Here is a 72,089-nt window from a genome sequence, read left to right as displayed (position 1 = left end):
AGATTCAACAAACATTCATTCTTCATCTACAAAATTGGATCGGCTCGGTTCAACCATCATTTGTAGAATTAGAAGCTGATACGATTGACGAAAGACAATTGAACCAAATGTTCCAACTGGACCTATTACACGATCCAAGGCGAAGAAGATTCAACAAAATTCATTCTTCATCTACAAAATTGGTTCGGCTCGGTTCGACCATTATTTGTAGAATTAGAAGCTGATACACGGAAGACAATTGAATATTTGCACGGTTGAAGTTGAAAAAATTTTAAATGTCAACAATAGGGTTTCAACCTATACGAGTGAAGCCCAATAGATTTTAAGTTTATTTCTTTAGCAACTCAGACATATCAACGTTTGTTGAGAGATTTTATTGTTTTTTTCATTTTCATTTTGCAATAGTCAAATGGTCAAAATTGACTTTGTCTTTTGTGAAGATTAAAGGGGATCGGGATTGAATCCCGGCCACAAACATCTTTTATCGGGAGACTATAAATACCGACAATATGTTATGTAAAAATCAGATTCGTGGATGAATGTAATTCAGATCTCAAATTGAGACGTTTTCCTCAGAAATCCGAGCATCATATTTGCCATTTCTAAGTTTCAAGCAATTCTTATGGTAGAATTGCACCCGAGCCGTTCAATCAAGTATTGATCAAGTTAGATTGTGGAGTAACTCAATTTAGAACAAGGTTCCAAATCTTGCTTCTAGATCTTCGATCGTAAGAGGTAATCTAATTCTAGCCTTATCTCTTGGTTGATCCAAATTTCGTATAAGGAGGTGTTAATTACTTTGATTCAAAGGTTCTTGTTAAAACAAAAGCTTAGATCGTTGGGCTGAGAATTAGGGCTGCCTTATCAATTGCTTTGGCGAGAATATGTCTAACCCATGAAGAGGGATCGTCGCTTACCGACGATGCTGCCTTGGCTCTAGTGAGAATATGTCAACCGAAGAAGTAGAAGGGGAAACCTAGAGCAAGGGACAAAGACAATGTTGAAGCTGGAAGAGTCGCCACAATGGGCGAAAGGGCTCATTTTGGCTAGAAGGGCGGCGGTGACTTACTTGGCGAAGAGGCCAGTTTGGCGCCTAGATTCCAAAGGTAAATCTTTGCAGAAGGTTGATAGGTTTTGGTTAGGGTTTCTGTGAAGGATGAAGGAAAGATTGGAAAGAAAATGAAAGAGACTATGTTGGTTGAGGGAAAATCGATTGTGTTGGAAAAGGTGAGGTTGTATGTACAAAGTATGGCAAAGGGTGATTTGGAAGTCAAAAGGGTGGAGCCGAATAGTAATCAATCGGCTCTATATGTGGTAGCCATGACGACTGCCCCTGCAACGTCAAAGCCAGCAGTGGGGGTGGAGAAGAACAATAGAAGATTTCAAAAGCCATTGAAAAGAAAGGATCGGGGTTGTTAAACCAAAACGGCTCTGATACCATGATAATGTTTGATTAATCCACCACACCTAAATGGTGTGAAAGTTATCTTATTTATAATCAAATAAATTATAAGGATATGGAAAGAGTAATAAATGGAAAGATAACTAGGTAATAAGGATATTTGCGTTATAATAAAATATTAAATATGATATATATCGTAAACTATAATTTATTACTAAATATCCTTAACAATATGGTATATATTAGATATGCAAATATATTATTTGGCAAAGATTTTTTAAGAGTCCCTATAAATAGGACTCTCGGGTTGAGTCATAGCAAGGAAGATCTCGTAGAAGTCTTGCAAGCTAAGGTTTCTACAAAAGGTAGAATTCTTACTCTCCTATTTAATGCTTTATTTTAATTCTTAATAAAAATCAAAATGGTTCCCAATACTTTCGATGTGCGGATGAATTGTTCATTCCCTCCATTTTATAATTTGAAACACCTTGGTACAAGTGGAAAAGTATTCAATGGACGAAGAAAAGCCGGTATGAAATTAGATAGAAACTTCAACTACGGTCAACCAAGTAAGTGACCTTACTATCGGCTCAGTTGGAAGACTTATCTTATGTATAACGATACGTGTCCCCTTGCACATATCATTTATGCTTTATGTTATATGATGATGTGATCACGTTATATAATGATGTGATGATGTGATATGATAATGTGATATCATTATATGATAATGTGATGATGTTATATGATGACGTGATGACGTTAAATGATGATGTGATGACCTTATTTGATGACGCGATGACCTTATATGATGATGCGATAGTGTTATATGATAATGTGAAGATGTTATATAATGATGTGATGGTGTTATATGATGATGTGATGGTGTTATATGATGCATGATGACCTTATATGATGACACGATGCCTTATATGATAACGTTATGACCTTATATGATGATGCGATAGTGTTATATGATGATGCGATGATGTTATATGATGATGTGATGGTGTTATATGATGACGTGATGATGATAATGATAATGATGATATATGATGATGTGATGATATTATATAATGATGTGATGACGTTATAGGGTGATGTGATGATGTAATATGATTGTAACGAGTGAATATATATATATATATATATATATATAATAATAAATAAAATAAAATAAAATAAATGATCCCTCTCTCTCTCCACCTTCCCCAAATATCTCCCCCACACCTACACCTACATTGAAGGGCATAGTTGGTCCCAGGCACAATTTGGATTTCTCCCCTAATCACTTTGTGGAAATGGAATTAAGTTTTTGCCCGTTTATTGTGGTCACTCAATGCTAACTCACCTAAACTTTGAATTTGTGGTTTAGCTATGTGTATTATTGGTATGTATCTGTCAACCAAATCTAAACATTGGGTTGCCACGGTGAGCAACGATAGCGATAGGACGTAGAGGAGAAGAGAAGCAACGAACAAAAGAGACTTAAGGTTGGTAGGTATTCATAGGAATCGATAAATGCATGAATGACATTTTGAACATAATATTATTACCATGAAGAAACTAGTATTTTGAACATAATTTGATAGATAAGTTCGACTATATATATATATATATTTTTTGTTTTGTTAAGTGCTTTTAAAATTATATTATATAGTTTTTTTTAAAAGAAAATTAGAATTTAACAACAAAAAAAAAATTATAATATTTCTTTTGAAGTGGTATAAATTATAATAAAAAAAATGTGAGGAAATAAATATAATAGAAAAAAAATAATAAAAACAATTAAAAAAATGAGACCTTATTTTTTATTTTAGGTCAAATAAATGTCTAATGGCACACTTGTAGCATTTGTTTGACTATTTGTCTACTTTGATTTTGAGTATCTAAATTTTCATATTCTATATTTCTATGGAGTAGGGTTAACTCAATAATTATTTTTTTTTATTGGTGAGATGATGTTCCTTAAATTTATTAATTTTATATTTTTTTAAGTTAGTTCACGTGTTAGACTTCATGTGAACATTAAAGACTTTGTGTAACATCTTAAATTTACGGCTATCAAATATTGTTCGCTCCTGATTTTTAAAGCGATCTGCTAAGGAGAGGTTTCCACACATGTTTCTTTCTTCTCTCCAACTGATGTGGGATCTCACAATCTCACTACTTAGTGGCCAAGTGTCCTCGCTAGCATTTTTTCTCTTCTCTAATCGATATGGGACCCCAAAGCTACCTCCCTTCAGGCCTAGCGTCCTCGCTGGCACACCGCCTGATATCCATCCCCCTTCGGAGTTCTGCCTCCTTGCTCACACATCGCCCAAGTCTGACTCTAATACCATTAAAACAGCCCAAACCCACCACCAGGAAATATTATCCTCAGTCTTGGAATATTTATATATATAGATATAATTTTTATTAAATATCTCATTTTCTATTGTTAGCGTTTTAGGGAAGACATTCTATACTTTCTTACCCTTTGACATTTCAAAATTCAGTTCATTTTCCATAATAGTCATCATCATGATTCTTATTCTTAAAATTCAGTCTATTATTTTTTTTTCACTTTTCATTGTTTTGTTTGGTAGTAACTATTAAATTAAATAATATATATGTCAATATTATTTTGCTCGTTGGATCACATAATCTTGTGCAATTTGACAATACAAAAAAAATAATAGAAGTTTTAGAGAATCAACTATCTAACTTTTATAACCCAAAAAAAAAAAAAAAAAAAAAAAAAAAAAAAAAAAAAACTGAAATGCACAATAGAAGGGTGTGGTTTGGCTTACCAAAACATTTTGGACGATATCTTAAACATTTCGTCTACTCTCGATATTGTCACTCTTTTCTCTCTTACAGGTGAGTCTGTAAGGAGAGGTAGAAGATTGTGAAGCTATGTAGCGTGTCTGATAGATCTCATTCATGATTGTATGTGCTTGCATCCAACCTCAATAGTGGGGACATTTACTGATTATTTTTTAAAATATTTAAGCCATGTGCTACTCTTATTTTTTTTAGGTAAAGACAAGACTCTCATGTACGGCTGACGGTGACATCACAACTCAGGAGACCATGACACATGCATAGGGTAGTTTCCATATGAAACTCGTTCAACAATTTATTTACAGGAAATCTTATTCTCGAACGTTTCATTTTAAAATTCTACGATGCAAGCTCCGTTGTATAATTTTTCATAATTGGATAACCAAGATTATAATGAATCAACATCCACCCTATTCCCATTTGAACTGTGGTCTGATAAACACTCGAATCAAAGAAATTACAAAACTATTGCAAGATATAGAAAGTTGAAGATCATTACACTCTTACAGCTCCAAAGCCTCCACAAATGCATCAGAGGGTTGGAAGCTGCTACCCTTTGAGATGTTACGTCAAACTCCTTGCCAGAGCTGCCAATACAATCAATATCCATCAAAACCAAGTTTCTAAAATTTCCTAAGCCAAAAAACAACTCGGTTACATGAGCATTGGTCGATAGATAAAAACATTTTTCTTTTGTATTTCAATTACGAAATGGTTAGCTCATTAGAGTAGAGTTAAAGAGTAACAGACTCGACTCGAGTTCTTACTACTTATAGATCAAACACGAGCCCACTAGCTTCTGTGACATTAACAGTATTGCCCACGACATCCCTGAACGATTAGTGTAGTGTAAGTGTGATGTCTCAGATGAACAATGGACAGATAGTTTATATATCATACCAAGGACTTCCAACACCAATTTCGAAAAATAAATCAATCCTTCCACAGGCTACTCCACAGAGGTTCAGTGCACAGGAACCACTCATTGGGATTGATATCACCTATAAGAAGAAGACATTGACATAAATGTGGGAATCACGGGATTTCATAGGGAACCGAGTTAAGTTCTCGTTATACCTTCAAAAGAAGACGATTAATTCGGTCTGTGGTAGCATCTATAGTCAACTTGTCACGTTTGGTTCCAACCTGTTCATCCATTTTGATCAACTGTTATGGTACGATGTGTTTGATGAATTAATATGTTTGTGATATGATATGTTGAAGGCATGCGTGAGATATGTTATGTGACTGTTATGATATATGATATGATGGGATATATGCATGATGTGTATTGTTATGTCTGAAAGCATGAAAATATTATGATATGATATATGTGTGACATGATTGATATGATATGATTCACATGCAAAATGACAAGCTATCATGAAATACAATTTCGGGCGTACAAATGAATGATATGATAAATGATATGATATGAAGTAAAACGCCAGCGAAGTTGTATTAAATGATAATGAAAATATAAAAAAAAATGTTGAGACTTCTTGCATTATTGTGTGCTCATGTATTGGAGGATATCCCTTTTCATTCATGATAGTACAGACGTGTATGCTACAAAACAGGGGAACAATCATTATATTTATTATAATGTTGCTGTAACGGTCGCTATTCCTAACAAGTGTCTGACATCAACAACTACCAGAGAATGCTCACCTGATTAGAAAGGGACCCGAAAGTGTGCAAACCGACTTGTTGGTCCATATACTCACACGTGTGGACCTTGTGTAGGAAAATTAAGTACACATCCAATTGTCTGTTAAGATAGCTGCTATAGGAAAATAGGCTGTGTGGCCTGTGTAGGGAAATTAAGTACACATCCAATTGTCAGTTAGGATAGCTACTGTAAGAAAATAAACGTATGATAGGTCCCATTCATGATTGTATGTATTTGCATTTAACCGCAAAGGTACTTTTGAAATTTGGGTCAAAGTATTCAAAATTTGGGTCAAAGTCAACCAGAGGCAAAAAGGTAATTTTGCCCCACACATACCAGAAGAAAGGAAAAGGAAAAACCCGAACAGACGCACCCTCAATCTTAGGTTGAGATACTCAGAGTATCAAGAGGAGTGGTTTGAGCATTGGATCGTTCGTGTCAGGCCTGGAATGGCAGAGGAAAATCACGGAAAATACTGTGTCAGGTAGGGTTTGAAGATTGGCGCCCGCTACCAGACCCGCGAACCCGCGCGTGACCCATACCCGTCAATCGACCCGTCCCCGCTTTCGCCACGCGTCAGCGTGAGAAAAATCGTAGGAACCCGCGTGCGTCCAGATTCGAATGCACGCCCTGGCTCTCTGTGGACCATTCAACCCTCGCCACATGGCGACACCCCAGCGCGCGACTCCATCCCTTCAACGCGTCCATACACACGCGTGGGAAATCCCTCCAACGCGTGGGGCACGTGAACCAATGCGTGAGACTCTATTTTAATCTCAATTTGACTTCTGTTCGACTTTTTTCATCCCGGTTTTGATACTAATCTAAGTTTAACTTGATTTAGGACCTATCAGCGAACTTTCAAGAGTTTTGGAGCTCTTAATTAGTCGAAAAATAAGCTTCGAAGGGCACGCTTCATTCCTGTAACCACACGGTCAAAGTCGCTTGCATGATGGATCCGTCTTGTGGAAGGACATTGACCATGCAATGACTAATTCTAGCTGGGTTGTACGCGTGGTACATGTAGTTATGAGGGAGCACCTCATCCTCAAATGTTGAATGCCACTTCAAAGGTTAAGTCCTTCCACCCTGAACAGTGTACTGAGAGTACTGAGACTCTAGGGTCTAGAGTATAGTTGGTGGTTCTCTCCTAAACTTGGATGCGATTAAGAGCCTACAAGTAGGTTGTTTACTGAGTATATTTTTATACTCACCCCGTTTGTCCTTCTTTTTTCAGGTACTGGTCGAGGTGGGGAGGTGTTCGAGAGCTGCACTGTCACAGAGGGATGTCGTTCCGGAGTGTCAATCCTTTGTCAGTCTTTTAGAGTCTTTTGTATTTTCCTTTCATGAGCAGATTAAGACTTGTACCAAGAATAATTAGCAACTTTGACCTAGGCCAATCAAGTAAGTGGTTTTACGGTTGGACGTCCATGGGCTTGGTTTGATGATTTGTATGTTGTATGAATAACATGTACATTGTGGCCCTTGTACGTGTCATATTATTATGATGTTATGTTTGTATGATTATGCTATGTTATGAAATTTTGTTATGATATATGTACTTTCAAATGTTACAACATGTGTATTACGTTAACATGTTCACATCATGCCTATGAGACATTGATATGGGATAACCATTAAAGATATGTCCAGTAAATGTATGCATGTCTCATAGGGATGCCATGTCACGAAAAAAAGGGAGATATGAGTTGCATTTTAAGTATGTACCATGATTTGAAACTATGAAATCTCATGCATTTTATATGTCATATGCATCAGGATACTTTATTCATTATGATTAGTACAGATGCGTACACCATGATATTATACGTGTTCTTTTCCCTTTGTGGCTTCCAGCAGCGTGAATGTGCGCTAACCCGTAGTTAGGCCCAGAGGTACATATACAAGCCTGTTGGTGGGTCCATGTGCACATACGTGGACCACGTGGACCGCGTGTAGAGAGAAGTAATATACATGTCTTGATTAGAAAGTTGAGACTAAGGAAAAATTTTATGAAAAAATAGGTCTTATCATGATTGCATTTCCCAACTCCAGCATTGGGGATAATTACTGAGTATTAGCCACATGTTACTTATTTTTCAAGTAAAGTTAAGACACCCATGTACGAATTGTTGTGTCTTTGTTGAGGCAATGGATACAAAGTCAAGGTAGTCACATTTGGGTTTAATGTTGTAGCCCTTAAGTTGGATTAGGACGTTAACATTATTTTAAAACTTTGTTATTTCGATTTCGTCTGTTTATTAACATCATTGTTGTTTCAAATGAATTTTTATAAACATTTAAATCCATGACAATGTTTTAATAAATCGTTGTAAAGGATTTCCGCACTCGGTAGTCAAGATATGCATGTAGTAGCAACCTTATTTACATGGGTTGTAACATTATATTAAATGTTTGCTAATGAAATATTATTGGATTTTATTAGAATATTTTACGACTTTTATTAGAAAGTATATTGAAAAATGACAATTATCTACTAAAAAGTGTTTTAAACAACTTTCTCACCAAAGTCATAAAAAAAATAAATAAATGGAACATTTCAAGGTGATAGAAATTAAAATAGGATACGAGTATGGGAAGACTTCCCTATCCCTATCCTGTCTTGTAAACACCTCTAAATGATTCCAAAAAAACGTCTCAATTTAATTTTTTGATTTTTCAACTGGGCACCAAACTTTTTAAATTTTTTCTTTAATATTTAATTTTGATTATAATTATGTAACGAATTTTTTTATCACTTAAATTTTGTATTATATATTTTATTTAAGTTTTTCTATTTTAACATGCACGTGAAATTATGAAGTTAATTTTATTTGTAATGACAATAATTATTTTAGATTTATTATATGTATGTACCCTTTCATATGACTTATTTTGTTGTTTTATTTATTTTTAATCATATACTTTAATTATTTATCTTATTGAAAATATAATAGACTATATTTCAAAAAATAATTTACCAAGATAGTATCTCAACTATATATATGTATAAAAGTTTATCGTATAATTCTTTTATTCAAAGAGATATATCTTATTCAACAAAATTATACTTGTATTAAGTTTTAAACCATACATAAATAATATAAAAAAGATTGAGAATTAAAAACACACATAGTCTTTCATAAGAAGCAAGAAGTCTAGTTGGGGACGTCAAAGAAGTCGATAAGGTTGTTCTTGTTGTTGAGGTCAGTGAACACAAGGGTGCCATAGGTTCCGCTACTAGTCCCCTCAAGAGCTGTCATCGAAGGTTATAGTTGGTCCCAGCCACAATTTGCATTTCTCCACTAATCACTTTTTGGAACTGGAGTTGAGTTTTTGCCTGTTTATTGTGTTCATTGACTGCGAACTCACCTAAGCTCTGAATCTTTGGGTCATCTATGTTTTTTATTGGTTTGTAGCTGCCAACCAAATCTAAACGTTGGGTTGCCGCTGCGAGCAACGATAGCGATAGGACGTAGAGGAGAAGAGAAGCCACGAGGAAAAGAGCCTTAGCTATGGTGATAAAGTTTGAAGATGATGAGGAGTATTTGATGGTTTGTTTAAGGAGAAGGTTGATGGGTATTTATAGGAATGAATAAATGCATGAATGAGGAGGAGATTACAATTTTTTAAACAAAAGTTATTTCATATTCAAAGCATACCGCCAAAAAAAAAAAAAAATCATTTATGGTCCAATGAATAATGAATAAAATAAGGTAACAGTAGTTACTATCATAAATAAATAAATAATAAAAAGTTAATTATTATCATAAATAAATAAATAAATAAAGAAATAATAAAAAGTTAATTATGGTTCTTAACTCTATCAATTAAAGATAAACAAGTTAATTTTAATTTTAATTTGGAATAAATTAGAAAATTGAACTAAATGGAAAGGATTATTACAACGGTAAAAAATAATAATAAATAAAAAATAAAAAATAGCAATCATCCCAAACTGCTCTCACTAATCTCTTATCCCTCTCTCAACTATCTCTCCCCTCAACAAACTCAGTCACCAAAAATGTATCCGTTATTTGAACAAAGAAAAATGCATATTTATTCGGAAATGATGGAGATTTAGTTACAGAGATTTTGCTTTTGTTATTACTATAAGTAACGGACACAAATTTTGCTTTGTTATTATGAAAACTCATATTTGAGATATCTTTTTGTTATTACTATAGGCAATCGTCTACAAGATCTCCTTTTCTGGATGATTTATGGAGAGAGATTTTGCTTTATTATTATGGTGAGTTATATTCGGATCTCCTTTACTTTATACAATCCATTGTGTTACAATTGAATCAAATCTCTTTTTCATTCTCCACTATTGGTTTGTATATATCAATCAAATCTAAACATTGGGTTGCCACTGTGAGCGATGATAGCGATAGGATGTCGAGGAAAAGAGAAGTCACGAACAAAAGAGACTTAAGGTTGGTGGGTATTTGTAGGAATCGATAAATACATGAATGACATTTAAAACATAATATTATTACCATGAAAAAAAGCGTCATTTAATCAATGTATAATAAATTTGATAATAACATGAAAAATAGTATTTTGAAAATAATTTAATAGATGAGTTGGATCATTATTTATTTATTTATTTATTTTTGTTTGGTTAAGTGCTTTTAAAATTATATTATACAGTTTTTGTTAAAAAAAATTAGAATTTGACAAAGAATTATAATATTTCTTTTGAAGTGGTATAAATTATAATAAAAAATATTGTGAGGAAATAAGTATAATTGAAAAAAAGATAAAAACAAAATTATTACTCAACCATAACTTATTTTAAATTTTAGGTCAAATAAATGTCTAATTTTAGTCGTACACAAAATTTATTGACTTACAACATTTGTTTGACTATTTGTCTGCTTTGATTGAAGTTAGCTTTGATATTTAAATTTTCATATTCTATATTTTAGCTCCTAAAGTTTACGATAATCTTATGATAATCTTATTTTATATTGTTCTATTTACTTTCTATTTCTATTATTTAGGATTAACTCATAATTACTTAGTTGTAGGAGGATGTTCCTTAAATTTATTAATTTTGTATTTTTTAAGTTGGTTCATAGGTTAGACTTCGTGCCAACATTAGATATTTTGTGTAACAGCCTAAATTCACCACTAGTCAACATTGTCCGCTCAAGGTTTTTAAAGCGATCCACTAAGGAGAGGTTTCCACACACTTGTAAAGAATGTTTGGTTCTCCTCTTCAACTGATGTGGGATCTCGCAATCGGCTTCGTGGCCCAGGTCCTCACTGGCTTCCGTTCTCTTCTCTAATCGATATGGGACCCTCAGCCTACCCCCTTCAGGCTTAGCGTCCTCGCTGACACACCCGCTAGTATCCATCCCCCTTCGGGGTTCTACCTCCTTGCTCGCACATCGCCTAGTGTCTGGCTCTAATACCATTTGAAACAGTCCAAACTCACCACTAGTAAATATTATCCTTGGTCTTGGAATATTTATATATGAATATATATATATATATATATATATATATATATATATATAATTTTTATTGTTAGCGTTTTACCGAAGACATTCTATACTTTCTTACCCTTTGACATTTCTATATTCAGTTAATTTTCCATAGTCGTCATCATCATAATTCTTATTCTTAAAATTAAGTTGTATTTCATGATTTCGTCGTTAGTAATTTGACCAAACAATATATACATATATATATAATAAATAGAAGAGTGAGAGAATCAACTCTCAACTTTGTGAAAAAAAAAAAAAAAAACTTCCCCAAATTTCTATCAGCAACCTCACACAACTCGCGGTTCTAAACTGAAATGCACGATAGAAGGGTGTGCTTTGGCTTACCTAAACATTCTGAATCCGATAACGTAAACATTTCGTCTACTCTCGGTATTGTCACTCTTTTATCTCTTACAGGTGAGTCTGTAAGGAGCGGTTGAAGGTTGTGAAGCTATGTAGTGTGTCGTGGACATCAGGGCAGCGTGGTATGTTGAAGGCACGAGAATTCAAGTGTTTTTTTTTTTTTTTTTTTTTTGTAACTATTACATATGTATTGAAAGCTATGATAAAAATGATATGATATGAAGGAAAGACGGAAGGGGTTGTTATACATCTTTAATGAACGAAAATGTTGGGACCTCATGCATCATTGTGTGTTACATGCATCAAGGAATTTTCCTTTTACAATGGTACGGATGCGTACGTTATGAGGTAGAATAACGATCATTATGTTTATCATAATGTTGCAATGGTCACTATTCCTAATGTCTGGCCACCTCACCAGAGAATGATAGCCCGACCAGAAAAAGGGGCCCAGGGGGTGTGTGAACCGACTAGTGAGTTCATGCTCACACATGTAGGTCGTGTGTATAATAGTAAATACACAGCCAATTACCCATTTAGGATAATCACCTAAAGAAATACAAATTTAAATGATAGGTCTCATTCATGATTATATGTATTTGCATCCAAGCCCAATAGTGGGGTCACTGACTGATTATTTATTAAAATATTCAAGTCATGTGTTACTCTTATGTTTTTTTAGGTAAAGGCAAGACTCCCATGTACAACTGACGGTGACATCACAACTCAGGAGACCATGACACATGCATAGAGTAGTTTTCATATGAAACTCGTTCAACATTTTATTTACAGGCAATCTTATTCTCGAACATTTCATTTAAAAATTCTACGATGCAAGCTGTTCTCATAATTGGATAATCAAGATTACAACGAATCAATATCCACCCTTGCTATTTGAGACTAGTCTGGTAAACACTTGAATCAAAGAAATAACAAAACAGTTAGCAAGATATAGAAAGTTGAAGATCATTACTCTTAAAGCTTCAAAGCCTCCACAAATGCATCCCTTAGAAGAGGGTTGGAAACTGCTACCCTTTGAGATGTTACATCAAATTCCTTGCCAAAGCTGCCATTACAATCAATATCCATCAAAACCAAGTTTCTAAATTTCCTAAGCCAGAAAACAACTCGGTTACACAAGCATTTGGCGATAGATAAAAGCTTTTTACTTTTGTAATTCAGTTACGAAATTGTTAGCTCATTAGAGTATAGTTTAAAAGAGTAACAGACTCGACTCAAGTTCTTGCTACTTACGGATCAAACACGAGCTCCCCAGCTTCTGTGACAATAACAGCACCGCCCGCGACATCCCTGAACGATTAGTGTAGTGTAAGTGTATTGTCTCAGATGAACATTGGACAAGTAGTTTATATATCATACCAAGGACCTCCAAAACTGGATTCGAAAAATAAATCAATCCTTACACAGGCGACACCATAGAGGTTCAGTGCACAGGAACCACTTATCTGGACTGATCTCACCTATAAGAAGACATTGACATAAATGTGTGAATAACGGGATGTCGTAGTGAACCGAGTTAAGTTCTCGTTATACCTTCAAATGAAGACGATTAATTCGGTCTGTGGTAGCATCTACAGTCAACTTGTCACGTTTGGTTCCAACCTGTTCATCCATTATGATCAACTGTTATGGTACGATGTGTTTGATGAATTAATATGTTTGTGATATGATAGGTTGAAGGTATGCATGAGATATGTTATGTGACTGATATGATATGATGTGATATATGCATGATGTAGACTATTATGTTTCAACGTATGAAAATGTTATAATATCATATATGTGTGACATGATTGATATGATATGACTGACATGCAAAATGACGAGCTAGCATGAAATACAATCTCGGCGTACACATGAAAGATATGAGAAATGATATGATATGAAGGAAAACGCCAGCGGAGTTGTATTAAATTATAATGAAAAAAAAAAAAATGTTGAGGCTTCATGCATTATTGTGTGCGTATTGGTCACGATAGTACAGACGTGTACGCTACAAGACAGGGGAACGATCATTATATTTATCACAATGCTGCTGTAACGGTCGCTATTCCTAACGAGTGTCTGAGATCAACAGCTACCAGAGAATTCTCACCTGACTAGAAAGGGGCCCGAAAGTGTGCGAACCGACTTGTTGGTCCATATACTCGCACGTGTGGACCGTGTGTAAGGAAATTAGGTAGACATCCAATTGTCTGTTAAGATTGCTGCCATAGGAAAATAGGCAGTGTGGACTATGTATGTTAATTGAGTACACATCCAATTGTCTGTTAGGATAGCGACCATTGGAAAATAGACGTATGATAGGTCTCATTCATGATTGTATGTGTTTTCATTTAACCCAAACAGTGGGGTCATTTACTAAGTATTTCTTAAAATACTCAAGCGACGTGCTACTTCTATTTCAGGTAAAGGCAAGATATCCCTGTATAACTAACAACGACATCGTAATTCGAGGCCATGACACATGCATAGAGTAGTCGCATTTATTTTCTTAGACTTAGGTTAGAATAAGATGTTTTTAATTTAAATGTTTATTTAATTGATTTAGTTTATGGTTATGTAGTTTTAAAGTAGTTTTCGAACATGTAAGTCCAAAGCTCTGGATCAAAGCTACACCACCTTTGGCTGTTGAGTCCACACACTAGCGATGCCCACAACCTAGACTGCTCCAGCCACACTGCAATTGCCGAACCAGCCCTACGATCTTTGCAATCCAACGTAGATGCACCTCAAACCCAGTAGCTACCCATTGCTAGTAATTGAAACCGACCCGACCCAATCCCATGTTGTGGGCCAAACATAGATTGAATTGAACTTCAATGAGAAGATTAAGACTTGTACCAACTTTTACTTAGGCCAATCAAGTGAGTTGTGTTACTGTTGGACGTCCTCAGGCTTGGTTTGATTATTTGTATTTTATATGTATGACATGTATATTGTGGCTCTTGTACACGTCTTATTTTTATGATGTTATGTCTGTATGATTATGCTATGTTATGAAATTTTGTTATGATATAAATGTTATATGATGTATGTACTTCCAAATGTTACACAATGTGTATTATGTTATGTTTTCATCATGCCTATGAGACATTGATAAATCATGTGTGTTAACCATTAAAGATATGTCTGGTATATATATGCATGTCTTATAGGGATGCCATGTCCTGAAAAAAGGGAGATATGAATGACATTTTAAGTATGTACCATGATTTGAAACTATGAAATCTCATGCATTTTGTATGTCATGTGCATTAGGACACTTCATTGATTATGATTAGTACAAATGCGTACACCATGATATTATATGTGTTCCTTTCCCTCTGTGGCTTCCAACAGCGTGAATGTGCGCTAACCCGTAGTTAAGCCCAGAGGTACATATACGAGCGTGTTGGTAGGACCATGTGCACATACGTGGTCCATGTGTAGAGAAGTGCTATACATTCAACCTTGTCTTGATTAGAAAGTTGAGAATAAGAAATTTTTTTATGAAAAGATAGGTCTTACCATGATTGCATTTTCGAACTCCAACATTGGGGATAATGGCTGATACTCAAGCCACGTGTTACTTATTTTTCAGGTAAAGTTAAGACACTCATATACGAATTACTGTGTCTTTGTGGAGGATGTTAGACGAACACGACTCTCCACAATGGTATGAAATTGTCCACTTTGAGCATAAGTGCTCATGGCTTTGCTTTGGGCTTCCCCAAAAGGCCACATACGAATGGGGAGAGTATTCTTTGTTTATAAACCAATGATGATTCCCTAAATTAGCCGATGCGGGACTTTCATCATCCAACAGAGGCCATGGATACAAAGTCAGGGTTGTCACATTTGGGTTTAATGTTGTAGCTCTTAAGTTGGATTAGGACGTTAACATTATTTTAAATTTTGTTATTTCGATTTCGTTGTTTATTAACATCATTGTTGTTTCAAATGAATTTTTATAAACATTTAATTCTATGACAATGTTTTAATAAATCGTTGTAAAGGATTTCCGCCCTTGGTAGTCAAGATATGCATGTAGTAGCAACCTTATTTACGTGGGTTGTAACGTTATACTGAATGTTTGCTCATGAAATATTATTGGATTTTATTAGAATATTTTACCGCTTTTATTAGAATATTGAAAAATGACACTTATCTACTAAAAAGTCTTTAAAACGAATTTCACACGAGAATCATCACGAAAATAAATGGAACATTTCATGGTGATAGAAATTAAAATAGGATACGTGTCTGGGAAGACTTCCCTAACCCTATCCCGCCCGGTAAACATTTCTAAGTGAGTCCAAAAAAACGTCTCAATTTAATTTTTTTTTCAAAGAAAATGTCATTATTTACAATAACTCCTCACTAGAAATATTTTGATTTTCAACCAGGCATGGAAGAAAACTCCTTAAACTTTTTCTATAATATTTAATTTTCATTATAATTATGAAATGCATGTTTTGATCATTTAAATTTTGTATTGTACATTTAATAGATTTACCTTAAAATTATGAAATTAATTTTATTTGTTATGACATTAATTATTTTAGATTTATTATATGTATGTTCCTTTTATATGACTTATTTTTTTGTTTTATTTATATAAATTTAAGTTGATCGTATAATTCTTTTATTCAAAGACATATATCTTATTCAACAAAATTATACTTGTATTAAGTTTTAAACCATACATAAGGTTGATCGAGATTCCAAACATTCATAACATAATATAAAAAAGATAGACAATTAAAAACACACATAGTCTTTGATAAGAAGCAAGAAGTCTATTTGGGGACCTTATAGAAGTTGATAAGGTTATTCTTGTTGTTGAGGTCAGTGAACACAAGGGTGCCATAGGTTCCCCTACTAGTCCCCTCAAGAGCTGTCAATCGAAGTTTATAGTTGGTCCCAGCCACAATTTGCATTTCTCCACCAATCACTTTTTGGAACTGGATTTGAGTTTTTGCCTGTTTATTGTGTTCATTGACTGCGAACTCACCTATGCTCTGAATCTTTGGGTCATCTATGTTTTCTATTGGTTTGTAGCTACCAGCCAAATTTAAACGTTGGGTTGCCACCGCGAGCGACGATAGCGATAAGACATAGAGGAGAAGAGAAGCCACGAAGAAAAGAGCCTTAGCCATGGTGATAAAGTTTGAAGATGATGAAGAGTATTTGATGGTTTGTTTAAGGAGAAGGTTGGTGGGTATTTATAGAAATGGATAAATGCATAAATGGGGAGGAGATTACAATTTTTTTAACAAAAGTATTCAAAGCGTTTTATTTTAATATGTTTACTACCATATAAAAAAATAAAAAAAATAAAAAATAAGAGTCATTTATGGTGGAATAAATCAAATAAGGTAATAATAGTTACTACCATAAATAAATAAATAAATAATAAATAAAGAGTTAATTATGGTCCTTAAATCTACCCATTAAAGCAAAACAAACTCTTTTAATTTTAATTTGGAATATATTAGAAAATTGAACCAAATCAAGAGAATTATAACAACGGTAAAAGAAAAAAAATAAAAAATAAAAAATAAAAAATAAAAAATAAAAAATAGCAGCCTTATCCCAATTGCTCTTACTAACATCTTATCCTTCTCCCAACTATTTCACTCCTCAACCAATTCAGCCACAAAAAATGTATCCATTAATCTAACAAAAAAAAAAAAAATGCAGATTTACTAAGAAATGATGCACATTTTAGTAACAGAGATTTTGCTTTCATATTTGAGATATCTTTTTTCTTGACACAATGTGTTAGAAAATCTCCTTTTCTAGATAATTTATCGAGAGAGATTTTGCTTTGTTATTATGGTGAGTTATATTCAAATCTCCTTTACTTTAAACAATCCATTGTGTTACAATAGAATCAAATCTCTCTTTCATTCATTTATCAATAAGATTTTAGTTAGTATTATATTACTTCTAGTAAATGGTAACTAATTAAAAAAAAATTGTGAGATTTAGAAATAAGAATAGATTCACAAGAAGAAAAAAAGTAGAGGAAAAAGAAAAATTTAAATTTAACGGAGGAAACACATAGAATAATAGGGAATTACAAGGTAAAATAGAGGAATTATAGTCAAGAAACCTATCAAATTCTTTCATATAACATAACAATATCTTCCATAAAACAATAATAATAATAGAGAATATGACTTTACTATCGGCATGATTATATTTGATGTTGACACGTGCCCTGTGGTTCTGCACTTGTCATATATATTGATATGTATGAATTGTTTATGAATCGATATGATAATGATATGATATGTATATGTTATGATATGTGAATTGTATGATCATACTTTTGATACGATGTGTTTAATGATATGTTTGAGATAGGAGATGAGAAGGATGCACTAAACGTAATGTAACGATATGATAAGGTTATGTATAGAAAAGACTATAGTTGTGATAGGTTGATAAAAAGATACGATAATGTTATGTATAGAAAACGCTATAGTGAAGATATGACTAATATAATGATATGGTTAAGTTATGTATACGAAAGAATATGGTCACGATCGATTGAAAAAATGATACAGTTAAGGTATGGATAGAAAACGATAGGATAATTATAGATTGATAGAACGATAGGGTTATGATAGCCACCTAAGGAATATAGACGGTTATGATAGGTCTCATTCATGAAATTGTATGTGTTTGCATATAACCCCATTAGTGGGGTCACTTACTGAGTATTATATTTAAAATACTCAAGATACGTGCTACTTCTAATTCAGGTAAAAGAAAAACATCTTTGTACGACTGACGACGACATCGCAACTCGAGACCATGACACATACATAGGGTAGTCGCATACCCTAACCGTATAATAGGATAACTCGAGATCAGATGTAGGCTATAATAGGATAATGTTTTTAATTTAATCGTTTATTTATTTTATTTAGTTGTTTGTTGTGTCGCTTTAAAGACGTTTTCAAACATGTAAGATTATAGTTGTGTTTTAAGATAAGATTTATATTTTACGTGTATATAGTAGCAACCTTAGATTAAGTATAAATTTTGGATCGTTACAAGGATTATAGTTTAAGGTAGTCTTTTAATTTTAATTTTAAAGAGTGTGTAGAATTTTAAAATTATTCATTAAATGAATTAATTTTTTTTATAAAAACAAAGATTAATTAATGCAAGAAAATTCTATTTAAAAATGATTTTGTCTCAAGATATTTATTGAAAGAACACTTTTATTTAAACACTAACATGAGAGTTAGAATAAGTCGGAATTTTAATTAATAATTTGAAATAAGCACAAAATGTGATTAATTTTTATTTTAAATTTCAAACTCGGTCATTCACATCAAAATCAATCTAACCAATATAATATAAAGGTTATGAACGAGCAACTTCTGAAAAGGAAAGGATTGTAGTTTTATTTTCGATTCTGATTAGGATAAAATTACGATACCTAATATGATGGTTCATATTTACAAAGAATTCATTAAAGTCGTTAATAATTTCGTTAACCAAATTAGTGATAACTCAATATTGTGGAAATAAAAGTTATTCTTGTATATATTGCATTCTAGCATTGTACGTATCAGATTGGGTCAACATAGATAAGCCATAACATGTAACAAAATACTTCAGTTATTTATTAAAAAAAAAAGTATATTCTACGATCCAAATTGTTCATATCTTGCGTGTTCGGTATTTGGAAGGGAGTTCTTTCGGCCATGTGGCTTTAGTTGTTAATGTAATAAATGTATAATAAATTTGATAATAACACGAAAAATAGTATTTTAAACATAATCTAATAGATAAATTAGACATTGGTCGATAATTATATAATTTTTTTTTTTATTTTGTTAAGTGCTTGTAAAATTATATTATGTTTTTTTAAAAAAAAATTAGAATTTGACAAAGTATTATAATATTTCTTTTGAAGTGGTATAAATTATAATAAATAAAATTGTGAGGAAATAAACATAATTGGAAAAAAAAAGATAACAACAAAATTATTACCAAACCAGACCTTACCTTTTATTTTAGGTTAAATAAATGTCTATTTTTAATCCTTCCATTCAAGTTGTCTGAATTTAAATATTCTATATTTTATCCCCTAAAGTTTAAGATAATTTTATCTTATGTTCTTCTATTCCCTTTCTATTTTAGAGATAAATTGATAATTATTTTTCTTATTTGTAAGATGATGTTACTTAAATTTATTAATTTTGTATTTTTTTGAGTTGGTTCATGTGTTACTCCATGAAAACATTAGAAATTTTGTAATAATAACTTAAATTTACTGCTAACAAATATTATCTGCTCAAGGTTTTTAAAGTGATTGGCTAAGGAAAGGTTTCCACACACTTGTAAAGAATATTTGGTTCTCCTCTCCAATTGGACGTGGGATCTAACAATCCACCCCTTTCGGGGCCCAGCGTCCTCACGGGCATTCGTTCTCTTCTCTAATCGATATGGGACCCCCAACCTACACCCCTTCAGGCCAGACGTCCTTACTGGCACACCGCCTAGTATTCATCCCCCTTTCGGGGTTTTGCCTCCTCGCTCGCACATCGCTCGATGTCTTGCTCTAATACCATTTAAAACAGCCCAAACCCACCACTGGTAAATATTATCCTTAGTCTTGGAATACTTATATATGAACATACATACATACATACATACATAATTTTTATTAAATATCTCATTTTCTATTGTAAGTACTATATCATTTGAATATACATACATACTACATACATACATACATACATACATACATATATATATATATATATATATATATATATATATATATATGTATAATTTTTATTAAATATCTCATTTTTTATATGTATCTCTCGGGAGAATCGATGACTGCATCAAAGATGCACTTGCCAGTACTAGTACATTTGAGAATTCTTAATTGGCTAGTTGTAAATAGACCCAGACTATGGAAAAGAGGATTATCCCGTAATTCTTCCTCACCCTTAACTCCTAATTCATGTCGAGTAGACCTTGTTGTTGCGAGAATTCTTAGTTCATGAGTTGTAGGGAGGGACTTATGTCACCACAAACAGGGACTAAAGCAAGTGTTGGATTCAAAGCTGGTGTTAAAGATTATAAATTTACTTATTATACTCCTGAATATGAAACCAAAGACGATATCTTGGCAGCATTCCGAGTAACTCCTCAACCGGGAGTTCCACCCGAGGAAGCAGGGGCCACTGTAGCTGCTGAATCTTCTATTGGTACATGGATAACTACGTGGACCGATCGACTTACCAGTCTTGATCGTTACAAACGACGATGCTATGGAATCGAGCCTGTTCCTGGAGAAGAAAATCAATATACTGCTTATGTAGCTTATCCCCTAGACCTTTTTGAAGAAGGTTCTGCTACTAACATGTTTACTTCCATTGTGGGTAATGTATTTGGATTCAAGGCTCTGCGTGCTTTACGTATGGAGGATTTGTGAATCCCTACTGCTTATAGTAAAACTTTCCAAGGCCCGCCTCATGGTATCCAAGTTGAAAGAGATAAATTGAACAAGTATGGTCGCCATCTATTGGGATGTACTATTAAACCAAAATTGGGATTATCCACTAAGAATTATGGTATAGCAATTTATGAATGTCGACGCGGTGGACTAGATTTTACCCAAGATGATGAAAACGTGAATTTCCAACCATTTATGGGTTGGAGAGACCGTTTCCTATTTTGTGCGGAAGCTATTTATAAATCACAGGCTGAAACAGGTGAAATCAAGGGACATTACTTGAATGCTAGTGCGGGTACATGCGAAGAAATGATGAAAAGGGCTATATTTGCTCGAGAATTGGGAGTTCCTATCGTAATGTATGACTATTCAACAGGTGGATTCACTGCAAATACTAGCTTGACTCATTATTGCCGGGATAATGGTCTACTTCTTCACATTCACCGTGTAATGCGTGCCATTATTGATAGACAGAAGAATCATGGTATGCACTTTCGTGTACTAGCTAAAGCGTTACGTCTGTCTGGTGGAGACCATATTCACGCTGGTACCGTAGTAGGTAAACTTGAAGGGGAAAGAGACATCACTTTAGGCTTTGTTGATTTACTGGTGATGATTTTGTTGAAAAAGATCGAAGTCGCGGTATTTATTTCACTCAAGATTGGGTCTCTTTACCAGGTGTTCTGCCAGTGGCTTCCGGTGGTATTCACGTTTGGCATATGCCTGCTCTAACCGAGATTCTTGGAGATGATTTTGTATTACAATTCGGCGGAGGAACTTTGGGGCACCCTAGGGGTAATGCACCAAGTGTCGTAGCTAACCGAGTAGCTCTAGAAGCATGTGTACAAGCTCGTAATGAGGGACGTGATCTTGCTCGTGAGGGTAATGAAATTATCCGTGAGGCTAGTAAATGGAGTCCTGAACTAGCTGCTGCTTGTGAAGTATGGAACGCGATCAAATTTGAGTTTGAGACAGTAGATACTTTGTAATCCAGTAATTACTCTTCGTTCTTTTAATTGACTTTCAATTAAACAAAACTCGACCAATCTTTTACTAAAAGGATTGAGCCGAATACAATACAAAGATACTATTGTATATCTTTTTGCTAGATATACAAAATTCAAGATTGAAATAAAAATCTAAGACAAAATAACGTAAACATTTTTGTTGTTGTGCCCGATTCGCAATTAAGCCTATGGATCCTTAGAATTGGTGTAGTCGTTTAATATATTATATCTCGTAGCGTCATTTCAGATCATGGATCGAACTAAGTATCACAACTTCTTCTACCCATCCTGTATATTGTCCTTTGAATACAAATTTTTTAGTAAACGAGATTTTACGAAAAAATATCTTTATATTCATAAGGAGAACGACGATTTTTTTTTTTAATGTGAATTTGATATAAGAGTTGAGAAACGCTATTTTCAATTAAATCAATTAAATTAATAATTTAATTGATTAATTGAAATAAAAATTCTCTTTTGTGAGAACCCTAAGTATAACTTCACCATATTATATATAACGGATCACTTTTATTTTAAGACCCACTCATTAGTAGTTAATAATCCGATTGATTGGATTTAGATCCTATAACGGATAGGAAATGAGATATTCAAATGATTATATATATCTATATATACATATATATATATATATATATATATATATATATATATATATATATATATATATAAAATTTTTATTAAATATCTCATTTTCTATTGTTAGCGTTTTAGGGAAGACATTCTATACTCTCCTACCTTTTGACATTTCAAAATTAGTTCATTTGCCATAATCGTCTTGTCATGATTCTGATTCTTAAGTTCCATGTTTTTATTGTTTTGTTGGATAGTAACTATTAAATTATAAATTAATATATATTTATATGGGCGCATCAATATTATTTCGTATTTGGATCACATGATCCTATGCAACTTAAAAATAATATAATAGAAGATTTAGAGAATCAATTCTAACTTTGTAACAGAAAAGAAAGAAAAAAAAAAAAATCCCTTCCCCATATTTCTATCAGCAACCTCACACAACTCCGTTTCTAAACTGAAATGCACTAAAGAAGGGTGTGGTTTGGCTTACCTAAACATTTTTGGATCCTTGTTGAGTTTTTCCTTAGAGCTTTGCCCTTCCTATAGTGTTTGCATTTAACCTCAACCGTGGGGTCATTTACTAAGTATTTTTTAAAATACTCACGCCATGTGCTACTTCTATTTCTGGTAAAGGCAAGACATCCCTGTATAACTAACAACTACATCGTAATTCGAGGCCATGACACATCCGTAGAGTAGTCGCACTTATTTTCTTAGACTTAGGTTAGAATAAGATGTTTTTAATTTAAATGTTTATTTAATTGATTTTGTTTATGGTTATGTCGTTTTAAAGTAGTTTTCGAACATGTAAGTCCAAAGCTCTGGATCAAAGCTACACCACCTTTGGCTGTTGAGTCCACACACTAGCGATGCCCACAACCTAGACTGCTCCAGCCACACTGCAATTGCCGAACCAGCCCTACGATCTATGCAATCCAACGTAGATGCACCTCAAACCCAGTAGCTATTCATTGCTAGTAACCGAAACCGACCAGACCCATTATCCCATGCTGTGGGCCAAACATAGGTTGAATTGAACTTCAATGAGCAGATTAAGACTTGTACCAACTTTGACTTAGGCCATTCAAGTAGGTGGTTTTACTATGAGACCTCCATGGGCTTGGTTTGATGATTTGTATGTTGTATGAATGACATGTATATTGTGGCCCTTGTACCTGTCTTATTTTTATGATGTTATGTCTGTATGGTTATCTATGTTAGGAAATTTTGTTATGATATAGATGTTATATGATGTATGTACTTCCAAATGTTACACCTCGTGTATTACGTCAACATGTTCACATCATGCATATGAGACATTGATAAATCATGTGTGTTAACCATTAAAGATATGTCCAACATATATATATATATATATATCTATATATATATATATATATAGATATATATATATATATATATATAGATATATATATATATATATATATATATATATATATATATATATATATGCATGTCTTATAGGGATGCCATGTCCTGAAAAAAAAGTATGTACCATGATTTGAAACTATGAAATCTCATACATTTTGTATGTCATGTGCATCAGGATACTTCATTGATTATGATTAGTACAGATGCGTACATCATGATATTGTATGTGTTCATTTCCCTCTATGGCTTCCAACAGCGTGAATGTGCGATAACCCGTAGTTAAGCCCAGAGGTACATATACGAGCGTGTTGGTAGGTCCATGTGCACATACGTGGGTCATGTGTAGAGAAGTACTACATTCAACCTTGTCTTGATTAGAAAGTTGAGACTAATGAAAAATTTTATGAAAAGATAGGTCTTACCATGATTGCATTTCCCAACTCCAACAATGGGGATAATGACTGAGTATTAAATACTAAAGCCACGTGTTACTTATTTTTCAGGTAAAGTTAAGACACTCTTTTTCGAATTATTGTGTCTCTGTGGAGGCCATGGATACAAAGTCAGGGTTGTCACATTTGGGTTTAATGTTGTAGCTCTTAAGTTGGATTAGGACGTTAACATTATTTTAAAACTTTTGTTATTTTGATTTCGTTGTTTATTAACATCATTGTTGTTTCAAATGAATTTTTATAAACATTTAATTCTATAACAATGTTTTAATAAATCGTTGTAAAGGATTTTCGCACTTGGTAGTCAAGAAATGCATGTAGTAGCAACCTTATTTACGTGGGTTGTAACGTCATACTAAATGTTTGCTCAAGAAATATTACTGGATTTTATTAGAATATTTTACCACTTTTATTAGAAAGTATGTTGAAAAATGACAATTATCTACTAAAAAGTCTTTAAAACGAATTTCTCACCAGAATCATCACAAAAGTAAATGGAACATTTCACGGCGATAGAAATTAAAATAGGACACGTGTATGGGAAGACTTCCCTAACCCTATCCTACCCTGTAAACATTTCTAAATGAGTCCAAAAAAATATCTCAATTTGATTTTTTTTTTCAAAGAAGATGTGATATTATTTACACTAACTTCTCACTAGAAATAGGTTGATTTTCAAAGGCATAGAAGGAAACTTCTTTAAACTTTTTCTTTAATATTTAATTTTCATTATAAGATTTACCTTAAAATTATGAAATTAATTTTATTTATTATGACATTAATATTTTAGAGTTATTATATGTATGTTCCCTTTTAAATGACTTATTTTTTTGTTTTATTTATATAAATTTAAGTTGATCGTATAATTCTTTTATTCAAAGATAATATCTTATTCAACAAAATTATACTTGTATTAAGTTTTAAACCATACATAAGGTTGATTGAGATTCCAAACATTCATAACATAATATAAAAAAGATAGAGAATTAAAAACACACATAATCTTTGATAAGAAGCAAGAAGTCTATTTAGGGACGTCATAGAAGTTGATAAGGTTGTTCTTGTTGTTGAGGTCAGTGAACACAAGGGTGCCATAGGTTCCGCTACTAGTCCCCTCAAGAGCTGTCAATCGAAGTTTATAGTTTGTCCCTGCCACAATTTGCATTTCTCCACTAATAACTTTTTGGAACTGGAGTTGAGTTTTTGCCTGTTTATTGTGTTCATTGACTGCGAACTCACCTAAGCTCTGAATCTTTGGGTCATCTATGTTTTTTATTGGTTTATAGCTGCCAGCCAAATCTAAACGTTGGGTTGCCGCTGCGAGCGACGATAGTGATAGGACGTAGAGGAGAAGAGAAGCCACGAAGAAAAGAGCCTTAGCCATGGTGATAAAGTTTGAAGATGATGAAGAGTATTTGATGGTTTGTGTAAGGAGAAGGTTGGTGGGTATTTATAGGAATGGATAAATGCATGAAGGGTGAGGAGATTACAATATTTTTAAAATAGTTAATTCATATTCTTTTTATAGGTTTACTAATAAAGTTTAATTCTGGAACCGTAATAGTTAGTACCATATAAAAATTAAAAGAGTCATTTATGATCTTACCTAGAATAAATCAAATAAGGTAATAGTGGTTACTATCATAAATAAATTTAAAAAAAATCAATTATAGTCCTTAAATCTACCGGTAAAACAAACTCTTTTAATTTTAATTTGGAATAAATTAGAAAATTGAACTAAATCCAATAGAATTATAACAATGGTAAAAGAAAAAATAATAATAAATAAATAAACTAAAATATAGCAGTCTTATCCAAGCTACTCACACCGACCTCTCATCCTTCTCCCAACTATCTGTCTCCTCAAAAATCAGTCACCAAGAATGTATCGGTTACTCCAACAAAAAAAATGCAAATTTACCTAGAGATGATATAGCAGATTTTGCTTTCTTATTATGAACTAATGGTGTTACAAGATATCATTTTCTCTCTGATTCACCAAGAAAGATTTTTGTTTGTTACTATGGTGAGTTATATTTGGATCTCCTTTACTTTATACAATCCATTGTGTTACCATAGAATCAAATTTTTTTTCATTCATGAATCAATAAGATTTTAGTTAGCAAAAAAAAAAAAAAAAAGAAAAAAAAAAAAAAACAATGAGACTTAGAAATAAGAATTGTTGTTATGTAATTATATTTCAGATCTCATTTACTTTACCATTATAATAGTAATTGGTAACAAATCAAAAAAAGATTTAGATAAGAATGATTATTATGGTAATTATCTTTCAGATTTTCTTTACTTTATATTTTATACGGTCCATTGTAATACAATAGAATTAAATCTCTTTTTCGTTCATAAATCAATAAGATTTTAGTTAGCAAAAAAAAAAAAAAGAAATACAGTGAGATTTGGAAATAAGAATGGTTATTATGGTAATTATATTTCAGATCTCCTTTACTTTATATTTTATACGGTCCATTGTATTACAATAGAATTAAATCTCTTTTTCGTTCATAAATCAATAAGATTTTAGTTAGCAAAAAAAAAAAAAAAAAAAAGAAATACAATGAGATTTGGAAATAAGAATGGTTATTATGGTAATTATATTTCAGATCTCCTTTACTTTATACTTTATACCGTCCATTGTATTACCATAGAATCAAATCTCTTTTTCATTTATGAATCAATCAGATTTTAGTTAGCATTATACTAGTTCTAATACATGGTAACACGTTTAAAAAAAGAAAAATACGATGAGCTTTGGAAATAAGAATGATTAAAAAAAAAAAAGTAGAGGAAAAAGAAAAATTTAAATTATTTGAGTAAATACAAGGAGTAAAAGGGAATTAAAAGATAAAATAGAGGAATTATGGTCAAGAAACCCTATCAAATTCTTTCATATAACATAACAATATGTTCCATAAAACAATAATAATAATAGAGAATATGACTTTACTATCGGCATGATTATATTTGATGTTGACACGTGCCCTGTGCTTCTGCACGTGTCATATATATTAATATGTGTGAATTGTTTATGAATGATATGATTATGATATGATATGTAAATGTCATTCTGTGAATTGTATGACCATACTTACGATACGATATGTTTAATGATATGTTTGAGATAGGAGATGAGAATGATGCACTGAACGTAATGTAACGATAGGACTACGATATGTTCATAAGACGATACGATAATGTTATGTATAGAAAAGACTATAATTGTGATAGGTTGATAAAAAGATATGATAATGTTATGTATAGAAAACGCTATAGTTAAGATATGATTAATATAATGATATGGTTTATATATACGAAACGATATCGTCACGATCGATTGACAAAATGATAAGATTATTATAGATTGATAGAACGATAGGGTTATGATAGGCACCAATATAGACTGTTATGATAGGTCTCATTCATGAAATTTGTATGTGTTTGCATATAACTCCATTATACTAGGGTCATTTACTGAGTATTATATTTAAAATACTCAAGATTCATGCTACTTCTATTTCAAGTAAAGGAAAAACATCCTTGTACGACTGACGACGACATCGCAACTCGAGACTATGACACATGTATAGAGTAGTCGCATACCCTAACTGTATAATAGGATAACTCGAGATCAGATGTAGGTTATAATAGGATAATGTTTTTAATTTAATCGTTTATTTATTTTATTTAGTTCTTTGTTGTGTCGCTTTAAAGATATTTTCAAACACGAAGTCCATAGCTTTATTTTAAGATGAGATTTATGTTTTATGTGTATACAATAACAACCTTAGATTAAGTAGAAATTTTGGGTCGTCTTTTAATTTTAATTCCGAAGAGTTTCTAGAATTTTAAAATTATTCATTAAATGAATTAATTTTCTTTTATAAAAACAAAGATTAATTAAGGTATGTTTATTCATCTTGTATTTAATAGATAATTAAGATTTATTAAATTATAAATAAAAAACACTTTTATTTAAACACTAAAACACTAACATGAGAGTTTGAATAAGTGAGTCTTAATTAATAATTTGAAGTAAGCACAAAATATGATTAATTTTTATTTTAAATTTAAAACTTGGTAATTCACATTAAAATCAATCTAATCAATATAATAATCCTACATAAGGATTATGAACAAGCAACTTTTGGAAAGGAAAGGATTGTAGTTTTATTTTCGATTCTTGACCTATCGTAAGACAACACTTATTAGGATAAAATTACTATATCTAATATGATGGTTCATACTTACAATGAACTCATTAAAGTCGTTAATAATGTCGTTAACCAAATTAGTGATTACTCAATATTATGGAAATAAGAGTTATTCTTGTATATACTGTATTCTAGCCTTGTACATCTCAGATTGGGTCCATGTCGGTAAGCCATAACATGTAACAAAATACTTCTGTTATTTATTTTAAAAAATATATATATTCTAGGATCCAAATTGTTCCTATCTTGCGTGTTCGGTATTTGGAAGAGAGTTCTTTCGATCCATGTGGCTTTAGTTGTTAATGTAATAAATGTATAATAAATTTGATAATAACACTAAAAATGTATTTTGAACATAATTTAATAGATAAATTAGACATTGCTCGACAATTATATAATTTTTTTTATTTTGTTATGACAAAGTATTATAATATTTCTTTTGAAATGGTATAAATTATAATAAAAAAATTGTAAGGAAATAAACATAATTGTTATGACAAAGTATTATAATATTACCAAACCATACCTTATTTTTTTAATTTAGGTCAAATAAACGTCTGTTTTTAATCCTACACAAAATTATCTGTCTGCTTTAATTGAAGTTGACTTTGAGTATTTGAATTTTCATATTCTATATTTTAGCCGTAAAGTTTAAGATAATCTTATTTTATTTTATCTTCTTCTATTTTTCTTATTTGTGAGATGCTGTTCCTTATATTCATTAATTTTGTATTTTTTGAGTTAAATCATGTGTTAGACTTCATGCGAACATTAGAGATTTTGTGTAACAACCTAAATTCATCGCTAGCAAATATTGTCTGCTCAAGGTTTTTAAAGCGATTGGCTAAGGAGAGGTTTCCACACACTTGTAAAGAGTGTTTCGTTCTCCTCTCCAACTTATGTGGGATCTCACAATCAACCCCTTTAGAGGCCCAGCATCCTCACTGGCATTCGTTCTCTTCTCTAATCGATATGGGACCCCCAACCTACACCCCTTCGGACCAGGCGTCCTTGCTGGCACACCGCCTAGTATTCATCCCCCTTTCGGGGTTCTGCCTCCTCGCTCGCACATCGCCCGGTGTCTGGCTCTAATACCATTTGAAACAGCTCAAACCCACCACTACTAAATATTATCCTTAGTCTTGGAATATTTATATATGAATATACGAACATACATATATCTATCTATCTATCTATCTATCTATACATATATATATATATATAATTTTTATTAAATATCTCTCGTGTAACGACCGGAAATTTTCTACTTAATTTAAGGTCGCTACTGTATACATACCATAAACATTGAATGCGGAAGACTTCATTTAAATTCCATAAAACATAACCTTTAACTTAAAACACAGCCATGGACTTACGTGTTTCGAAAACATCTTTAAAACGACACAACAAAAGGCTCAAAATAAAATAAATAAGCGTTTAAGTTTAAAACATCCTATTCTATTCTAAGTCTAAGATAATAAATGCCACTATCCTATGCATGTGCCATGATCTTGAGTTGCGATGCGGTCGTCAGCCGTACAGGAATGCCTTGCCTTAACCTGAAAAATGTAGTAACACATGGCTTAGGTTTAAAGAAATACTCAGTAAGTGACCCCCCTATTGGGGTTAAATGCAACAATCACATGCAATGAAATGATGGGACCTATCTTTCATTTCGTTTCGTTTCGTTTCATTTCATTTCGTTTCGTTTCGTTTCATTTCATTTCGTTTCGTTTCGTTTCGTTTCGTTTCGTTTCATTTCGTTTCGTTTCGTTTCGTTTCGTTTCGTTTCGTTTTCCCTACGGTGTACTCCTAACAGGTAATCGTAGACGTGTACCATATACTCTACACGCAGCCCATACGTGCGAGTATGGGCTCACCAGCTAGTTTGCACACCGCTGGGCCACTGTCCCTAGCCGGTGGGCATGCTCTGGAGGCCCACCGGGACCCGTTAAAACTAAAACCGTCACGGCAGCGCTATGCAGGGCATAACGATCGTTGTCCTGCCATTTGGATGTACGCGTCCGTACCCTCGTGATGGGATAGAGGTATCCCCCCAAATGCATGATCACACAATATGCATGAGGTCCCACTAGTCCTACAGTCATCATTTAATGAACATAACCCCGTGTCACGTTTTCATGCTTACATGTCATTCTCATTCTCATTTCGTTACATATCATACATATTCCTAGCGGGGTTATGTATCATGCAATTTACCGTATTTCATGTCATACAATTCATTCAGTTACATTCCAATACTCATACAACAAGTCATAATCATACAAGGGCCACACATCGTCACATGCATTCATATCACATCAACTAAGCAGCATAAATAACATACATTCACGTTCACATGATTTCGTACTTACGCACAATAATCTAACATACAATGTATCATATCATAACCAAGTCATAACGTAAACACTTCATAGTCATATCGTTCTCTAACTTACCATAGCCTTAACGTTCTTATACCTATCACAGACATATCATTACGTGACGTACCTTAGTCATATCGTCACAAGAACATACCCTAACGCTATCGTTCTACCAATCTATCACAAACCTATCCCTTTCTACCCATAACCTAACCGTATTCTTTCATCAATCTCTCCTATCCATAGCACTCCGGTATGTAACCTAACTCTAACGTTTCATGAACGTATCTTACTCCTATCGTTACATTTCGTTTTGTGCATCCTTCTCGTACCCTATCTCAAACATATCCTTGAGCACATCGTACCATAATTATTATCATACAAACCACATATTATAACATAACATAACATATAGGAAGCATATCGAACCACAGACAATTCACACATATCAATATGTATGACACATGCAGAACCACAGGGCACGTGTCAACATCAAATATAACCATGCCGATAGTAAGGTCACTTACCTGGATTGCTTAAGTCGTTGTCACAAATATATCTTTAATGAAAGTTCGATTCTGTCCTTTGAAATCCGAGTCAACCTATATGAACTCATGACATCAGTTTCAAGTTTTATCTCTATAAAATTATTACTCTAATTTACATTGGCCATCTTAAAATTCTTCTTTTCTGTTGGACAAAATTTAAAGAAGCTCACTGCCTCTAATGAAAATTTTGAATGTTTTCTGTTACACAAAATTGAAAGGAGCTCACGTATGATATTTCCTATTAGTGTTAAATACGGTTTAACAAATCTTTCCTTACTCTCCCTCCCTCTCTCTCTAATCTTTTTCTTTTGGTAAATAGGTTTTAAAAATGAAAGGAGCTCACTACCGTCTGATATTTCCTTTTAACAGTAAATAGGTTTTTCCAATTATACTGATCAATTTTAGGTACAGGCTAAGATCTAATAATTGTATATGGGATCTGATTATTACACCGTTAAAGATAGGAAAGAAATTTGATCCTAAATTAATTTCTTATCACCGTAACTCTGGAAAAGGAAATCTGAGATAGGATTTTACAGTAATAACTGACAAAAATCTCTAAATGGGCAATAGCCATTGTACTTGTTCTCAGATCTCACCATTGTTGTTTTTCTGTTTCTTTCCTTTCTTTTGTCAGGATCTGACCATTGTTGTTTTTCTGTTTCTTTCCTTTCTTTTGTTAGGTGGGATGGGTGGAGGAGAGATAATTGTGTGAAGGGACGAACGGTTAGTGAAGAGAAGTGGGGAATGATTTTTTTTTTTAATTAATCAATTTTATTATTATTATTATTATTTTAACTATTTTTATAATTATGTTTATTTGTTTATTTGTTTATTTATTTTTGGGCTATTACATCTAGGAGAATGCAATTGCTAGTACTAGTACATCTCAGAATTCTTAATTGGCTAGTTGTAAATACCCAGACGGTGGAACAAAGGATTATCTCGTAATTCTTCCTCACCCTTAACTCCTAATTAATGTTGAGTAGACCTTGTTGTTGTGAGCATTTTTAATTCATGAGTTGTAGGGAGGGACTTATGTCACCATAAAAAGAGACTAAGGCAAGTGTTGGATTCAAAGTTGGTGTTAAAGATTATAAATTGACTTATTATACTCCTGGATATGAAACCAAAGATACTGATATCTTGGAAGAATTCAGAGTAACTCCTCAACCGGGAGTTCCACCCGAAGAAGTAGGGGCCGCTGTAGCTGCTGAATCTTCTATTGGTACATGGATATGTGGACCGATGGGCTTACCAGTCTTGATCATTACAAAGGTCAATGCTATGGAATCGAGCCTGTTCCTGGAGAAGAAAATCAATATATTGCTTATGTAGCTTATCCCCTAGACCTTTTTGAAGAAGGTTCTGCTACTAACATGTTTACTTCCATTGTGGGTAATGTATTTGGATTCAAGTCTCTGCGTGCTCTACGTCTGGAGGATTTACGAATCCCTACTGCTTATGTTAAAACTTTCCAAGGCCCGCCTCATGGTATCCAGATTGAAAGAGATAAATTGAACAAGTATGGTTGCCCTCTCTATTGGGATGTACTATTTTACCAAAATTGGGATTATCCGCTAAGAATTATGGTAGAGAAGTTTATGAATGTCTACACGGTGGACTTGATTTTACCAAAGATGATGAAAACGTGAATTTCCAATCATTTATGCGTTGGAGAGACCGTTTCCTATTTTGTGCGGAAGCCATTTATAAATCACAGGCTGAAACAGGTGAAATCAAGGGACATTACTTGAATGCTACTGCGGGTACATGCGAAGAAATGATGAAAAGGGCTATATTGCTCGAGAATTGGGAGTTCTTATCGTAATGCATGACTATTTAAAAGGTGGATTCACTGCAAATACTAGCTTGGCTCATTATTGTCGAGATAATGGTTTACTTCTTCACAGTCACCGTGCAATGCATGCCATTATTGATAGACAGAAGAATCATGGTATGCACTTCCGTGTACTAGCTAAAGCGTTACGTTTGTCTGGTGGAGACCATATTCACACTGTTTGATGATTTGATGATTTGTATGTTGTATGAATGACATGTATATTGTGGCCCTTGTACATGTATATTGTGGCCAATCAAGTAAGTGGTTTTACTATGGGACGTCCATGGGCTTGGTTTGATAATTTGTATGTTGTATGAATAACATGTATATTGTGGCCCATGTACATGTCTTATTTTTATGATGTTATGTCTGTATGGTTATGCTATGTTATGAAATTTTGTTATGATATGGATGTTATATGATGTATGTACTTCCAAATGTTACACCATGTGTATTATATCAACCTGTTCACATCATGCCTATGAGACATTGATAAATCATGTGTGTTAACCATTAAAGATATGTCAAGTATATATATATATATGGTCTTATAGGGATGCCATGTCCTCAAAAGAAGGGAGATATGAATGGCAGTTTAAGTATGTACCATGATTTGAAACTACGAAATCTCATGCATTTTGTATGTCACGTGCATCAGGATACTTCATTGATTATGATTAGTACAGATATGTACACCATGATATTATATGTGTTCCTTTCCCTCTATGGCTTCCAACAGCGTGAATGTGCGATAACCCGTAGTTAAGCCCAGAGGTACATATACGAGCGTGTTGGTAGGTCCATGTGCATATACGTGGGTCATGTGTAGAGAAATACCACATTCAACCTTGTCTTGATTAGAAAGTTGAGACTAATGAAAAATTTTATGAAAATATAGGTCTTACCATGATTGCATTTCCCAACTCCAACATTGGGGATAATGACTGAGTATTAAATACTCAAGCCACGTGTTACTTATTTTTCAGGTAAAGTTAAGACACTGATATACGAATTATTGTATCTCTGTGGAGGCCATGGATACAAAGTTAGGGTTGTCACATTTGGGTTTAATGTTGTAGCTCTTAAGTTGGATTAGGACGTTAACATTATTTTAAAACTTTTATTATTTTGATTTGGTTTTTTTATTAACATCATTGTTGTTTCAAATGTATTTTTATAAACATTTAATTCTATGACAATGTTTTAATAAATCGTTGTAAAGGAGTTTCGCACTTGGTAGTCAAGAGATGCATGTAGTAGCAACCTTATTTACGTGGGTTATAACGTTATACTAAATGTTTGCTAAAGAAATATTATTGGATTTTATTAGAATATTTTACCGCTTTTATGAGAAAGCATATTGAAAAATGAAAATTATCTACTAAAAAGTCTTTAAAACGATTTTCTCACGAGAATCTTCACGAAAATAAATGGAACATTTTACGGTGATAGAAATTAAAATAGGACATGTGTGTGGGAAGACTTCCCTAACCCTATCCAGCCCAGTAAACATTCTAAGTGAGTCCAAAAAACGTCTCAATTTAATTTATTTTTTTTCAAAGAAAATGTGATATTATTTACAATAACTTCTCACTAGAGTTATGTTGCTTTTCAACCAGGCATAGAAGGAAACTTCTTAAACTTTTTCTTTAATATTTAATTTTCATTATAATTATGAAACGCATGTTTTGGTCATTTAAATTTTATTCTACTCAAGATTTACCTTAAAATTATGAAATTTATTTTATTTGTTATGACATTAATTATTTTAGATTTATTATATGTATGTTCCCTTTTATATGACTTATTTTTTTTGTTTTATTTATATAAATTTAAGTTATCCTATAATTCTTTTATTCAAAGACATATATCTTATTCAACAAAATAAACAAAATTATGAAGTTTTAAACCATACATAAGGTTGATCGAGATTCCAAACATTCATAACATAATATAAAAAAGATAGAAAATTAAAAACACACATAGTCTTTGATAAGAAGCAAGAAGTCTATTTGGGGACCTTATAGAAGTTGATAAGGTTGTTCTTGTTGTTGAGGTCAGTGAACACAAGGGTGCCATAGGTTTCTCTACTAGTCCCCTCAAGAGCTGTCAATCGAAGTTTATAGTTGGTTCCGGCCACAATTTGCATTTCTCCACCAATCACTTTTTGGAACTGGATTTGAGTTTTTGCCTGTTTATTGTGTTCATTGACTGCGAACTCACCTAAGCTCTGAATCTTTGGGTCATCTATGTTTTCTATTGGTTTGTAGCTACCAGCCAAATCTAAACGTTGGGTTGCCGTTGCGAGCGACGATAGCGATAGGACATAGAGGAGAAGAGAAGCCACGAGGAAAAGAGCCTTAGCCATGGTGATAAAGTTTGAAGATGATGAAGAGTATTTGATGGTTTGTTTAAGGAGAAGGTTGGTGGGTATTTATAGGAATGGATAAATGCATAAAGTAAATACATGATAACAGAATTAAAAGGCAACATATAAAAGAAATTAGGAAATTAAAAACCACAGACTAAATATAGAGGGAAAGGTAAATACAGAGAGTAATAAAGTAAATACAGAGAGTAATAAAGCACAGAATAACTTGAAATAGCTGTATCTACTTCTTTATACAACAGTAACCATGAAAAAAAAATAAGATTTTTAATAAAAATATCCCATAATAACTTGAAATAGTTGTATCTACTCCTTTATACAATAGTAACCATGAAAAATAAGATTGTTAATAAAAATATAATTATAGACATATGACATTTCAAGACTTTTAACAATGGACCAATGTAAATTAGAGAAATAATGTTATAGAGTTCAAACTTGAAACTGATGTCATGGGCTCACATAGGTTGACTTGGATTTCAATAGACTTTCATTAAGGATAACGATGGAACATCAGCCTAAGCTAACGAGGTAAGTGACCATACTATCGGCATGGTTATATTTGATGTTGACACGTGCCCTTTGGTTCTACATGTGTCATATATATTGATATGTGTGAATTGTCTGTGTATCGATATGCTTTCTATATGTTATATATATGTTCTAATATGTGAATTGTATGATAATTACGGTACGATGTGTTCAAGGATATGTTTGAGATAGGATACAAGAAAGATGCACAAAACGAAATGTAACGATAGGAGTAAAATACGTTCATGAAACGTTAAGGTTAGGTTACACACCGGAGTGGTATGGATAAGAGAGATTGATGGAAGAATACGGTTAGGCTACATGTAGAAAGGGATAGGTTTGTGATAGATTGATAGAACGATAGCGTTAGGTTAAATTCTTGTGATGAGATGACTAAGGTACGTTCACGTAATGATATGTCTGTGATAGGTATAAGAACATTAAGGCTATGATAAGTTAGAGAACGATATGACTATGAAGTGTTTACGTTATGACTCGTTTATGATATGATACATTGTGATGCAATATGTCATGGTATGATGTGTATATGATGAAATGTTATGTCAAAAGCATAGAACGCTATGTTAGGTCTCTTAAATTGTGTGTATACAACATGATATGAATGACATGAAATTACGATAAATGGCATGACGTATAACCCCATTAGAATTATGTATGATTTGAGAACTGAAGAATGAGAAACAATATGACATGAATGATGAACGGTATGAAAAATGATATGATATGTACATAATGCTAGCAGGGTTGTATTAAAGGATAATGAAAATGGAAAAGTTTTGGGACCTCATGCATTATGTGTGCTCATGCATTTAGGGGGATACCCCTAACCCATCACGAGGGTACGGACGCGTACATCCAATGGCAGGACAACGATCGTTATGCTTTGCATAGCGCTGTCGTAATGGTTACTAGTTCTAGCGGGTCCGGCCTAAGGTGCTCCCAGAGTATGCCCACCGGATAAGGAAAGTGGCCCAGTGGTGTGCGAACTATCTGGTGAGCCCATACTCGCACGTATGGGTTGTGTGTAGAGTATATGGTACACGTCAAAATTACCCGTTAGGACAGCACCGTAGAGAAAACGGAATGAAAGATACATCCCATCATCTCATTGCATGTGATTGTTGCATTTAACCCTAATAGCGGGGTCACCTACTGAGTATTTCTTTAAATACTTAAGCCATGTGCATTTTTTAGGTTAAGGCAAGGCATTCCTGTACGGCTGACGACAACATCGCAACTCGAGACCATGGCACATGCATAGGATAGTGGTATTTATTTTCTTAGACTTGGGCTAGAATAGAATGTTTTTAACTTAAACTCTTATTCGTTTTATTTGGTATTTTGTTGTGTCGTTTTAAAGATGTTTTTGAAACATGTAACTCCATGGCTGTGTTTTAAGATAAAGGTTATGTTTATGGAATTTAAATGAAGTCTTTCGCATTCAATTTTTATGGTATGTATATAGTAACGACCTTAAATTAAGTAGAAAATTTTGGGTCGTTACAATAATGATATGGTTAAGTTGTGTATACGAAACGACATGGTCACGATCGATTGAAAATATGATATGGTTAGGGTATGGATAGAAAAGGATAGGATTATTATAGATTAATAGAACGATAGGGTTATGCTAGCCACCTGAGGAATATAGACCTTAATGATAGGTCTCATTCATGAAATTGTATGTGTTTGCATATAACCACGTTAGTGGGGTCACTTACTAATAATATTTAAAATATTCAAGATATGTGCTATTTCTATTTCAAGTAAAGGAAAAACATCCTTGTACGACTGACGACGACATTGCAACTCGAGACCATGACACATGTATAAAGTAGTCGCATACCCTAACCGTATAATAGGATAACTTGAGATCAAATGTAGGCTATAATAGGATAATATTTTTAATTTAATCGTTTATTTATTTTATTTAGTTATTTGTTGTGTCGATTTAAAGACGTTTTCAAACACGAAGTCCATAGCTTTGTTTTAAGATAAGATTTATGTTTTATGTCTAGACAGTAACAACCTTAGATTAGGTAGAAATTTTGGATCGTTACAAAGATTATAGTTTAAGGTAGTCTTTTAATTTTAATTTTAAATAGTTTGTAGAATTTCAAAATTATTCTTTAAATGAATTTTTTTTTTTATAAAAACAAAAATTAATTAAAGTATGTTTATTATCTTCTATTTAATAGTTAATTAAGATTTATTAAATTATATAAAAAAATTATCTATAAGAAAACTCTATTTAAAAATGATTTTGTCTGAAGAACACATTTATTTAAACACTAACATGGGAGTTGAATAAGTCGGAATTTTAATTAAAAATTTGAAATAAGCATAAAATGTGATTAATTTTTATTTTAAATTTAAAACTTGTAATTCGCATCAAATTCAATCTAACCAATATAATATAAGGGTTATGAACCAGCAACCTCTGAAAAGGAAAGGATTGTAGTTTTATTTTCGATTCTTGACCTATTGTAAGACAACACTTATTAGGATAAAATTACGATACCTAAGATGATGGTTCATATTTACAAAGAACTCATTAAAGTCGTTAATAATGTCGTTAACAAAATTAATGATAACTCAATATTATGGAAATAAGAGTTATTCTTGTATATATTATATTCTAGCATTATACATATCAGATGGGGTCCATGTAAATAAGCCATAACATGTAACAAAATACTTCGGTTATTTATTAAAAATATATATATATATATTCTACGATCCAAATTGTTCCTATCTTGCGTGTTCGATATTGGGAAGGGAGTTCTTTTGATCCATGTGGCTTTAGTTGTTAATTTAATAAATGTATAATAAATTTGATAATAACGCGAAAAATAGTATTTTGAACATAATTTAACAGATAAATTAGACATTGCTCGATAATTATATAATTTTTTTATTCTTTTAAGTGCTTTTAAAATTATATAATATAGTTTTTGAAAAACAAAAATTAGAACTTGACAAAGAATTATAATATTTCTTTTGAAGGGTTAACGTTGGAACTTTTTTCCCCTTTGAGACAGGGGCGTTAACTTGATCTGAATATTTGTTTTCTCGTTTTAGTATCATACCATTTCCACTAAAGATTGCCCTAAGCTTAAAAAATAGAAGAAAAAAAAAAACATTTACTCATGTTTATAAGACCTCACAACCTCAACCGTGTCGATAAGACCCTCATGGAGGCACTTAAATCATTATGTAAATAACCATTTTTTTTCCATCTTTTTTAATGAATCTGTAAGTGTGAATGTTTGCTAAAACCACCACACCTAAATGGGCGTGAGAATTGTCTTATTTATAATCATTTAAAAATAGAGAAATATGGTAAATTACAAATAATATGGAAAGAACAACAAAAGAAAAGAATAATAAATGAATAAATAAGGTTAGATTGCTGATGAAAGACAAAAAGGGTGTGTCAGCGCGACTGCAAGAAAAACCAAGTGTGAGAAGAAATGAGCTAAAACGCTGAAACCACGCGCGAGGAGCTTGCATTAAGCCATAGAGGGCTTTCTTTAATAGACAAACATGAGTGGAAATCGAGGATCAATATACCTAGAAAGTTGTTCCAAATGAACACGTTCAATAAGAGTTTCATTGAGAAAAGCATTTTTGACATCAAGTTGTCGAAGAGGTCATTTATTTGTGACTGTAATAGAAAGCACAACACGGACAATGGTAGCTTTGACAACTGGACTGAAAGTGTCAGTGTAGTCAAGACCAGGAACCTGAGTATAACCTTTTGCAACATGACGAGCCTTGAAACGCTAGACGGATCCATCAGGCAAATATTAATACAAAACACCCATTTAGAGCCCACGATGTTGGTGTTGGCAGGGCGAGGAACCTAAGTCCAAATATAAATTTGTTGTAACGCTCGAATTTCTTCATCCATGACAGCAACTCAAGTAGGATTCTTAGCCGCAGATTTGAATTCTTTTGGCTCAGTGGATGCAAGAAGAGTAGAAAGAAGTCCATATGAGCCCAAAATACCAAGATTTCCTGGATGATGAGTCTTGAATATACCAGCTTTGGCTCGTGTGATCATAGGATGAGTGCCCAAAGAAGAGGAATCAACCGTAGGTTCAATAGAGGTCAAATCTGAAGTCAAGGGTGGCAAAGTGGAACCTGCAAGAGAAGTATCAACCTACACAGACTCATCCACAAGGTCAGAACAAATATCACATGGGGATGAACTGGATCGAGAAATGTGCGATGATGAAGTGGTAGGGGGGATGAATCAATATGATAAAGATGTGGTTCCAAGAAATTTGAAATAGGAAGAGAGGGAAGATGTTGGGTCTGTGAGCTAGGGATAACAAGAAAGTGAGTTTCATCAAATTGAGCATGGCGGGTGGTATATAGCTTTGTAGTGGTGGGATCAAGACAGTGGAACCCTTTATGGGCAGGACTATAATCCAAAAAAATACAAGGAATGCTGCGGGGAGAAAGCTTGTTAATTAGGCATATAATCACGCAAGTAAGGATAAACACGACAACCAAAGGGATGAAAATTGTCATAATGTGGAGTGTAGCCATAGAGGAGTTCAAAGTGTGACTTACCTCCAAGAAGTGGAGTAGGCAACCGGTTGATAATATAAGCTGCAGTAAGAGAAGAACCAAGCCAGTCTCAGTCACATGACGATGTTTTCTCTCAGCACGACCATTTTGAGCAGGTGTATATGGACAAGAGAGTTGATTGTGGATGCCAGAATTACGTAAATGAGTTTTTAAATAATTGCTAGTAAATTCGCTACCTCCATCGCTTTGAAATACCTTGATACGAGAAGAATATTGATTTTCCACAAATTTTTGAAATTGAAGAAAAATATCAAAGAAATCAGATTTAAATTTTAAAAGGTAAAGCTAAGTGAATCGAGAATGATTATCAATAAAAATAACATAGTAAAGAAAACCCGAATTTGATTTGACGGGGGAAGGACCCCAAAGATCACAATGAATAAGATCTAACACATGAGACGCTACGTTCATTGCGGGAATAAGGCAAGAGATGACTTTTCACAAGCTGACAATTATTACATAATGATGGAGAAGACAATAAAGACGTAAGAGAAAGATGATCTTTTCTATTTAAAAATGAAATAACATAATGATTCACATGACCCAGGCGAGCATGATATAAATCATATGAATCACGTAAAGATTTGTTTCTAAGAACTGAAATAAAAGCAGAGTTGCCACGCTCTAGCACATATAGCCCCCCATCTCTTTTACCGATTGCCACCACCATTCCTGTTTGACGATTCTGGCTAGTAATAAGATTATTAGTAAATGTATCGGAGAGAGAAAAATCAGACTTTAATTTACTGAGGGAAAGAAGATTTTTAGTGAGATGAGCGACAACCAAGACATCTAACAAGTGAATATTTGAAACAGAAGAAAGAGTACCAGTGTGGGTAATGGGTAGGGATGCACCGCTTCCTACGATCACATAGTCCTTGCCCATGTAATTTTTAAACTGATCTAAAATAGATGGGTCGACAGTCATATGGGCCGAAGTCCCAGTGTCCAGAAACCAATCAGTAGCATTAAGTCCAGCAATAGAACATGACGTGTTAAAGGCTTTAGCAAGGTGAGCATGAGAAGAATCAGGTCGAACATACTGTTGGTTGCAGCGGTAGCATAATGGCCCTCTTTGCGGAATATTTGGCAGTGAGGTGATCGACGACCCTGACCTGAGTGGGTTCGTCCTCGATTGGAAGAGTTGTTTTTGTGGGAATAAGAATGACCTCGCTGGTTGTTAGAGGAAGCAGGGTGGCTTCCATAGGTGCGACCATGATTAGTGGCTGTGAGTGTTGTAGAAGTGGAGTCAGAAAACTCAAGGGAGCGCTGGAACAACTCAAAACTTTCAGCTTTAGATACTAAATCTGCAAAACAGGGGATAGGGGTGAGAGCCATCTAAGCAGTAGAAAAAGCTGAAAATTCAGTGCCGAGTCCACGAAGAAACCAGTGCACTTTATCAATGTCCTCGACGAGTCTGCCAATGGCATGAAGTTGGTCACAAATTGTTTTGAAGGCACGGGAATACTCAGCAACAAGTTTGGTTCCATGTTTCATCAGCTGCAAGTCATCCTTGAGTCTCAGTTCACAAGCTTTCGAATGATGGCTGAACGTAGTTTCCAACGCAATCCAAACATCACGTGCAGTAGAGAGACCAACGACAGCAGTCATGGCTTCCTCGGTGAGAGAGGAGAGCAGGAGACAGAAAAGTCGTTGATCGGCTACTCTCCACGCCAAATATTTGGGGTTGAGTGTTGAGGAGGTTTCTGGTTCAAAGCGTGGTGTGTAGAAAATAAATTTGCTATGATACCAATTTGTTGAAATTAAAAGTCGCTCCGATACCAACTTGTAGAAAATAGACGCTCGCTATGAAACTAACTCATTTAAATAACTCTCATGAAACTGTAAAGTGGGTGTCAAGAGGGGAGAGACAAGGAGACAAATTATTCTGAAAAGTCTTTTCTATTACACACTCTACTTCAACTCAAACAAGTTTGCTGTTTTTCTTCTTTTGCTCTCTATCTTGTTCTCTGTTATTACAGGAGTGAAGGCCTATTATAAGTTTGACCGACCCTAAACATGGAACTAACTCACTTTCTCACTCATAAATTATCCCTTTCCAAAAATTAGATATGATTTTTTTTTACTCAATTTAAAAACTTAAAAAATAATAACAGCTTTTTCCCTCTCTCATCTAAGTTTATGCTTCATCCGTAACTCCCCCATAAACTATAAACTTAAATGTTCTATTCAATGATTCCACCGGCTCTTTGTTTTCTTCATTTTTCAAGAACAGTCCATCTGAGACTCCAATTCTTCATTTCTCCAATTCTCAGCCACGCTTGACTCATACATCATGGCTTCGTTCAGTTTACTCAATTCCCTTCATAAGTCCATAGCGACCTTTACAGCTAGCATTCTTGTTTCCTCTAGTTTTGTTTTATCACAAGTGAATGTCTCAATCGTGTGTCGTAAGTTCACTGTCTCCCGTTGGACTTGATTTAGGTGCACGTCGAGTGAGTTTCTCTGTTGAGTCAGTATCTCTATATCTTTCTTCTACCTCACTAGCTTATCCACTAGACCCTCAATCTTCATTAACAGATCATTCTCTTTCTTCACACCTTCTTCAACTTTCTTGGCAAGTTCAGAGATTACCTGTCAATTTTGTATTGTACATTTATTTAAGTTATTCTACTCAAGATTTACCTTAAAATTATGAAATTAATTTTATTTGTTATGATATTAATTATTTTAGATTTATTATATGTATGTTCCCTTTTATCTGACATATTTTTTTGTTTTATTTATATAAATTTAAGTTGATCGTATAATTTTTTTATTCAAAGACATATATCTTATTCAACTAAATTATACTTGTATTAAGTTTTAAACCATACATAAGGTTGATCGAGATTCCAAACATTCATAACATAATATAAAAAAGATAGAGAATTAAAAACACACATAGTCTTTGATAAGAAGCAAGAAGTCTACTTGGGGACGTCATAGAAGTTGATAAGGTTGTTCTTGTTGTTGAGGTCAGTGAACACAAGGGTGCCATAGGTTCCGCTACTAGTCCCCTCAAGAGCTGTCAATCGAAGTTTATAGTTGGTCCCAGCCACAATTTGCATTTCTCCACTAATCACTTTTTGGAACTGGAGTTGAGTTTTTGCCTGTTTATTGTGTTCATTGACTGCGAACTCACCTAAGCTCTGAATCTTTGGGTCATCTACGTTTTCTATTGGTTTGTAGCTACCAGCCAAATCTAAACGTTGGGTTGCCGCTGCGAGCGACGATAGCGATAGGACGTAGAGGAGAAGAGAAGCCACGAGGAAAAGAGCCTTAGCCATGGTGATAAAGTTTGTAGATGATGAAGAGTATTTGATGGTTTGTTTAAGGAGAAGGTTGGTGGGTATTTATAGGAATGGATAAATGCATAAATGGGGGAGGAGGTTACAATTTTTTAAACAAAAATATTCAAAGCGTTTTCTTTTAATATGTTTACTACCATATAAAAAAATAAATAAAAAATAAAAAATAAGAGTCATTTATGGTGGAATAAATCAAATAAGGTAATAGTAGTTACTACCATAAATAAATAAATAAATAAATAAATAATAAATATAAAGTCAATTATGGTCCTTAAATCTACGTATTGAAGCAAAACAAACTCTTTTAATTTTAATTTGGAATATATTAGAAAATTGAACTAAATCAAAAGGATTATAACAATAGTAGAAGAAAAAAAAATAAATAAATAAAATAAAAAATAGCAATCTTATCCAAACAGCTCTCACTAACATCTTATCAGTCTCCCAACTATCTCTCTCCTCAACAAATTCAGTCACCAAGAATGTATCCATTGATCAAACAAAAAAATGTAGATTTACTAGGAGATGATGCAGATTTAGTTACAGAGATTTTGCTTTGTTATTATGAAAACTCATATTTGAGATATCTTTTTTCTTGACGTAATCGTGTTAGAAGATCTCCTTTTCTAGATGATTTATCAAGAGAGGTTTTTCTTTGATATATTAGGATCTCCTTTACTTTATACACTCCATTGTGTTACAATAGAATAAAATCTCTTTTTCGTTCATTTATCAATAAGATTTTAGTTAGTATTATATTACTTCTAGTAAATGGTAACTAATTAAAAAAAATCATGAGATTTAGAAATAAGAATAGATTAACAAGAAGGAAAAAAGGAGCAGAGGAAAAAGAAAAATTTAAATTTAACGAGGAAACACATAGAGTAAAAGGGAATTAAAAGATAAAATAGAGGAATTATGGGCAAGAAACCTATCAAATTCTTTCATATAACATAACAAAATCTTCCATAAAACAATAATAATAATAGAGAATATGACTTTACTATCGGAATGATTATATTTGATGTTGACACGTGACCTGTGGTTCTGCACTTGTCATGTATATTGATATGTGTGAATTGTTTATGAATCGATATGATTATGATATGATATGTATATGTTATGATATGTGAATTGTATGATCATACTTACGATACGATGTGTTTAATGATATGTTTGAGATAGAATATGAGAAGGATGCACTAAACGTAATGTAACTGATAAGCGCCAACAATGCTGGAATTTTCAAAGCTAGAGGTCCTTCTAGAATCTTTGCAAAACGCTCACAGAGAAAGCTAACTTAACGGATTGATTCCAACCAAGAGCTGGTTAGAAGATGAATGACTCTTAGATCGAACTTGGAATCTATGATGGTCACTCTTAGATACCAAGACAATTCACTCCAGAATTAGCTTGATCAAAACTAATTCAATGAATCGGTTTAAACATCAAACCTAAAACAAGGTTTGAAAAAGAATAACACCAAAAGGGTATCAAGAAAACACAAAGGTTTTTTCTGTATTCAATCAAAATCCCCCGAACATGAGTATTACATGGCTTTAAATAGGTCTAAAAGGTAACCCTAACATAATAAAGTTCAGCCACAACTACAAATGCTATTAAATAAAAATTGAAGCAAATAAGGGCATTAATAAATTTCCTTAATTTGTAATTCAACTACCAAAGGCAGGTCTTCTAATTACTTTCCATCCTTTATTGGTAATTCAACTACCAAAGGCAAGTCTTCTAATTACTTTCCAATATCAGCCACTCCATTATCTTCTTGATTTGATATGCTAATGCTATAAAGATTTTTGGGCTCAAAAGTCTTTGTTTCAACCTGTACACTAGCTAGCTTTTGAAGATGCAATGTATAGGCCTCTTGAATCTTCTTAACCTTGCTTCTTGTAACCGGTCCTTCGGGTACATGCAAAGGGTCAACAGTTGAATTCATATCAGTAACGATAGGACTACGATATGTTCATAAGACGATACGATAAAGCTATGTATAGAAAAGCCTATAGTTGTGATAGGTTGATAAAAAGATACGATAATGTTATGTATAGAAAACGCTATAGCAAAGATATGACTAATATAATGATATGGTTAAGTTATGTATACGAAAACGATATGGTCACGATCAATTGAAAAAAATGATACAGTTAGGGTATGGATAGAAAAGGATAGAATTATTATAGATTGATAGAACGATAAGATGATAGCCACCTAAGAAATATAGACAGTTATGATAGGTCTCATTCATGAAATTGTATTTGTTTGCATATAACCCATCGGTGGGTCACTTACTAATAATATTTAAAATTAATAGCCCAAAAATAAATAAAGAAATAAACCAATAAAAAAAATTATAAAAAAAAATAGTTAAAATAATAATAAGAATAAATAAATAAATTAAGATTAAAGTTAAAATAAAAAAAAATAAAAAAAAAAAAAAAATAAAAACATTTCCCCACTTCTCTCCACTAACCTCTCGTCCCTTCCCACAATTATCTCTCCTCAACCCATCCTTACGCCATAAAGTAACAGTTACTGCAAAAAGGAAAAGAGAAACAATAATTGTTAGATTTACTTGGAGAAAAAAAAATGAGAATGACATATACCCAGTTGAGATTCACCAAAGATTTCGGTGAAGATAGATCTGATCAATAAGGTATATATTAAATCTTCATTTTCTTTTATCATAAGATCTTCATTTAATTATTACAATGGTCTAGCTTTGAGTTAGAAACTAAATGTCAATCATTTATACGATTCTAGTAAAATCACATCACATTAGTAATATTAGATTAAATTTTTGTTATATTAATAATATAGTAATATTAGATTAAATTTTTGTCAATTAATAATATTAGATTAAATTTTTATCGCGAAATGAATAGACTAAAGATAGAATGGCCAAAAAAAACTTTAGGAAAGGCTGAGATAGGGAAAGATTTGAAAACAGAGATCCACTAGCAATTTTAGCAATTTTGAATATATGAGAAAAGAATTAAAAGGCAACATATAAAAAAAATTAGGGAATTAAAAACCACAAACTAAATACAAAGGGAAAGGTAAATACAGAAGGTAAATACAGAGAGTAGTAAAGCACCGACTAACTTGAAATAGCTGTATCTACTTCTTTGTACAACAGCAACCATGAAAAATAAGATTTTTAATAAAAATATCCTAGAATAACTTGAAATAGTTGTATCTACTTCTTTATACAACAGTAACAATGAAAAATAAGACTGTTAATAAAAATATAATTATAGACATATGACATTTCAAGACTTTTAACAATGTACCAATGTAAATTAGAGAAATAATGTTATAGAGTTCAAACTTGAAACTGATGTCATGGGCTCACATAGGTTGACTTGGATTTCAATGGACTTTCATTAAGGATAACGACGGAACATCAACCTAAACTAACCAGGTAAGTGACCTTACTATCGGCATGGTTATATTTGATGTTGACACGTGCCCTTTGGTTCTGCATGTGTCATATATATTGATATGTGTGAATTTTGTGGATCGATATGCTTCCTATATGTTATGTATATGTTATAATATGTGAATTGTATGATAATAATTACGGTACGATGTGTTCAAGGATATGTTTGAGATAGGATACAAGAAGGATGCACAAAACGAAATGTAACGATAGGAGTAAAATACATTCATGAACGTTAAGGTTAGGTTACATACCGGAGTGGTATGGATAAGAGAGATTGATGGAAGAATACGGTTAGGCTACGGGTAGAAAGGGATAGGTTTGTGATAGATTGACAGAACGATAGCGTTAGGTTAAGTTCTTGTGATGAGATGACTAAAGTACGTTCACGTAATGATATGACTGTGATAGGTATAAGAACATTAAGGCTATGATAAGTTAGAGAACGATATGACTATGAAGTGTTTACGTTATGACTCCTTTATGATATGATACATTGTGATGCAATATGTCATGGTATGATGTGTATATGTTGAAATGTTTTGTCAAAAGCATAGAACGTTATATTAGGTCTGATAAGATAAGGAATCAATACAAGGGGAATAAGATTCGGATTACCTTGTTGATCGAATATCTCAAGGCAAGAACACTTGATTGAGATTCGAATCACTCCACAAGCAAGATCGATCATGTCTAGCTTGAATGACTCTTGTTGATCAAATATCTCAAACACTTGTTTGATATTCGAATCACTCCACAAGCAAGATTGATCATGTCGAGCTTGAATGATTCTACATGCAATCTAAACTACATAGAATTGCAAAGAAACTTAGCCATTGGCTAAAGAAAAGCACAAATGCTTCTTTTAATATATTTTCCAAGTCTTCTTACAAATACAACATAAAGGCATTCCAAGAGTTGTAACATTTATACTTAATGGCCATAATGAACCATTATGTAAATGTAACCTAAAAATACAATAACTCTAAATTACTCTAAATTGTAACCCACCCAAAATTTACAACAATCAAACTTCATTCTTCTTTAATGTAGCATGAATTGAAACATCTTTTGATAATTTTGACAACCTTCTCTTCACATCTTCATTGAAGTATATTGTATGATTGATGTCTCTTGGTTCATATCAAGGTCTCTTAAATTGTGTGTATATAGCATGATATGAATGACATGAAATTACGATAAATGGCATGAAGTATAACCCCGTTAGAATTATGTATGATTTGAGAATTGAAGAATGAGAAACGATATGACATGAATGATGAACGATATGAAAAATGATATGATATGTACATAATGCTAGCGGGGTTGTATTACAGGATAATGAAAATGGAAAAGTTTTGGGACCTCATGCATTATGTGTGCTCATGCATTTGGGGGGATACCCCTATCCCATCACGAGGGTACGGACGCGTACATCCAATGGCAGGACAACGATCGTTATGCTTTACATAGCGCTGCCGTGACAGTTACTAGTTCTAGCGGGTCCAGCCTAAGGGGCTCCCAGAGTATGCCCACCGTATAAGGAAAGTAGCCAAGCGGTGTGCGAACTAGCTGGTGAGCCCATACTCGCACGTATGGGTTGTGTGTAGAGTATATGGTACACGTCAAAATTACCCGTTAGGACAGCACCGTAAAGAAAACGAAATGAAAGATACATCCCATCATCTCATTGCATGTGATTGTTGCATTTAACCCTAATAGCGGGGTCACCTACTGAGTATTTCTTTAAATACTCAAGCCATGTGCTTCTACATTTTTTAGGTTAAGGCAAGACATTCCTGTACGGCTAACGACGACATCGCAACTCGAGACCATGGCACATGCATAGGATAGTGGTATTTATTTTCTTAGACTTAGGCTAGAATAGAATGTTTTTAACTTAAACTATTATTCGTTTTATTTGGTCTTTTGTTGTGTCGTTTTAAAGATGTTTTCGAAACACGTAACTCCATGGCTGTATTTTAAGATAAAGGTTATGTTTATGGAATTTAAATGAAGTCTTTCGCATTCAATGTTTATGGTACGTATACAGTAACGACCTTAAATTAAGTAGAAAATTTTGGGTCGTTACCATAATAATATGGTTAAGCTGTGTATACGAAACGACATGGTCACGATCGATTGAAAATATGATACGGTTAGGGTATGGATAGAAAAGGATAGGATTATTATAGATTAATAGAACGATAGGGTTATGCTAGCCACCTGAGGAATATAGACCTTAATGATAGGTCTCATTCATGAAATTGTATGTGTTTGCATATAACTCCATTAGTGGGGTCACTTACTAATAATATTTAAAATACTCAAGATATGTGTTATTTCTATTTCAAGTAAAGGAAAAACATCCTTGTACGACTAACGACGACATTGCAACTCGAGACCATGACACATGTATAGGGTAGTTACATATCCTAACCGTATAATAGGATAACTGTAGATCAAATGTAGGCTATAATGGGATAATGTTTTTAATTTAATCGTTTATTTATTTTATTTAGTTATTTGTTGTGTCGCTTTAAAGACGTTTTCAAACACGAAGTCCATAGCTTTGTTTTAAGATAAGATTTATGTTTTACGTGTAGACAGTAACAACCTTAGATTAAGTAGAAATTTTGAATGATTACAAAGATTATAGTTTAAGGTAGTCTGTTAATTTTAATTTTAATTTTAAATAGTTGGTAGAATTTCAAAATTATTCATTAAATGAATTATTTTTTGTTTTTATAAAAACAAAAATTAATTAAAGTATGTTTATTCATCTTCTATGTAATAGTTAATTAAGATTTATTAAATTATATAAAAAAAATTAACTATAAGAAAACTCTATTTAAAAATGATTTTGTCTCAAGTAGATATTTATTTAAACACTAACATGGGAATTGAATAAGTCCCAATTTTAATTAAAAATTTGAAATACGCAAAAAATGTGATTAATTTTTATTTTAAATTTAAAACTTGTAATTCGCATCAAAAAATCTAACCAATATAATATAAGGGTTATGAACCAGCAACCTCTAAAAAGGAAAGGATTGTAGTTTTATTTTCGATTCTTGACCTATCGTAAGATGGTTCATATTTACAAAACACTCATTAAAGTCGTTAATAATGTCGTTAACCAAATTAGTGGTAACTCAATATTATGGAAATAAGAGTTATTCTTGTATATACTGTATTCTAGCATTGTACATATCAGATTGGGTCCATGTAGATAAGCCATAACATGTAACAAAATACTTCGGTTATTTATTAAAATATATATATATATATTCTACGATCCAAATTGTTCCTATCTTGCGTGTTCGATATTTGGAAGGGAGTTCTTCCGATCCATGTGGCTTTAGTTGTTAATGTAATAAATGTATAATAAATTTGATAATAACACGAAAAATAGTATTTTGAACATAATTTAATAGATAAATTAGATATTGCTCGATAATTATATAATTTTTTTTTATTTTGTTAAGTGCTTTTAAAATTATATTATATAGTTTTTTTTTAAAAAAAAATAGAATTTGACAAAGTATTATAATATTACTTTTGAAGTGGTATAAATTATAATAAAAAAATTGTGATGAAATAAACATAGTTGGAAAAAAGATAAAAACAAAATTATTACCAAACCAGACCTTACCTTTTATTTTAGGTCAAATAAATGTCTGTTTTTAGTCCTTCCGTTAGACTTTGAGTATCTGAATTTAAATATTTTATATTTTAGCCCTAAAGTTTAAAATAATTTTATTTTATGTTCGTTTAAGATAATCTTATTTTATGTTCTTCTATTCACTTTCTATTTCTATTATCTAGGGCTAACTCGATAATTATTTTTCTTATCGGTAAGATGATGTTCTTTTAATTTATTAATTTTGTATTTTTTTGAGTTGGTTCATGTGTTACTCCATGAAAACATTAGAGATTTTGTGTAACAACCTAAATTCACCGCTAGCAAATATTGTATGCTCAAGGTTTTTAAAGCGATTGGCTAAAGAGAGGTTTCCACATACTTGTAAATAATGTTTCGTTCTCTTCTCCAACTGAGGTGGGATCTCACAATCCACCCCTTTTGGGGCCAGCGTCCTCACTGGCATTCGTTCTCTTCTCTAATCGATATGGGACCCCCAACCTACACCCCTTCGAGCCAGGCGTCCTTGCTGGCACACCGCCTAGTTTTCATCCCCCTTTCGGGGTTCTGGCTCCTCGCTCGCACATCGCTCGGTGTCTGACTCTAATACCATTTGAAACAGCCCTAACCCACCACTACTAAATATTATCCTTAGTCTTGGAATATTTATATATGAATATACATGCATGCATACATATATATATATATACATATAATTTTTATTAAATATCTCATTTTCTATATCATTTGAATATACATACATATACATATACATATACATATACATATACATATACATATACATATACATATCATATACATATACATATACATATACATATACATATACATATACATATATATATACATATACACATACATATACACATACATATACATATACATATACATACATATATATATACATATATACATATACATATATAGTGTAAAAAAACGTCCCAGTGGTTCTGCACTTGTCATATGTATTGATATGTGATAATTGTTTATGAATCGATATGATTATGATATGATATGTATATGTTATGATATGTGAATTGTATGATCATACTTTTGATACGATGTGTTTAATGATATGTTTGAGATAGGATATGAGAAGGATGCACTAAACGTAATGTAACGATAGGACTATGATATGTTCATAAGACGATATGATAAGGTTATGTATAGAAAAGACTATAGTTGTGATAAGTTGATAAAAAGATACGATAATGTTATGTATACTAATCGCTATAGTTAAGATATGATTAATATAATGATATGTTTAAGTTATGTATACGAAACGTTATGATCACGATCGATTGGAAAAATAATACAGTTAGGGTAAGGATAGAAAAGGATAGAATTATTATAGATTGATGAACGATAGGGTTATGATAGCCACCTAAGAATGATAGCCACCTAAGGAATATAGACTGTTATGATAGGTCTCATTCATGAAATTGTATGTGTTTGCATATAACCCCAATAGTTGGGTCACTTACTGAGTATTATATTTAAAATACTCAAGACAAGTGCTACTTCTATTTCAGGTAAAGGAAAAATAACATACTTGTACAACTGACGACGACATCGCAACTTGAGACCATGACACATGCATAGGATAGTCGCATACCCTAACTGTATAATTGGATAACTCGAGATCAGATGTAGGCTATAATAGGATAATGTTTTTCATTTAATCGTTCATTTATTTTATTTAGTTCTTTGTTGTCTCGCTTTAAAGACGTTTTAAAACATGTATGTCCATAGCTTTGTTTTAAGATGAGATTTATGTTTTACGTGTATACAGTAGCAACCTTAGATTAAGTAGAAAATTTTGGGTAGTTACGATTATAATTTATGGTAGTCTTTTAATTTTAATTTTAAAAAGTTTAAAATGGTAGACTTTTAAAATTAATCATTAAATGAATTAATTTTTTTTTATAAAAACAAAGATTAATTAAGGTATGTTTATTCCTCTTCTATTTAATAGTTAATTAAGATTTATTAAATTATAAATAAAAATTAACAATAAGAAAATTCTATTTAAAAATGATTTTGTCTCGAGATATTTATTGAAAGAACACTTTTATTTAAACACTAACATGAGAGTTGAATAAGTCGAGTTTTAATTAATAATTTGAAATAAGCACAAGATGTGATTAATTTTTATTTTAAATTGAAAACTTGGTAATTCATATTAAAATCTATCAAACCAATATAATATAAGGGTTATGAACTAGCAACTTCTGAAAAGGAAAGGATTGTAGTTTTATTTTTGATTCTTGACTTATAGTAAGATATCTAATATGATGGTTCACACTTACAAAGAATTCATTAAAGTTATTAATAATGTCGTTAACCAAATTAGTGATAACTCAATATTATGGAGATAAGAGTTATTCTTGTATATATTGTATTCTAGCATTGTACATATCAGATTGGGTCGATGTAGATAAGTCATAACATGTAACAAAATACTTCAGTTATTTATAAAAAAAAAAAAAAAAAAAAAAAAGTATCCTGATTGTTCCTATCTTGCGTGTTCGGTATTTGGAAGAGAGTTCTTTCGATCCATGTGGCTTTAGTTGTTAATTTAATAAATGTATAATAAATTTGATAATAACACGAAAAATAGTATTTTGAACATAATTTAACAGATAAATTAGACATTGCTCGATAATTATATAATTTTTTTTTTATTTTTTTAAGTGCTTTTAAAATTATATAATATAGTTTTTGAAAAAAAAAATTAGAACTTGACTAATATTTCTTTTGAAGGGTTAACGTTGGAACTTTTTTTCCCTTTGAGACAAGGTCGTTAACTCGATTTGAAAATTTGTTTTCTTGTTTTAGTATCATATCATATCCACTAAAGATTGTCCTAAGCTTAAAAAATAGAAGAAAAAAAAACATTTACTCATGTCTATAAGACCTCACAACCGCAACCTTGTCGAGAAGACCCTCATGAGGCACTTAAATCATTATGTAAATAACCATTTTCCTTTCGATCTTTTTTAATGAATCTGTAAGTGTGAATGTTTGCTGAAACCACCACACCTAAATGGTGGTGAGAGTTGTCTTGTTTATAATCATTTAAGAATAGAGAAATAAGGTAAATTACAAATAATATGGAAAGAACAACAAAAGAAAAGAATACAATATATTTGTTTTTAGTAAAATGGCAAAGTTGTAATGTAAGGCAAATATGCCTTATAATGAACGGTCAACTATCCTTAACACCCCCCTACAAGCTGCAAGAGAAGTATCAACCTACACAGACTCATCCACAAGGTCAGAACAAATATCACACGGGGATGAACTGGATCGAGAAATGTGTGATGATGAAGTGGTAGGGGGATGTGGTTCCAAGAAATTTGAAATAGGAAGAGAGGGAAGATGGGCCTAGGAGCTAGGGATAGCAGGAAAGTGAGTTTCATCAAATTGAGCATGGCGGGTGATATATAGCTTTAGTAGTGGTGGGATTAAGACAGTGGAACCCTTTATGAGCAGGATTATAATCCAAAAAAATACAAGGAATGCTGCGGGGAGAAAGCTTGTTAATTAGGCATATAATCACGCAAGTAAGGATAAACACGACAACCGGTTGATAGAGGAGTTCAAAGTGTGACTTACCTCCAAGAAGTGGAGTAGCAACCGGTGGATAATATAAGCTGCAGTGCTGAAGGCATCAACCCAAAAAAGATGAGAAAGATGAGAGAAAGAGAAGAAACAAGCCAGTCTCAGTCATATGACCATGTTTTCTCTCAGCATGACCATTTTGAGCAGGTGTATATGGATAAGAGAGTTGATTGTGGATGCCAGAATTACGTAAATGAGTTTTGAAATAATTGCTAGTAAATTCAGTACCTCCATCGCTTTGAAATACCTTTATACGAGAAGAATATTGATTTTCCACAAAATTTTGAAATTGAAGAAAAATATCAAAGAAATTAGATTTAAATTTTAAAAGTGATATGAATTCAACTGCTGACCCTTTGCATGTACCCGAAGGATCGATTACAAGAAGCAAGGTTAAGAAGATTCAAGAGGCCTATACATTGCATCTTCAAAAGCTAGCTAGTGTACCGGTTGAAACAAAGACTTTTGAGCCCAAAAATCTTTATAGCATTAGCATATCAAATCAAGAAGATAATGGAGTGGCTAATATTGGAAAGTAATTAGAAGACTTGGCTTTGTTAGTTGAATTACCAATTAAGGAAATTTATGGAAAGTAATTAGAAGACTTCCCTCTGGTAGTTGAATTACCAATTAAGAAAATTTATTAATGTCTTATTTGCTTCAATTTGTATTTAATAGCATTTATTACCATTTATTAGTGGTTGGTGGCTGAACTTTATTTTGTTAGGGTTATCTTTTGGGCCTATTTAAAGACATGTAATATTCATGTTTGGGGATTTTTGGTGGAATACAGAAAAAAACCTTTGTGTTTTCTTGATAACCTTTTGATGTTATTCTTTTTCAAACCTTGTTTTAGGTTTGATGTTTAAACCGATTCATTGAATTAGTTTTGATCAAGCTAATTCTGGAGTGAATTGTCTTGGTATCTAAGAGTGACCATCATAGATTCCAAGTTCGATCTAAGAGTCATTCATCTTCTAACCAGCTCTTGGTTGGAATCAATCCGTTAAGTTAGCTTTCTCTGTGAGCGTTTTGCAAGGATTCTAGAAGGACCTCTAGCTTTGCAAATTCCAGCATTGTAGGCGCTTATCATTTGGTATCAGAGCATTTGGTCGACGTTCTTTGGCCGCTCTAGAGGTGAAATATTTTTATTGTTATTTTTTTTGTATCAATTTTTTCTCTCTATCAGATTATCGAAAAAAAAAAAAGAAAAAAATCGGTAGGAAAAAAAAATCAGTTCTGAGAAAAAAAAAAAAATTCAGTTCTTATCATTTATTTTCAAGCTCTTGATCCTTGAGTTACTAGTCTTAGCTTGTTAGAATTGATCGTTGAATTGGTTATAATCAAGCTTAAAGCAAGATTGCACCAAAAAAAAAAAAAAAAAAAAAGCCAGCCTTTACATTCTTGACCTAGTACCAAAAGCCTACCTTTGAGTGTTAAACACGAGTATCCCTGAGTTAAATTTTTGTGAGAAGTGTGGAGAGGTCCCTTGATAACAAAATGTCACATAATGGAGAAGCAATACCACCAGTACCAGATCTTAATACAACCATTCTTCAAGCAATTCAAGGTATGATGGAAATGATGATGAAAGATAGACAAGAAAGAAGGGCACAACAACAAAGACAAGAACGAACATTACAAGAAGATGAAGGTATAGTAGTACAAGAAAAACAAGTTGATGGTAGATGGAGAGGAAGAAATAACCATGCAACTATTATGCAACCTAGAAGGATGAAAAGAGTACATGAAGATAGAGATGGGGGAGTTAAACTCAAAATCCCGCCCTTTTGTGGAACGGCAGATTCTGAGGCATACTTGCAGTGGGAAAGAAAGATAGAGCATGTGTTTGATTGCAACACCTATAGTGAAAATAAGAAGATGAGACTTGCTATTGCCGAATTTACCAATCATGCTGGTGATTGGTACCAACATCTCAAATCTGAGAGAAGAAGAAAAGAGGAGGATCCAATAGAGACATGGGAAGAACTTAAAGAAGCCATGAGAAAAAGGTATGTTCCAAAACATTATGAAAGAAATTTGAAAACTAAATTGCAAGGTTTGAGGCAAGGAACAAAAAGTGTGGTGAAATATTATCAAGAGATGGAAACTATGATGGAAAGAGCAAATGTTAGAGAAGAAGAAGAAGATACCATGTCTAGATTCCTTGGAGGTTTGAATCGAGAAATTGCTCATCTTGTTGACAGAAATCCACCACCATATCTGGAAGACATGTATCATTATGCTCTCAAAATTGAAGATCAATTGAAGGAAGAAAAAGAGCATTAAAAAAGGTACACATCACGAACTAACACCTTTTCAAATTCTAAAACTTGGAACAAGGATAGTTTTGTGAATAGAAATGAATCAATGTCATCAAAAGAAAAGTTTGTGGCTGCTAAAAGAGTGGAGGTTGAGAGTTCCATTGGTAAAAAGAATGAAGCTTCAAAGACGGTAAAGGAGAAGTCTAGTTCTATTCAATGTTGGAAGTGCAAAGGGTTTGGACACATGAGCAAAGAGTGTGTTAATAAAAAAGTTATGGTGATAAGGAATGATATACTTGATTCAGATGATGAATGTGAGGATCATGACTCACAGCTTGTGGAAGAAATCGCAGCATATGATGATGAGTATGATGAAGAAGGTAATTCCATATCTTTGATCACAAGAAGGGTACTCAATGTTCAAATCAAGAGAAATTTGAAGATCAAAGGGAAAACTTGTTCCACACAAGATGTTTGGTTAAAGAAAACCCATGCAGCTTGGTGATTGATAGTGGAAGTTGCACAAATGTGGTAAGCAGCTTCCTTGTAAAAAGACTTCAACTTTCTGTTCATCCCCATCCAAAACCATACAAACTTCATTGGTTAACAAACAAAGAAGAAATTAAGGTGAACTCCCAAGCTCTTGTTTCTTTTACTCTTGGAAGATATAAAGATGAAGTTCTTTGTGATGTCGTACCAATGCATGCGGGGGACATCTTATTCGGCCGACCTTGGCAATATGATAGAAAGGTAACATTTGATGGTTTGATGAACAAGTATACTTTTACTTTGTGTGGGAAGAAATTTACTTTACTTCCATTGTCTCCATATGAAGTACATTGTGACCAATTGAAATTAGAGAAGAAAAGAAAAGAATATGAAGAACAACAGTGGAGAGAAGAAACTAAGGTAAAAGAGAGAGATAAGAGTGAAAACAAAGAGAAAAGTGAGGGGCAAAGGATGAGTGAAAACTAAGAGAGAAAAAAAAATGATTTTGAAGAAAAGAGAGAAAATGTGAGTTTGGTTATAAGAATGGGAAAAATGAGGAATATGTTAGCCCAAGAACCAAAATTTGTACTTATGTGCAAATGAATGTGTTTAGCAATGGAACCAAAAACTGATGATGCTTTGCCAAGTGCTTTTAAGTCTCTTTTGCAGGAATTCAATGACATATTTCCACATGAAGATGCATGTACGGGGTTACCCCCTCTAAGAGGGATTGAACAACAAATTGACTTCGTACCTGGGGCAACTCTTCCAAATATGGCTGCCTATAGGACCAATCCCACCGAGACTAAGGAGATTCAGAGACAAGTGGAAGAACTCATGGATAAAGGATATGTGAGAGAAAGCATGAGTCCTTGTTCGGTTCCTGTGATTTTGGTACCCAAGAAAGATGGCACGTGGAGGACGTGTGTTGATTGTCGAGCCATCAACAAGATCACGGTAAAGTATCGACACCCTATTCCTAGATTGGATGACATGTTGGATGAATTATATGGTGCTAATCTGTTTTCAAAAATAGATCTTAAAAGTGGTTATCATCAAATTCGAATGAATGTGGGAGATGAGTGGAAAACGGCTTTCAAAACAAAGTTTGGGCTTTATGAGTGGAAAACGGCTTTCAAAACAAAGTTTGGGCTTTATGAGTGGCTCGTTATGCCATTTGGCCTTACAAATGCACCAAGTACTTTTATGAGGCTAATGAATCATGTTTTGAGAGACTATATTGAAAAATTTGTTGTAGTATACTTTGATGATATCCTTGTTTACTCAAAAAGCTTGAATGATCATATTTTGCACGTTAAGAAAATTTTGTTTATACTTAGAGAAGAGAAGCTTTATGCCAACTTCAAAAAATGTCGTTTTTGTCTAGACCAAGTCAACTTCCTAGGGTTCTTAGTTGGAAAGAAGGGAGTACAAGTTGATGAAGAAAAGGTAAAAGCTATTAGAGAATGGCCAACACCCACAAATGCAACCGAGGTAAATGAGCTTTCTTCGTTTACAGTTACAGTGAAAAAAGAAATGGGTTCATTAAGGATTTCAGTAGTATAGCATCACCATTGAATGAACTTGTTAAAAAGCATGTGAAATTTGAATGGAAGGAAAAACAAGAGAATGCATTCAATGAACTGAATGATAAATTAACCAATGCACCTTGTCTTGCTTTACCTAACTTTGATAAATCTTTTGAAATTGAATGTGATGCAAGTGGGATAGGCATAGGGGCTGTTTTAATGCAGGAAAAAAGGCCAATCATGTTCTTTAGTGAAAAGCGTAATGGAGCACAACTCAACTATCCGACTTATGACAAAGAGTTATATAAACTTGTGAGGGCTTTGCAAGTTTGGCAACATTATTTGTGGCCAAAAGAGTTTGTTATTCATACGGACCATGAAAGTTTGAAGCACCTCAAAAGCCAAACAAAGCTAAATAGGAGACATGCTAAATGGGTGGAATTCATTGAGACGTTTCCTTATGTAATCCATTACAAAAAGGGGAAGGATAATGTGGTCGTAGATGCATTATCAAGAAGGTATGCTTTATTTTCTTCCCTTACTGCAAAAATTCTTGGTTTTAAACACATGATTGAATTGTACAAAGTTGAAAAATCTGAATTTTATGATGTGTATATGCAATGTTTAGAAGGGAAACATGTGCAAGATCATATGGTGTTCGATGATATGCTTTTTAGGAAGGGTAAACTTTGTATCCCTAGATGTTCTATTCGAGAGTTACTTGTGAAGGAGGCTCATGGGGGAGGACTTATGGGACATTTTGGAGAATTTAAAACATATAGCATGTTGTGTGAACATTTTTATTGGTTGAAAATGAGGAAAGATGTGAACAAAGTATGCCAGCAATGTTTTAAATGTAAGGAGGCTAAGTCTAAGACACAACCACATGGTCTTTACACACCTTTAGATGTTCCTAGTGAACCATGGGTTGACATTAGCATGGATTTTGTTCTAGGATTACCAAAGACTAGAAGACTCCATGATAGCATTTTTGTGGTGGTTGATAGGTTTAGTAAGATGGCACATTTCATTCCATGTAACAAAACAGATGATGCTACCAATATATCTAATTTATTCTTTAAGGAAGTGGTTAGATTGCATGGTATTCCCAAAACCATTGTTAGTGACAGGGATGTAAAATTTTTAAGCCATTTTTGGAAGGTTTTGTGGGGAAAGTTGGGAACTAAGCTTCTATTTTCTACAACATGTCACCCCCAAACCGATGGACAAATTGAGGTCGTTAATAGAACATTAGGAGCCTTACTTAGGTCACTAATTTCTAAAAATCTTAAGTCTTGGGAAGAGACTCTACCTTTTGTGGAATTTGCATACATTAGAGCATTACATAGTACCACTCAGTGTTCACCGTTTGAGGTTGTGTATGGATTTAATCCTTTAACTCCTCTAGATTTATCGTCTTTGCCACCTAATATGTTTGCTAATGATGCATCTTCTTCAAGAGCCGAATACATAAAAAAAAAATTCACAAAGACAAAAGAAGAATATTGATTTTCCACAAAATTTTGAAATTGAAGAAAAATATCAAAGAAATTAGATTTAAATTTTAAAAGGTAAAGCCAAGTGAATCGAGAATGATTATCAATAAAAATAACATAGTAAAGAAAACCCGAATTTGATTTGACGGGGGAAGGACCCCAAAGATCACAATGAATAAGATCTAACACATGAGACGCTACGTTCATTGCAGGAATAAGCAAGTGATGACTTTTCGCAAGCTGACAAGTATTACATAATGATGGAGAAGATAATAAAGACGTAAGAGAAAGATGACCTTTTCTATTTAAAAAAGAAATAACAGAATGATTCACATGATGTAACCTAACCGTATTCTTTCATCAATCTCTCCTATCCATAGCACTCCGGTATGTAACCTAACTCTAACGTTTCATGAACGTATCTTACTCCTATCGTTACATTTCGTTTTGTGCATCCTTCTCGTACCCTATCTCAAACCTATCCCTTTCTACCCATAACCTAACCGTATTCTTTCATCAATCTCTCCTATCCATAGCACTCCGGTATGTAACCTAACTCTAACGTTTCATGAACGTATCTTACTCCTATCGTTACATTTCGTTTTGTGCATCCTTCTCGTACCCTATCTCAAACATATCCTTGAGCACATCGTACCATAATTATTATCATACAAACCACATATTATAACATAACATAACATATAGGAAGCATATCGATCCACAGACAATTCACACATATCAATATATATGACACGTGCAGAACCACAGGGCACGTGTCAACATCAAATATAATCATGCCGATAGTAAGGTCACTTACCTGGTTAGCTTAAGTCGTTGTCACGAATATATCCTTAATGAAAGTTCGATTTCGTCGTTATCTTTAATGAAAGTCCATTGAACTCCAAGTCAACAGAGAAATCTCAAATCTCTCTCCCATGTAAATCTTGATCATCTCTGCAAACTCATCTCCTATAAATTTGACGCAGGTATTTCTGTTTTCTCAAATCTGACATTTTTCATTTCTGTTTCATTTTTGCAGGAACTATCAGGTGGGTTGGGGAGAGATTGTTGGGAAAGTGACAGGGAATAATTATTTTTATTTACTTATTTATTAATTTATTATTATTATTATTTTTTTTTTTACATAATAATAATTTTTTTGTTCTTTATAATAATTTTTATTTATTTATTTTTGGCTGTTACACATGACCCAGGCGAGCATGACATAAATCATATGAATCACGTAAAGATTTGTTTCTAAGAATTGAAATAAAAGCAGAGTTGCCACGCTCTAGCACATATAGCCCCCATCTCTTTTACCGATTGCCACCACCATTCCTGTTTGACGATTCTGGATAGTAATAAGATTATTAGTAAATGTATCGGAGAGAGGAAAATCAGACGTTAATTTACTGAGGGAAAGAAGATTTTTAGTGAGATGAGGGACAATCAAGACATCTAACAAGTGAATAGTTGGAAGAGGAGAAAGAGTACCAGTGTGGGTAATGGGTAGGGATGCACCGCTTCCTACGATCACATAGTCCTTACCCATGTAATTTTTAAACTGATCTAAAATAGATGGGTCGGCAGTCATATGGGCCGAACTCCAAGTGTCTAGAAACCAATCAGCAGCATCAGGTCCAGCAATAGAACATGACGTGTTAAAGGCTTCAGCAAGGTGAGCATGAGAAGAATCAGGTCGAACATACTGTTGGTTGCAGCGGTAGCATAATGGCCCTCTTTGCGGAATATTTGGCAGTGAGGTGATCGACGACCCTAACCTGAGTGGGTTCGTCCTCGATTGGAAGAGTTGTTTTTGTGGGAATAAGAATGACCTCGCTGGTTGTTAGAGGAAGCAGGGTGGCTTCCATAGGTGCGACCACGATTAGTGGCTGTGAATGTTGTAGGAGTGGAGTCAGAGAACTCAAGGGAGCGCTGAAACAACTCAAAACTTTCAGCTTTAGAGACTAAATCTGCAAAACAGGGGATAGGGGTGAGAGCCATCTAAGCAGTAGAAAAAGCTGAAAATTCAGTGTCGAGTCCACGAAGGAACCAGTGCACTTTATCAATATCCTCGACGGGTCTGCCAATGGCATGAAGTTGGTCACAAATTGTTTTGAAGGCACGGGCATACTCAGCAACAAATTTGGTGCCACGTTTCATCAGCTGCAAGTCATCCTTGAGTCTCAGTTCACAAGCTTTCGAATGATGGCTGAACGTAGTTTCCAACGCAATCCAAACATCACGTGCAGTAGAGAGACCAACGATAGCAATCATGGCTTCCTCGGTGAGAGAGGAGAGCAGGAGACAGAGAATTCGTTGATCGGCTACTCTCCACGCCAAATATTTGGGGTTGAGTGTTGAGGAGGTTTCTGGTTCAAAGCGGGGTGTGTAGAAAATAAATTTGCTCTGATACCAATTTGTTGAAATTAAAAGCCGCTCCGATAACAACTTGTAGAAAATAGACGCTCGCTCTAAAACTAACTCATTTAGATAACTCTCATGAAACTGTAAAGTGGGTGTCGAGAGGGGAGAGACAAGGAGACAAAGAATTCTCAAAAGCCTTTTTCTATTACACACTACTTCAACTCAAACAAGTTTGTTGTTTTTCATCTGTTGCTCTCTCTCTCTTGTTCTCTATTTGTTCTCTGTTATTACATTGAGAAGTAAAGGTCTATTATATGTTTTACTGACACTAAAAATGGAACTAACCCATGTTTTCTCACTCATAAACTATTCCTTTCCAAAAATTACATATGATTTTTTTTTACTCAATTAAAAACCAAAGAATAATAATATCTTTTTCCCTCTCTCATTTAAGTTTACTCTTCTTTCTTTTTTTTTTTTTTTTTCTCTCTCATTCAAGTTTATTTCCAATAAAACCCCCCATAAACTTAAAAGTTCTATTCAATGATTCCACCTGCGCCATTTTCGTTTTCTCGATCTCAGTCGTGGTTTCTTCAATTTTCTCTTCTTTTCCTCGAGCGGCAAAATAGAGTTGTCCTTCTCTGACAAGACTTCATTTGGATCTTCTCAAGAACAGCCCATCTGAGACTCCAATTCTTCATTTCTCCAGTTCTCAGTCACGCTTGACTCAGACATCATGGCTTCGTTCAGTTTACTCAATTCCCTTCGTAAGTCCATAGCGACCTATACAGCGAGCATTCTTGTTTCCTCTAGTTTGGTTTTATCACGAGTGAATGTCTCAATCGTGTGTCGTAAGTTCACTGTCTCCCGTTGGACTTGATTCAGGTGCACGTCGAGTGAGTTTCTCTGTTGAGTCAATATCTCTATATCTTTCTTCTCCCTCACTAGCTCATCCACTAGACCCTCAATCTCCATTAACAGGTCATTCTCTTTCTTCACACCTTCTTGTTCAGAGATTACCTGTCCATTCTCTTCCTTCTCCTGTTTGAGATAGGTGGAACTCTCATTCAACTCAGCAATTTCCTTCTCTAACCTTTTAACTTTTGTTTCCAACTCTTTCTTTTCTTCTTCAATTTTCATCCTCTTTCTTTTTTCTTCCTCGAATTTTCTTTCCGACCATTGGAGCTCTCTCTCTCTTCGAGCTCAAGCTCTCTGTTATTCGGTTGTTTATCCTTATTCAATTTTTTCGTCTCTGATACCGCGATTTCGCCAAATCTGCTGCGTATCACCTCATTTCACACAACTTCCACTACCTCACGACTATCGCCATCGTCTTTCACACCGCCGTCTCTTTTTGTGTTCGGCTCTTCGTTTTGAGCCATCAAGAGGATGCCTCCACTTGTTGCGTCATCTAAGGCCAGGTTGATGGTTTCTTCCATCTTTTCTTCGGCTCGACAATCTCTCGCATAGTGACCCATTCTGCCACAATTATAACATCTGTCGCAGTTACAATTATTTGCATAGTGGCCATATTTTTGACATTTAAAGCTTTGGATGTTGAAATTGTATCCTTGACCGCGTCCTTGATTGCGTCCTCTTCCACACCAATTTGCTTGGCTGGACAGTCTCTTCTACTAATAGTTTTCTTCGTAACTGTTGCCTTGGCCACCTCGACCATTCCCGCGGCTTCACGATCTCTACCTCGAAAATTTTGTGAATGGAGTACTTTCCATCCTTTATTGATGCCTTCGTCTGAAGCACTTGATCGAGTGGCTCCTCCTTCTTTTTCTTGCGTTGCTCATGTGCCTCGAGAGAACCGGCAAGCTCATCGACTGTGAACTTCATCAGGTCCTTTGACTCTTCTATGGCACATACGACATTCTCGAAGTTGTCTATTAACGACCTCAAGATTTTCTCCACAACCCGCGTCTTGGGTAACATTTCTCCGTTTCAATTTAGCTGATTCGCCACGGTCTGTACACGTGTAATGTAGTCAGATACATTTTCTGACTCCTTCATCTTCATGCTCTCCAACTCGTCACGCAGAGTCTGGAGACGCACCTGCTTGACTTAGTCGGTTCCTTTGAACACCTTTTCTAGAATGTCTCACGCTTCTTTTGAAGTAGTTGCCCTTGCAATCTTCTCAAAGCCCGACTCGTCAACAGCCTGTTACAGCATGTATAATGCTGCCTTATTCTTTGAACGTGCTTCCTTTGCGCCTTGTTTTGCGCTGCCGTATAACTCGTGGTATCCTTCAGTTCTTCGAAACCTTCTTCGACCACCTCCCATGCGTCTTGTGAACCGAGAAGAGCTTTCATTTGGATGCTCCAATTCTCGTAGTTTGTTTTCGTCAATCGTGGTAGCGGCATTTGTCCCATCATGTTCGCCATCGGCTCTGATACCAATTTGTAGAAAATAAATTTACTCTGATACCAATTTGTTGAAATTAAAAGCCATTCTAATACCAACTTGTAGAAAATAGACGCTCGCTCTGAAACTAACTCGTTTAGATAACTCTCATGAAACTGTAAAGGGGGTGTCGAGAAGGGAGAGACAAGGAGACAAAGAATCCTCAAAAGCCTTTTTCTATTACACATTGTACTTCAACTCAAACAAGTGAGCTATTTTTTCTTCTTTTTCTGTCTTGTTGCTCTCTCTTGTTCTCTGCTATTACAGGAAGTAAAGGCCTATTTATAAGTTTTCATAACACTAAAAATAGCCATAACCAACCCACATTTTCTTAACACGTTTTCTCACTCATAAACTATTCATTATAAAAAATTACGTATGACTTTTTCTCTCTCTCATTTAAGTTTAGGCTTTTTTTTTTTTTTTCTCTCATTTAAGTTTATTTACAGGTGGTGGAACCATAGTACCATCAACATAGCCCAGCATGTCTTGACTCTCAAGAGGAGGGAGAAGTTGGCTTTTCCAAAGAATATATTTGGAGGAAGAAAGTTTGATGGTGATCATATGGATTAGAGTATTGAATGGAAGAAAAAGATAAGAGGATTCGGAAGCCATGGAGAAGAAAGGATCATGGTTGTTAAACCGAAAGGGCACTGATACCATGTGAATGTTTCCTGAAACTACCACATCTAAATGGTGGTGAGAGTTATCTCATTTATAATTATTTACAAAATAGAAAAATATGGTAAATTACAAATAATATGGAAATAACAACAAAAAGAAGGAGTAATAAATGAATACAATATATTTGTCTTTAACAAAAGAGCAAATATGGCAAGGCATAATATAAGGCAAATATTGCCTTATAATGAACTGTCAACTATCCTTAACAATAAGGAATTCTCAAGTTTGAAAAATTTTACCCATATGTTGGGTTAAAATAAGAAACTTATGCACTTTCGCTTCCGGGCCATTTTGGAGTCAAATTGTGTAGGTGACATTGGAACTTTTTTCCCCTTTGAGACAGGGTCGTTAACTCGATCTGACAAGTTGTTTTCTCCTTTTAGTATCATACCATATGGACTAAAGATTGTCCTACGATGAAAATATGAAAGAGAAAAAATATTTACTCGTGTCTATAAGACCTCATAACCTCAACCCTGTCGAGAAGACCCTTATGGAGGCACTTAAATCATTATGTGAAAAACCATTGTTTCTTTCGATCTTTTTCAACGAATCTGTAAGTAACGCTCAAGTTTGATGAATTGTACACATATGTTGGGTTAAAATACGAAACTTATGCACTTTCGCTTCCAGGCCATTTTGGAGTCAAATTGCGTAGGTGTTAACATTGGAACTTTTTTCCCCTTTTAGACAGGATCGTTAACTCGATCTGCAAAGTTATTTTCTCATTTTAGTATCATATCATATTGATTGTCTTAAGCTTAAAATATGGAGGAAAAAAAAATTTACTCGTCTCTATAAGACCTCACAACCTCAACCCTGTCGAGAAGATCCTCATGGAGGCACTTAAATCATTATGTGAAAAACCATTGTTAGTTCGATCTTTTTCAACGAAAATGTAAGGAACACTCAAATTTGATGAATTTCACACATATGTTGGGTTAAAATACGAAACTTATGCACTTTCGTTTCCGGGCCATTTTGGAGTAAAATTCTATAGGTGTTAACGTTGGAACTTTTTTCCCCTTTGAGAGAGGGTCGTTAACTCGATTTGAAAAGTTGTTTTCTCCTTTTAGTATCATACGATATCGACTAAAGATTGTCCTAGGCTTAAAATATGAAAAAAAAAAAAAAAACAATATTTACTCGTGTCTATAAGACCTCACAACCTCAACCTTGCGAGAAGACCCTAATGGAGGCACTTAAATCATTATGTGAAAAACCTTTGTTTCTATTGAACTTTCTCAACGAATCTGTAAGGAACGTTCAAGTTTGATGAATCTTATACATATGTTTGGTTAAGATACGAAACTTGTACACTTTCGCTTACAGGCCATTTTAGAGTCAAATTTCATAGGTGTTAACATTGGAACTTTTCTCCCCTTTGAGACAGGGTCATTAACTCGATCTGTAAAGTTGTTTTCTTGTTTTAGTATCATACCATATCGACTAAAACTTGTCCTAAGCTTAAAATATGGAAAGAAAAAAAACCATTTACTCGTGTCTATAAGACCTCACAACCTCAATCTTGTCGAGAAAACCCCTCATGGAGGCACTTAAATCATTATGTGAATAACCTATGTTTCTTTCGATCTTTTTCAACGAATCTGTAAGGAACGCTCAAGTTTGATGAATCTTATACATATGTTGGGTTAAAATACAAAACTTATGCACTTTCGCTTCCGGGCGATTTTGGAGTCAAATTCCATAAGTGTTAACATTGAAACTTTTTTCCCCATTGAGACAGGGTCGTTAACTCGATTTGAAAAATTGTTTTCTCCTTTTAGTATCATACCATATCGACTAGATTGTCTTAAGCTTAAAATATGAAAAAAAAAAAAAAAAAACAACATTTTCTCGTGTCTATAAGACCTCACAACTTCAACCCATTCGAAAAGACCCTAGTGGAGGCACTTAAATCATTATGTGAAAAACCTTTGTTTCTATCGATCTTTTTCAACGAATCTATGAGGAACACTCAAGTTTTATGAATCTTACAGATATGTTGGGTTAAAATACGAAACTTATTTTAATTCTATGACGATGTTTTAATAAATCGTTGTAAAGGATTTCCGCACTTGGTAGTCAAGATATGCATGTAGTAGCAACCTTATTTATGTGGGCTGTAACATTATATTAAATGTTTGCTCATGAAATATTATTGGATTTTATTAGAATATTTTACCGCTTTTATTAGAAACTATATTGAAAAATGAAAATTATCTCCTAAAAAGTCTTTAAAACAAATTTCTCACGAGAATCATCACAAAAATAAATGGAACATTTCACGGTGATAGAAATTAAAATAGGACACGTGTGTGGGAAGACTTCCCTAACCCTATCCCGCCCTGTAAACATTTCTAAGTGAGTCCAAAAAACGTCTCAATTTAATTTATTTTTTTTCAAAGAAAATGTGATATTATTTACACTAACTTCCCACTAGAGTTATGTTGATTTTCAACAAGGCATAGAAGGAAACTTCTTAAACTTTTTCTTTAATATTTAATTTTCATTATAATTATGAAACGCATGTTTTGATGATTTAAATTTTGTATTGTACATTTTATTTAAGTTATTCTACTCAAGATTTACTTTAAAATTATGAAATTAATTTTATTTTTTAAGACTTTAATTATTTTAGATTTATTATATGTATGTTCCCTTTTATATGATTTATTTTTTTGTTTTATTTATATAAATTTAAGTTGAACGTATAATTCTTTTATTTAAATACATATATCTTATTCAACAAAATTATACTTGTATTAAGTTTTAAACCATACATAAGGTTGATGGAGATTCCAAACATTCATAACATAATATAAAAAAGATAGAAAATTAAAAACACACATAGTCTTTGAGAAGAAGCAAGAAGTCTATTTGGGGACCTTATAGAAGTTGATAAGGTTGTTCTTGTTGTTGAGGTCAGTGAACACAAGGGTGCCATAGGTTCCCCTACTAGTCCCCTCAAGAGCTATCAATCGAAGTTTATAGTTGGTCCCGGCCACAATTTGCATTTCTCCACCAATCACTTTTTTGAACTGGATTTGAGTTTTTGCCTGTTTATTGTGTTCATTGACTGCGAACTCACCTAAGCTTTGAATCTTTGGGTCATCTATGTTTTTTATTGGTTTGTAGCTACCAGCCAAATCTAAACGTTGGGTTGCCGCTGCGAGCGACGATAGCGATAGGACATAGAGGAGAAGAGAAGCCACGAGGAAAAGAACCTTAGCCATAGTGATAAAGTTTGAAGATGATGAAGAGTATTTGATGGTTTGTTTAAAGAGAAAGTTGGTGGGTATTTATAGGAATGGATAAATACATAAATGGGGAGGAGATTAAATTTTTTTAAACAAAAGTAGTCAAAGCGTTTTCTTTTAATATGTTTACTACCATATAAAAAATAAAAAAAAATTAAAAATAAGAGTCATTTATGGTGGAATAAATCAAATAAGGTAATAGTAGTTACTACCATAAATAAATAAATAATAAATAAAAAGTCAATTATGGTCCTTAAATCTACCAATTAAAGCAAAACAAAATCTTTTAATTTTAATTTGGAATATATTAGAAAATTGAACTAAATCAAGAGAATTATAACAACCGTAAAAGAAAAAAATAATAATAAATAAATAATAAAAAATAGCAGCATTATCCCAATTGCTCTCACTAACATCTTATCCCTTTCCCAACTATCTCTCTCCTCAACCAATTCAGTCACCAAGAATGTATCAGTTAATCAAACAAAAGAAAAATGCAGATTTATTAGGAGACGATGCACATTTAGTTACAGAGATTTTGCTTTGTTATTATGAAAACTCATATTTGAGATATCTTCTTTCTTGACGCAATCGTGTTAGATGCACATTTAGTTACAGAGATTTTGCTTTGTTATTATTAAAACTCATATTTGAGATATCTTTTTTCTTGACGCAATCGTGTTAGAAAATCTCATTTTCTGGATAATTTATCGAGAAAGATTTTGTTTTGTTATTATGGTGAGTTATATTCAGATCTCCTTTACTTTATACAATCCATTGTGTTACAATAGAATGAAATCTCTTTTTCATTCATTTATCAATAAGATTTTAGTTAGTATTATATTACTTCTAATAAATGGTAACTAATTAAAAAAAATCGTGAGATTTAGAAATAAGAATAGATTAACAAGAAGAAAAAAAGAAGGAGAGGAAAAAGAAAAATTTAAATTTAACGGAAGAAACACATAGAGTAATGAAGAATTAAAAGATAAAATAGAGGAATTATGGTCAAGAAACCTATCACATTCTTTCATATAACATAACAATATCTTCCATAAAACATTAATAATAATAGAGAATATGACTTTACTATCGGCATGATTATATTTGATGTTGACACGTGCCCTGTGGTTCTGCACTTGTCATGTATATTGATATGTGTGAATTATTTATGAATCGATATGATTATGATATGATATATATATGTTATGATATGTGAATTGTATGATCATACTTACGATACGATGTGTTTAATGATATGTTTGAGATAGGATATGAGAAGGATGCACTAAACGTAATGTAACGATAGGACTACGATATGTTCATAAGACGATGCGATAAGGTTATGCATAGAAAAGACTATAGTTGTGATAGGTTGATAAAAAGATACAATAATGTTATGTATAGAAAATGCTATAGTTAAGATATGACTAATATAATGATATGGTTAAGTTATGTATACGAAATGATATGGTCACGATCGATTGAAAAAATGATACTGTAACGCCCCTAATTTTCTTTAACCTAATTAGTGACGTCACCCATGCATACATATCTCATTAAGCGGAAGCTCATCATAAATAACCTTGCAAGAGTTCTTCATAAAGATTCATGAATCAAAAACAAAATCTAAACTCCGAAAATAAACCTTCAATAACTGAATTCGAAATAAATCCAAATGAAATAATACTCAATGTAAAACTTAAAATAGTCCAAACAAAAAGTAAACTCCTAAAAATATCCCGTCACTAACTTCCATGGTGGCCTCAGATCCGCCGTCAACCGTACATTGGCGCCTTGCCTTTACCTGAAAAATGTAGGTAGCACGTGGCTTGAGTATTTTATGAAATACTCAGTAAGTCACCCCACTGTTGGGGTAAGGAATGCAAACACATGCAACATATGAGCGGGACCTAACTTTTCATAGCCTTGGGCGCTTTTCTATTCCGGGTAGGGTTGGATGTGTGGTACTCCTTCACACATGGCCGATGTACGTGTACATGGACCCACCAGGCGGGCTCATATACGTACCCCCTGGGCCTAGCTTGGTCGGGCATAACGTATTACACGTCGCCGGACACCACCGAACAGAAAAGAGCCCACATGATATCATGGCGAACATAAATATCGTAATTCATTCTTTCGTATCATAAAGGGGAAGAATCCCGATGCACGTGACATACATATATGCATGACATCCCTTAACATATCTAACATGACATTACATAAGTAGGGCTAACATCGCATTTACGTTTCTTACATCACATGGCATTTCACATGACTTAC

At 33.4% G+C, this 72,089-nt stretch overlaps 1 protein-coding gene and 3 pseudogenes across 1 annotated transcript; all 4 read right to left on the bottom strand.

The window, feature by feature from the left end:
- Positions 1-12,736: 12,736 nt before the first annotated feature.
- Positions 12,737-13,396, bottom strand: LOC111784873 (inositol monophosphatase 3-like). The gene is made up of 4 exons (XM_087120746.1): positions 13,316-13,396; positions 13,142-13,242; positions 13,016-13,072; positions 12,737-12,827 (listed from the first exon to the last, which is right to left on the bottom strand). The coding sequence occupies exons 1-4, from the start codon at positions 13,394-13,396 to the stop codon at positions 12,737-12,739; spliced, it is 330 nt and encodes a 109-aa protein (XP_086976872.1).
- Positions 13,397-16,563: 3,167 nt separating this feature from the next.
- On the bottom strand, positions 16,564-16,923 carry LOC147786403 (cysteine proteinase inhibitor 1 pseudogene; annotated as a pseudogene).
- Positions 16,924-25,732: 8,809 nt separating this feature from the next.
- Positions 25,733-26,092, bottom strand: LOC147786402 (cysteine proteinase inhibitor 1 pseudogene; annotated as a pseudogene).
- A 9,625-nt stretch (positions 26,093-35,717) lies between these two features.
- LOC147786401 (cysteine proteinase inhibitor 1 pseudogene) lies at positions 35,718-36,077 on the bottom strand (annotated as a pseudogene).
- Positions 36,078-72,089: the final 36,012 nt, after the last annotated feature.

The sequence above is a fragment of the Cucurbita pepo genome, chromosome 20 (assembly GCF_057944985.1).
Source record: "Cucurbita pepo subsp. pepo isolate OVF chromosome 20, ASM5794498v1, whole genome shotgun sequence".
In the NCBI taxonomy this organism is placed as follows: Eukaryota; Viridiplantae; Streptophyta; class Magnoliopsida; order Cucurbitales; family Cucurbitaceae; genus Cucurbita; species Cucurbita pepo.
This window is presented reverse-complemented; position numbering and strand designations above follow the sequence as displayed.

What these genes read in the sequence shown, in the direction of transcription:
- LOC111784873 (XM_087120746.1), bottom strand. Translation starts at nt 13,396, where the DNA reads ATGGATGAACAGGTTGGAACCAAACGTGACAAGTTGACTGTAGATGCT. An exon ending in TTAATCGTCTTCATTTGAAG is followed by an intron (nt 13,243 to 13,315) that starts GTATAACGAGAA and finishes GTCTTCTTATAG; the next exon opens with GTGAGATCAGTCCAGATAAG. An exon ending in TCCAGTTTTGGAGGTCCTTG is followed by an intron (nt 13,073 to 13,141) that starts GTATGATATATA and finishes CTAATCGTTCAG; the next exon opens with GGATGTCGCGGGCGGTGCTG.